Source organism: Rosa chinensis, chromosome 3, assembly GCF_002994745.2.
Source record: "Rosa chinensis cultivar Old Blush chromosome 3, RchiOBHm-V2, whole genome shotgun sequence".
Lineage (NCBI taxonomy): Eukaryota > Viridiplantae > Streptophyta > Magnoliopsida > Rosales > Rosaceae > Rosa > Rosa chinensis.
Genome location: NC_037090.1, coordinates 35426540 through 35498628, shown reverse-complemented (window position 1 = coordinate 35498628; position 72089 = coordinate 35426540). Strand labels below are relative to the sequence as shown.

The 72089-nt window shown below is 38.9% G+C and overlaps 3 protein-coding genes and 1 long non-coding RNA gene across 7 annotated transcripts; 2 read left to right on the top strand and 2 right to left on the bottom strand.

Moving 5' to 3' along the window:
• Window positions 1-9522: 9522 nt before the first annotated feature.
• LOC121052119 lies at window positions 9523-14974 on the bottom strand. Of its 2 annotated transcripts, none has more exons than XR_005808043.1 (3): window positions 11856-14974; window positions 10553-10811; window positions 9523-10471 (listed from the first exon to the last, which is right to left on the bottom strand). It is a non-coding gene; the product is annotated as an uncharacterized LOC121052119 (long non-coding RNA). The 2 variants fall into 2 exon arrangements; XR_005808044.1 differs by having other exon boundaries at window positions 9523-10139.
• Window positions 14975-17598: 2624 nt separating this feature from the next.
• On the bottom strand, window positions 17599-25031 carry LOC112192740 (beta-catenin-like protein 1). Of its 2 annotated transcripts, XM_024332600.2 has the most exons (8): window positions 23826-25031; window positions 23408-23492; window positions 21608-21704; window positions 21412-21475; window positions 21268-21324; window positions 20289-20326; window positions 20083-20164; window positions 17599-18064 (listed from the first exon to the last, which is right to left on the bottom strand). In XM_024332600.2, exons 1-8 carry the CDS (start codon window positions 24879-24881, stop codon window positions 17972-17974), a joined length of 1572 nt encoding a protein of 523 aa, XP_024188368.1. In that variant the 5' UTR covers window positions 24882-25031; the 3' UTR covers window positions 17599-17971. The 2 variants fall into 2 exon arrangements, 1 of the variants encoding a protein (XP_024188368.1); XR_002933589.2 differs by lacking the exon at window positions 21412-21475 and having other exon boundaries at window positions 18052-18064.
• Window positions 25032-40567: 15536 nt separating this feature from the next.
• On the top strand, window positions 40568-49022 carry LOC112192308 (protein DJ-1 homolog D). 2 transcript variants are annotated; one of them, XM_040516198.1, is made up of 5 exons: window positions 40568-41015; window positions 45371-45421; window positions 45633-46073; window positions 47656-48018; window positions 48617-49022. In XM_040516198.1, the coding sequence occupies exons 1-5, from the start codon at window positions 40845-40847 to the stop codon at window positions 48803-48805; spliced, it is 1215 nt and encodes a 404-aa protein (XP_040372132.1). In that variant the 5' UTR covers window positions 40568-40844; the 3' UTR covers window positions 48806-49022. The 2 variants fall into 2 exon arrangements, with proteins under 2 accessions (XP_040372132.1, XP_024187736.1); XM_024331968.2 differs by lacking the exon at window positions 45371-45421 and having other exon boundaries at window positions 40577-41015.
• Window positions 49023-50183: 1161 nt separating this feature from the next.
• On the top strand, window positions 50184-51634 carry LOC112194498 (BAHD acyltransferase At5g47980-like). The gene is made up of 2 exons (XM_040517043.1): window positions 50184-50580; window positions 50637-51634. Exons 1-2 carry the CDS (start codon window positions 50184-50186, stop codon window positions 51512-51514), a joined length of 1275 nt encoding a protein of 424 aa, XP_040372977.1. The 3' UTR covers window positions 51515-51634.
• Window positions 51635-72089: the final 20455 nt, after the last annotated feature.

Genomic DNA, 72089 nt, shown 5'->3' with positions numbered 1-72089 from the left:
AAAGCAGTCATTGCAGCAGTTTAATTAGTAAGTCATGTGATTTAATTGGTCAATTAGGGATCCATATATGAATTACACAGTTAATTTCGTTTGATGTGAGGCCTAATTAATCATCCTGCATTTATCTTGGATCAAATATGTTGATGATTCTTTTGGTTCTGTGTTCAATCAATGTCTACGCATTTGGTCCTCCTTCTTCTTCAGAGACCACCATGCACACTAATAATTAATTGGACTGTTCTGGTCTGCACCTCTCGCTTCTGGTAATTCAAAGCTTCATTTTAGTTTGATCAACCTGTATTTACAGTTTTTTGGGTAAAAAATTGATACCCATGTTTAGGCCTGGCAACGTGCGGGTATAGTGCGGGTACGGTGCGGGTTCTTAACGGGTCGGGTTTTTAACGGGCCGACCCGGTAAGAACCCGTTAGCTTAACGGGTTTTGCGGGCCAAACCCGGCGGGTTTGCAGGTTTTCCATTGGAACCCGTTAAAACCCGTAAACATTTTTTTTAAATTGTTTTTTTTTAACTTTTTATCAAAGCAATTAAAATCAATTAAGACTTATATATATCCCCCTCATTTGCCATTTTCTCTATATGAACTTTTTTGGTTTTCTATTTTGAAATTTTTTATTTTCTATCTTTTTAGATTTTTTTTTTCCTTTCCTTTTTTGACAAAAAATAATTCACAAATCACAATTATACGACGATCCAAAGGTCGGACCCTCACAGATCACCTAGAGGATCATCTTTACCGATTTATACGATGATCCAACGGTCGGATCACCTAGAAGATCATCTGTACTGATTTATACAATGATCCAACGGTCAGATCCTCACAGATCGCCCTTAGGTTCATCCTCTCAAAATTATACGAAGATCCAACGGTCGGATCACCTAGAAGATCAACAATTAAAGTAAGCAACTTTTTACAAGGCTATGTTGCTTTGTAAAAACAACATAGCCGTGTAAAGAGTTGCTTACGAAGGCCATGTTGTAACTTTTGGTTATGAATCATAGCCTTGTAAAAAGTTGCTTACTTTAATTGTTGATCTTCTCGGAGAAGTGCAAAAGTTGGGGTGTGCTTCATATGATACTTAAATTGTATCCAAATTCATGTTTAGTTGCTTAAGTTGTGCACTATCAACAATGCAAAAGAGGGGCGGACCGATGTTACAGTTTGAAGGGGTCCGAAACTGCTGGACCCCCCTCCCAATTCTCAACCCAATTATATTAAACAACTTTAACTTGGCTATAGTAAATAAATAACATAATAGAACAGCAAACAGTTTTGTTTTTTTGAGAAATAATGAAGTTAAGGAGTTAATTACTTTCTTCATTATCTGGTGAGTGATATATATTGATTTTTTCTTTTCTTTTGGTTACATATATTTGATCTCTTTCTTTTTGTACGCTAGGTTAATAAAAAAAATTAATGATTTGTGCATGGAGATATTGTTTTTGGTACATATTTTCTCTATTTTCTAAATAATAATACTATCTTATCAAAAATAAAAAGTGAAAATTGTCATATCAAAAACTTATATTCAGGTCTGGACCCCCCAAGTTTCAAATCCTAATTCCGCCATTGAAATTGCAAAAGAAGAGAAGTTGGAAGATATGCTTCATGTGACCAACTGACCATAACCATTTTCTGGTTTTGGAAGCAGAGTAGTACCAGTTTAAGAAGGCTCAGGAATCAGTTTAAACTCGTGTAATAGCCAGCTACTTCGCAGCTGAGCAGCACTGAATGAAGCTTCTCTATCCACATAATTTAGTGTTGTTGGAAGTAGGAAACCACAGACGTTTCATCTTTTGTTCTGCCTCATGACTTTGTTTGCATCAATACTTTAGCTTAAATCATTACTCTGGCAATCAAAAGGTACGGTACTAAGAAAAGTAGTTACATCTCAAGGGTTCATTTTATGCCACTACTATATTCATTAAGAATCATACTGAGGTAGTGCAAAAATCTTGAGTTGTAATATTTCTATTGAATGGCAATTTGACTTTTCGATTCCAAATGTTTTTTGTTGTCAGGTTTGGTTATTGACACATGGCCAATACTTTATCCTTGTACAGGTAAAGGTTCAATACTTTATCCTTGGCCAATACTTTATCAGTTCTGTTGTATTGTTGTGTATACGTTGCGATTTGAACTTGTTTAATCACTCATTCTTATTTGTTTTATTGTCACTGTTGCTAATGATAAGTAAACACTTCTTTTTTGCTTAGATATTTGAGAAAATTGTCCAAACAACACCTAGATTTTGCTCGACTATTAACTTTCGTACATATGTGTTTTCAAATATCAAAATGGTACCTGACTATTTAAGACTGACCCAATTTTCGCATCTAGCAACAATAAAAACATTAACCCTGTTAACTTTCAAGGGGTAAATCCGGTACTTCTGAAAAAAAAAAATTTGGATGTTCTTTGTTTGTTCTTGTACCAGTACCAGGAAAATTGCTCGACTGGATCCGGAAGCTACCTGATGAAGGGAAGCTGAAAATACAAGGACAGAAACTGTTTTCTGGAAAATGGGGATTGCAGTGCACTGATCAATCCTTACTGGGCAACAGAAGCCAAAATAACAAACTAGACACCAGATTTTGGTTACGCAGTGAAAACCTCAAATATGAGATTAAAAACACTGCGGGGCTCTTACTCTTCAGAACCCAAAATAATAATCATCTTATTCAAAAGGATATGTTCTTGTACAAACTTGTATAGCACTTGCTCGGCTATAAGATTTAGACAAAAGCTAACTCTAAGTTTGTCTTCCTTGTAGAACTCCTTCACTTAAAGGATCTTCAAATCTTGTTCTTCTTTCTTCACAGTCTTTCTACTGATCTCGAGAGAGTATTATCACATGAAACTATGATCACAAACACTTATACATGGATCAAGTGTTTTGACTCTTTGTGAGGACTCAATCTCAAGCGAACATGCAAGACTCAAACAAATATTCTTGCGTCTCTAGGTTGTGTCCCTTTGCCGTCTGTTTTTCCTTCTTATCAGGGTTAGCTAACGTGTTCACCAAAACAACCAAAAACAGCTAATTACACTAATCTACCTTCAACAAGGACAAACAAATCTTTTTGTGTTAATAACAAATATATATAATTAAGGACACCAAATCCTAAAATATTAGGGAAATTAATAATCCAATATGGCACACAGAAAAATATCTTTACATAACTAAAAGATATTAAACCCATTAACCTCAATGATACTTTCCCGTTTTGTATGGAATGCCAACACACAAAACTTGTACCTACAGAAGTTTTTACAAGCACGGGACAATAGGATTCCAGATGGGTCTTTTGCATTATCTATACCTACCAAAACCAGTAACCATAAATCACGAGCAAATCTTACCAAACCAGAAAGCTCACCATGTCCCTGCTCTTCAGCCACATAACTTTCACCTTATAACCCTTCGGCAACGGCACCAGGCACCTCGGGCTCGGCGTCAGGCAGTGCTGCTCGCGACGTCAAGGCCTTGACATTGTCCAGGAAGGGGATGAAATTGACAACCAGCAGGCCAAGGTAGAGCTCCCAGGATATATTCACAGCTGCGATTTCGGCGTCTTCTTCTTCTTCTTCTTCTTCTAATCATAGTTGCAGAAATTTGGAACGGCATCGTAGTGGGTATGCATCGTAGTGGGAATGACAACATGGCTCTCTCTAATCTAATGGTCAACACTTCCTCTTTTTCTTCAGAGCCACTATGTTTCTTTTCTTCCTCCTCCTGTTCTTCTTTAAAGAAAGTGTGTGTAGTTACTTATTTACGACTGTGAGGGCCCTTTTGTGTTTTGGTTTTCCAGCAGCAATAGCCCTCTTGATAAAGCGAAGACCAGGCCCAAAATTGATCGAAGGCTTGACCCAGGAACGATTTTGTTGTGACTAGCTGGATGGTAATAGCAACGATTGGAACGATAACAACAGCGATTGAAGTTATTATCACGAGAACAATAGAGCTTATAGGTGGATATGGTGTGGGAGCTAGATGCCTGGGAGTTTAGCAGAGAGAGAGTTCCAGCAATGGCATGATTTCTGGGTTTTGGGTCAAGGTTGATTAGGAGGAATCGATGGCAGAGATAGGGCTTGATCTCTTGCTTAATGTTTCTGGGTTGTTGTGGTCTGGTTTCCAACAGCAGCAGACCAACTTTTTATAGCGAAGGTGGAAAAAGAAGGTTGGTGACAAGGGCTGAGGGTTTTTAGAGAGCACTCTCAATTTTGGGAAGATAAATTGTGAAAGCTATGGAAATTTCTTTAAGCTAGGAGACTGAAGGGCAGTGGCACAGGTTTAGGGCTGATCCTCCAGAATTTGTGCTGTTGTGATCTTTTTAAAATTTTAGTTCCTCAATTTCTGGTATTGAAACTTGTGATCACAGAGTTAAAGAGCTATTGGAAATTGAAACAAGGATTGCTGGGCATATGAATCAGAGAGTTTCTCCATGGATTCTGGGTTCTTGCCAAAAATGGTGAAGCACCAATCCCAGCAGCAACTTTGACAACACGCGTTTCTAGTTTGGGGAAGAAGATGGTTCAACAGTCTTTGGGATAAAGGTTGGTGTAATGGACATTGGGTGAGAAAATGGCTTTTGTGGGCTTTAAGCTTTGCTAGGCCTGCTTTCATCTCTCTACTAGTCCATGTTAAGATTTTGGTCCATCAAGCATGAATTTTGGTTCCCAAGTCCAAAATTATCGATGGGCCTTATCGTAACAATGGGCCTCACATGATCCGTTACCATCCACATCACATCCCGCCGTATAAGCCCCAAACGTAGCTTGAGCCTACGTGTATTGCGTGGTAATTAAGCGTGTCGGCTGCTTTGAAGAGGCACGTTAGTTGTTTGAGAATTTGGGCTTGTTGTATCTCTTGCTAACTAGAAGGTTTCTTTTGGCATGAAATGGGCTTGCTTGAAGACCCAACTAGGTTACGAGGTTGATGACTCACCTTCTTCACGTGTCAATTATTAAATTTGAACTCGTGGAAATTTGGGTGTCAACATTAGCCCCTTTGATTATGTAGGTCGTGTGACCCTGTCTCGGGCTACATAATCAAAAATCCGGAGACTTACTGCGTGATTATATATAACATTTTTATTTTTATTTTGCATTGGCTTGCGTATCTTACTGATACGAGCTATGGCTTATCAAGCTTCTCACGTGACAACAGCTTCTCATGGACATGCAATAGTCATCAAACATTTTTGATGTAAACTCTCCAGCATTGTCAAGACAAATTGACTTAATGGGATGATCAAGGTGGTGAGCCCTTAATTTAATGATTTGTGCTAGGAGTTTAGCAAATGCAGCATTTCTTGTGGACAATAGCATGACATGTGACCATTGTGTCAATGCATCAATCAACACCATAAAATATCTAAATAGTCCGCAAGTTGGTTGAATAGGTCCACAAATATCACCTTGGATTCTTTGTAAGAATGGAATATTTTCTTTAGTGTGTTTTGCATAGGATGGTCTCGATCCTAATTTTGCTAAAAAGCAAGCTTTACAAAACGAAATATGGGCTTTAGAAGCAACCAGGGAAGTTTCCGGTTAAGCCACGAAGTCACAATTGACTTTAGAAGTAGAAAAAGGAACCAAAGAGGTATTGGTGGCGTCAATACCACTTTTGGGCCGCAGGGGGTAGGCGGCGCCAGCCCTACCTTGGATCGAATTGTGATTCTGACTTCTTTTCGTTTTGAAAAATGGATGTCTGTGTAAAGTCTTTAATAGACGGATCATCATATCACGACTTGGGTGTCCCAAGCGGTCATGCCAAAGCCTATATGTGTCAGAATCCCATAAGTCATCTCTCATGAAATGGTTGGATTCAATAATTTGAATAGTGGTTGCATACAACCCACTAGATCGACACATAAGTTTCTCTAATACTAGTTTATGTCTGTAGTCATTAGAGGTGATGCAAAGGAACTCTTGTCCATTCTCACAATGTGTTTCCACATGAAAACCATTGGCTCTTATATCTTTAAAACTCAATAGGGTCCTTCCAGCCCTAGGAGTATATAGAGCTTCGATGACATTAATACTTGTGCCATTTGGCAACATAAATTGAGCTGGTCCTCGACCATGAATCAATTGTGATGGTCCAGCCATCGTAGTCATAGAAGATCGACTAGGCGTCATCCATAGAAATAATTGTCTATGTCGCAATATAGTATGTGTGGTGCCACTATCAATAAGGCATTCCAACTCTCCAGGAAACATACTGAAAAAATAATAAAGTTCGGAATTAAAGCATGTCCATGACATCGAATAATAATACGATACTTTATAATTAATAAAGATAGCCAATGATTACGTCAAAGGTCCCAAAAAGTCTAATCCAAAATAAATCAAACTAAGACACATTGTAGTCACTCTATCCGTTTGGTAACTCCAATCAGATATGACCAGGAAAGTAGAGAGAGATGTTGGTGGAGCGAGGCTCTCTTAAGTACCGCTAATCTCAATGACTTTCCTAGACATCATATTTCATTGGGTGCACCACATAAGAAAGAGTTTAATACAATTGTCATTTATTGACTAAGGCATATTGCCATTACAAAAATTATTGAAAAATAAAAGGACTAATCTAATCAAAGTCGGTGGCATCCTTGTGCACTTCATCGTCAGCTCTGAAGTCCTCTATGGTGAGATGGATGTCTCCACCATTTTCTTCTTCTTCTGCAAGGTACACTTCTTGCTCCCTCATGTCCCTGTATGCCCTGTATCTTGAAGCTAGTTGCTTGCTTGCCTTGCATTGTTTGAACTAATGCTCACTTGATCCACATCGATGACACATGACATTGTGGTTGCCTCCCTTTAACTGAGGTGCACTTTATGGGCGTTCCCTATGAGGGTTGGTGCCACCACAACCACGACCCATGGCTCGTCCACCACGAGCCATGGCGCCACCACCACGACCAGGGATACCACGACCACCTCTCCCACGTGTGGCATTGCCACCATGTGTATCCGCACCAAACCTGCGGTTTCCTTCCTTGTTAGGGCGGTTATATGGACCCATACGTCCCTCATATCCCTTATTCTTAGGGTTCTGCTCCTTGCACCCTCTTTTGGGTGCATTATAATTCGCCTCATGAACTCTTTTAGTTCCAATGGGCCTTGAATTATAATTCCACACGAGTATGTTATCATGTTTCTCAGCTACAGATATGATATTGATAACCTGATGAAACCTCGTGATCCGTCCAGCATTGACTTCAGTGTAGTATTGCTTTGATACCACAATGGCTGAAACGGGGACGGTGGAGAGAGTTTTCTCAATTAGCTCTTGCTCTGTGACAGGTTATCCACAAAACCTCAACATGGACTATAGGCGAAGAGCTTTTGAATTATATTCAGCAACAGACTTGAAATCAGCAAAGCGCAGATTGTTCCGTTGAACCTTCAAGTCAGGGAGGAGGGAATGTTGGACATTTCCAAAGCGCTCTTCTAGCGCTACCCATAGCTCTCTTGCATCCTTGATCGACATATACTCCAATCTGAATGTCTTGTCTATATGGCGTCGTATCAAGATAACTGCTTGAGCATGCTTTGTAGGTGTTCGCACGAACACACGATCTGGATTAGGTGCCTGGATTATGGTTAATATTCCCTTTGAAGTGAGGTGGTTCTCAACATCGGTTACCCAACTGTGGTAATCCGAGCCTATTGAGTCAAGCATGGGAAAGTCGAGTCTAGGTTCATTCGACATCCTGAAAATAAGAAGATAAGATATATTAGTTTCAGAGCTAAACTTCCACGAAAACTAAAATAATACGATTTCTGAGCTATGCTACCAAGAAAACAATTTCCAAGAATCTCTTTTGGATTAGACCAAACAATAATGTTTTAATATGGTCACAATTTGATACTTACGGTCGCTCTTAGTCCGAGCATTATGAACACTCTTAGTTCATACGAACACTCTTAGTTTGTTAAGCGTGAATTCCCACAATTCCGCTTTATTAAATAATCAAACCTATGTTCGTATATTGAAAATCCTGCAGAAAATAAAGCAATTTAAAAGACAAGAAAGCATGAACTTTAATCTTTAAAACTTACTTGTTGAAATTCAGAGCAAATTCACTTCTGAACAGATCTCACTTCGAATGGTGTACAGATCTCAAAACGACTCCAATAGGGCTGAAATTTGGAGGTCAGATAGAAGAGGCAGAGACGAACAACTTTTATGAAAAAAGTATTTTGATCTGAGGTCCCAATAAAGACGTTTTGGGGCATGCAAACAGCCTGATCTGCACAGGTACGAGCGTGCTGCTATGCTGCAGGGGCAGCAGGCGTGCGGCAATGCTGCAGGGGCAGTAGGAGGCACACGGGTCCTCAAGGGATGCAGGAGCAGTGCACGGTAGGGCTAGCAAGGGCTAGGAGCTTGCGGCAGTTTTTGGTGAAGAAATTTCGGGTGTTAGGGTTTTTTTTCTGGCTAAGACTTGGGTTAGAGTATCGTGCTGATAACGTGTTGTAGAGAATTGGATAATTGTATTGTATTCATCTCACCATGAGATTTATATAGGGTTACATCATGTATACCAAAGGCAATACATAATAGCTATACTAATCAATCGCACATTATAAGTATGTCAATCGCATACATTACGAGTCTGTCAATCGCATACATTAAGCAATACCTATTGCATGAATAGTCATTATCATTTACAACATCCATTACGTTTTCAATTATCCTCCTCATTTTTTTGTGCATTATGTTTCTGCTTTTCAGCTCTCTTTTCCAAATACAAAGAATATTGTTCCTCAGGATCATCAAGTAAATGTATCATTGATTCTAACAAATGTTTCCACCCAGATAAAGGGACCAAACCCTTGATGAGGATTTTAACACGATGATCAAGAAATATGTTACAAAGATCATTATTGTTGTCAATCTTCATTCGCTTCTTGTTACCAAAGAGAACTATATCTCAAAGTCCATACCTGCGATACTCGAGAGACTGGTTAACCAATCTCCAGAGTCTTGCTGCTACTTCTAGCACCGCAATATTGGTGGGAGCGCATATGAGAGTTCTGCACTTTAACTGAAAGAGAGCAAAAAGTATAGACAAATTAATTGTCGAGGGAAATTTTTAGATGAGCCTCCATATAAATATATACATCTGACTTGGGTTGCAGAACTTTGCTAATGATATTTGTATTTTCCTCTTCTGAGTTCAAAGCCTTCCATACACGGAGATTTGTTGTCAAGTTCAAAAGATAGACAGCAAAAAGTGTTTCTCTCTTGCTCTTATGCATGTCTGGTTCTCCATAGTTGATAGGCTTCGATGATAGTATTTTGAACGGGAGAATCCGGAGATCATCAGGAAATTCATCAATATCATTTGCTTTACCAACATAAGCGATTAGATAGAACCTTGGAGGCCTGTTCAAATCATCAATGCATTTTGGTCTAACATTTGTCAAGGCAATAATATCTCCAACCTGTGGCTCATACATCGGTTTTTTTTTTTTAGTTAAAATATGATTGGAGAGAGCAAAGCCTCCCAACCTGATTTATTAAAAGAGCTGGATTGATACAAACAGAAGAAGGGAGGACAACGCCCATACCCCTAGCCAAAAAACAGAAAAGCTATGCTATGCCCTAGTCAATCAACAGATGAAAAGCGACAAGAAAATTACAACTCAAATAAACCGAAAATTGGGAAGACCAAGTGAGTCTCGTCGACAAAGATCCAGAAGAAAAGGAGGAGCCTCATTCCACCACACCAAGCCTGACGATGACAAACCAACATTAGCAAGCGCATCTGCCACCTGATTTCCCTCTCTAAAAATATGAGAAGATTTAAATTGCATTTGTGAGATACGGTGCAAACAATTATCCCAAGCAACACGGAACCTCCATGGAACAAGATGGGGAGCACGAAGGAAATTAAGTACCATAGCTGAATCAACCTCAAGCCAAATGTGCTTCCACTCCCTAACCCAAGCAAGCTCATTTGCCTGAATAACCGACATGATCTCCGCATCAACGGAACTAGGAATCTCTAGATTAGAAGCAAAAGCACCCATAAAAGAGCCCTGATAGTCCCTAAACACTCCACCGCAACCTGCTCTTCCCGAAACACGTTGCCATGCACCAGCTGTATTAACCTTCACCCAGTCCATAATTAGAGGAATCCAATTAACCTCAACAATCCTTGAAATCCGACAAGGACGACAACTAATCCCAAAAAATTTTAAGATTTGGAGCTCAACCACTGAATTATACAAACTTCCTATGGCTAGTTTGCTAGCAGCTTGAACATGACCCATAATTAACCTCTTTGTGACCTCCATAGTAACCACAATTATCATGCTTCATTTTGATTCTAGCTCTCCATATAAACCACAAAGTAGTGTAAAACAAATAAGCCAAACTTCTTGTTAACCACAAAGAACACAGCGAGAAGCCAAACAAATACCACGACGCTGCAACAAGTCCTCTGACAACACCCGACCCCGTAAGACCCTTCACACATGAAGAGAGATTCTAGGAATAATAAATTTTGTCCAAATAAGCTTACCTCAATCTGTGAGCGGAAGATGTGGCTCATACATCAGTCCTTTGTGATTCTCATCAGTTTCTGTATCTCTGTTATACGTTATATCATAAAACAAGTCACCAGGAGGTCCAGCTGAATCTTCGATTGTAAGAATTTCACAAGTAGGTGCATGTGACAGAGTCTTCATATTCGATAGTAAATCAGCAAGAGTTTCCTCAACAAGTGAAGGAATGAATGATTTCTTGTAACTCGTCAATGTCACAAATGTGTCGGGGATCCTCTGCACTTGTTAAGTGAACAAAGGAAAGAAATAAATTGACCAAAAGATAAGCACTTCTAAAAGTACTAGAATGGCCTAGAGGGGGGGTGAATAGGCAAGTCACTCCTAAATGCACTCAATTTTCTAAACGTTGCTGAGGGATTGAAAAAGGCTTGCTATCCCTAACCAATGAGAATTGAACAAATGAAATTAACGTGAGCACAAAGAACAAGAACAGAGAACAAAAACACAAAGAATGTTTACATAGTAAAACCCTCAATGTGAGGTAAACAACTGCGGGGCCTTAACTCTTGAAGGCCAAGTGCTCAAGCACACACTACAAGATCATAAACAAATTACAAGGTATACTTACAACCTCTCGGATAACTCTGGACTCGGTTACCTCTAGCTAAACTCTTCTTTACCCCGGTTGAACTACCTCACACCAATTTGTCTACAGCTTCTAGATGTGCTTCACTCGTCTTGAATACTTCAATCTTTAATTCTCAAACATGCTTGATTCCTAATTGAACTCGTAGGACATTCGAACATGTAGAATGATATGAATGATCTATGAGTGCCTTCTTGACTCGTAGGTTCACTTTGACATGGAACAAATGAACCAACGATCAAGACATGGCTTTGCCTTTTGATACAAATAACTTTTTTGTCATGCAAAGCATCAACCCAAAGAACCTAAATGCAAAGCCTATATATGCATCAAAATAGAACTCCCCCTAAAACAATTAGGGTGTGATTAAGTCTATTAAAAGCAAATTGATACCTAATAGGAATCAAATATCCTGAAAAGATAACAAGACACAATAAAGATTTTATCTTAAAAAATATATATATATATATATTTTATTATTATATATGCTCTAGATAGCACACGTCCAAATCAGAGACTTAACCACAATAAAAACACTTGATATGGATTTCCTTTAAAAGACTAGCCAACTGGACAACGTACCAAGCAAGGACTCAATACAGACTACTAAAGGATTGAAGTACAGCTATCAATCCCAATACTCAGTTATGAAAAATGCAATGAATGAACCTTACCTGAAATGTCATACGATCGTCAGTTAGGGTCATGTCTTGCTCACCAATCTTGAACTTCAATTTCATTCTTCTCAGTAGTTTTGTATAGGGAATGACAATAATACAAGTACCTATTCTAACAATATCCCCCTTTGGCATTCCTATACAAAACCTCAATCACAATATAAACACACAATGATCTTATAGCTAGAACTGCTTCTTTCGTTCTCTTGTTTATGAATCACCATTAATCCTGAAACAATCAAGAAACAACTAGACCAATAAAACATATAGAGTATAAGAAACAACGTTCTCTCCCCCTATTTGTCTAGGAATGACAAAGGGTAATCAATGGGCACGAGCAACACAAGAAGGATAACCGGAAATATGCATATGGGATGGAAACATTCCTGAATAATCCTTATAACAAAAAACTTGCATACAATGGATCCAACGCATAAATTCAAAACTGCCCCTAAATATATGCTTCAATAAAAAAATAATTATGCATGAATATGATAATGAGCAAGCAATGAGACGTGACATAATCCCTGTGAAAGAGTATAGTGAACAAACGCGAAACATGCAAAACCGATGATTTTAAAATTTACTCAGCTCAAAGCTTTGTTCAATGACAAGGAAGGACCATGTGCAACCAGCCAACCTAGAAATTTAGACACAAACAAAGGGAGGTTCTCATTCGACTTTGGGGTATAGTGAACAAGAATCAATGTGGCGTTTTAACCCTATCAAAATAGCCAAACAGAGTTCACAAAAACGTATTCACATGCAAGAACTCATAAACTTTTTTTTTTTAATTTAAATCGAATCCTCTTCCTTATAACTCCCTTTTTTTTTCATATATAGAATGCAAACTTAGTGACCCATGTAGTGAGTTTTATGCCAGTGGCTCTCAGACCAGTTGGTCTTAAGGCACTAAGTATAACAAGGATACCTCAAGGACTTATCAACTCGAGTCACTGAGCTATAATAACAAACAACCACCGGGGGACCAAACTATTCATGTTTCTTCCCAATCCTCATATCGTTCGTCACGACCGAGGCCCGTTTACTTTGGGAGATTCCTCATTTTGCCTGACCAAGCTCCTTCATGGAAGATTCCTCATTTTGCAAGGAGTGAAGGTAACCACACAAATACTAATGAACTCCATATTTGTAAAAACTCAAGCTTAGACAAAAAGATGTTGATTGTCTTCAATTGCTCCATCTGTACAAGTTATAAGTTAAGGAGAGAGCTACCCTGTACCGATGAAGAGATGAGCAATGTCTTGTTGTCAAGGCATTCAAAATCATTCAGCCACTTCCTTGACTTCAAACATTCAAACCTGATTTTCCATTCATATTGAGCTTACCCTTCCTAGGACTTGAATCTTAGGACATTGCATAATTGCATTTGTGTTGGTTTTTTCTTACGTTTGCATGTTAATTTCTCTATTTTGATTCCGACACTTCTTGCACCAATTTTTTTAGATTTTGCTTTGCCTTTTAGTTAATTTCTGCATTCTCAGTGATATGCTAAAAGTAGCATGCAATTTAACACTTAAAAATATCATTGTTAGTATAGGATAAATAGGGATCATTCAAGCCGGGGATTGAGGGTACACATGTAATTGCATAAACAAATAAAGAATTAATATGAGTATAAGGTATTTTATTTAAAATAAATGTATAAAATTACCTGAGATTGAAATTGGGAGGATTTTAGGATTAAAATTGAAAATTAAAATAAATAAATAAAATAAAGAAAACATAAAAACATATATACAAGGGTGGAATGCATAGAACAAAGATAAAAACCACAATCATATGCAAGAAATCTAATTATAAATCCTATAGTTGATTTTTAATGTCATGAGAAAAAATTTGACCATGTGAAACGTTAATAAGCAAACGATTTCTCATATTTTACTTTCCTTGAGTAATTAATCTAAATGAAAGCACCTAAATTAATTCTATTGAACATGCAATCATACTCTAAAAAGTTAGCTACTCAAGAACATTTTCAATGCATGAAGAACAAAGAAAGAATGTCAACTTAAGTGCACAACCTAGTATGACAAATTCATCTACTTGCAAACCTCCTCAATTGATTTCTACTTTTGTCCAAGGACTTTACTACTTATGATTCAGCGTTATAAAACTATTAGGTGAATTGCTACCCTAAATCTAGCTTCAATTATATGCAAATCCTAAAAATTTCGAACCAATTAAGATGAACGCATAAAAGATTTCTGTAAAGCAAAACCAATTTATCAAACTCACATAAGCAACATGAAAACCAACTATAAAGAAATCGCAACTTTCATTCAAGCATAAAGACGGGCTTTAAATTTTACCCTTAAACATTATATGTAAACTAGAAGTCATAGTCCACGAATTCAAACAAAGAAAAACTAAAGAGTTTACAAGGAAAAAGATTGAATCACACCGTGAAGGAATGAATGATGAACACTTGTAGACGTTGAACACTTGAAGAACTTGAAAGCAAGGCTTCAATTGCTACGGCACAAGGTGGATGATGGCGGCTAGGGTTGCTCACGGCTCCTTCTTCTCCTCCTCTTTGCCTGAAGATGCAAAACTCTGAAGACTAGAGAGTGGAACAGAACTTTTGGTGTGTGAAAGAATGAGAGAATTGGTGATCAAAACGTCCCAAGGATGCATCTATATATAGGGGACGGCAACCTTGGTCTCCAAGTCTTCTGGATCCTTCTTTTAATTTCTAAGAATTATCTAATTGATCCACACAGCTTAAACCAATCAGATAAATCCATGTCAGCATTCTTGTGTCATCTAACCAATGAGAAGCCTTCAAATTTGAACTATAATTCTTGGAGAAGATATTATTGCCGAATTTATATATGTATTTTCTGATTTTTTTTTTTTTTATCTTCTAATTTTGAGCCAAATAGGAGTGTGAGCAACAAGGAACATATCTGGACTCTATTTCATCTTTCCTGGATGTTGTAATCCCTTAAGACTGTCCAGGATATCTCCAAGACGTCATCTTCTAGATTTTTCTTTATATTTTCACGGCAAAACAATATTTATCGGTAAAAAATTCCTTCTTTTATGTCCAAGAACCCTAGAACATTTAGGTTTCTTTATTTACCGAAAATCCCCAAGTATTCTAGAATAATCTTGAGCTTTCTTGAGTTAGCTTGAAGCCACATGGTCTCCTAGTGCTCTCAGGTTTCCTAACCCCATCAGGACTCCTCATGTCTTGAGGACTCCTAGTCAAACAAGGACTCTTTACATGAAATGTTCTTAAACCTTCCAGAATCTTCTTTTGCTTTCCTAGTTCAATTGGGACTCTTTCTATCATTAGGATTCTTTTTCCTGGTAGGAGTAGGTTTCCTAGTCCAACTAGGATTCTGCATTTTTGGCCATTTCTCATCATTTCTCCAAGCTTGCTTCCTAGTTGACCCAGGATTTCTACTTTGACTAGGATTCCTTTTCCTAGTCGGATCAGGAATACTTCATTTTCTCAATTCAACTCATTTCTGCGTCCCTTGTGCCTTACCTTTGTCATTTCCAACATCTACTTTGCTTCTCATGCTCCTTTAAGCTCATTTCTTCTTCATCTGCTCCAATTTACCTAAAAATAGAAACTACGTTAAAAATGATTCAGTTAAGGAAATAACTAAGCAAAATATGAGGTATTAACCATTAAAACGTAACATTAAAATTCTACTATCACTAAGCTCTCTGAAGTATTTAGGTAAAGGACAAATTTTATTTTACCTTCTACACCTTTATACCCTAAATCACATGTACTCTACATACCAATTTCAATCAATTTTATCTAACCCTTAGCTTTTGTCCCAACTATTATGTAATATATTTTAAAATTTTCGTCACTGACGATATAATTGTGCATTCCACGCAAGTGAATCATAATCTTACAAGGGGACCCAATAGAGCTATGTTTCCAATTTACAAAATAAATGACAAAAATGCTAATAATTGGACAAAATTGATTAAACTGAAGAGCATACAGGTACATGTGATGAAATTAAAAGTGCAAGGGCACAACTGATTTAAAGTGTAAATGTCATGGAGATAAATGAAATTAGCCTCATGTAAATGAAGAAAAAGATCAATATATATATATATATATATATATATATAGAGAGAGAGAGAGAGAGAGAGAGAGAGAGAGAGAGATAGAGAGAGAGATAAAGATTGCTCAAGGTGATAAATGAAGTTTAAACTTAGACCAATGTGTGGCCACTACGTGGACCAGTTATATAGCATCCCATGTGGCAAGTCAACAATAGGAATTAGCTTTTACTCAAAAACACAAATTAAAGTCGAATTTCGGTCAATGTAAGTCCACCATGTGAACCCAAAAACATTATGATAAAATAAATTGTAGGAGTAACAAAATAGCTGGGTACTCAACTAGATGTGGATGACAACAGCGTTTAGTTTGGTAGGAAAGGAAAACACACCAAGGAGGTGTTTGTTACATGGGATTGGATGGGATTAGACATCTTTATCTAGTGTAACACAAGTTATCCAATTTTTGGCAACAACATAGACTTTTAAATTAGACTATAGAGTCTCAAAATCTCCTCAACACCTTCTACCACTATGACACCAAAAACAATGGGATTGTGGAAGTCTCCTTCTACTCTTCGCTGTTCATCATTCTCTCATCATCTTCTCTCTCTCTCTCTCTCTCTCTCTCTCTCCAATTTCATTTCAAATTGACCACTGGGCAGATCTCACTTTCCTCACCAAACCCTAACCCCAAAACTAGAGGCCTCTTCTTCCTCCCTCCCTCTATTGCCACTACATTTCCAGGTGTCGAATTCAAAACCTTAACGGCTCAACGCTGGCTGAGACCAGTACTATTCTGGTGATCAATCAATGAGCCTCAGAATGTTGGTTGGGCGCACCAAGGAAGACGAAGACGAAGCTCAAATTCAAACCATTTCCGAGATGATTGTGATCCTAGGGAGGGGTTTCGTTGGAGTCGGAGAGACTTTCTTAGCTTCCAGAACTTCGCCAAGACTCTTATAGAAATTAAGGTAGGCAATGACAGTCCTGTGAAACAAACATGCCCTAAGGTCTTGTTTGGTTCACGGAAAGAAAAGTAAGTCATTTGCCTTTTCCATGGGATGGGAACTTAAAATTTTCCCACGAATTTTCCATTCCGGTTTTTTTTTATTATTATTAAATAAACAACTCAAATGCTACAACTAATCTTTTGTGAGTCGAACTCACAACCTCCTACTTACGATGGTGAGAGTATGTCACTAGACCAAATTGTACTATGTCACTAGACCGATGTTTAGTAACGTAAGAAAAGTTATTAGAAAAAAATTGTTAAAACATTTGTAATAAATGCAATAAAATAATAAAATTTGAGTAATAAATGCAAGGAAAAAAAATAATAATAAATCTCTTGAGGTATGGAATGAACTATTTTCTCCTTTATTTTCCCTTCCTACAAGAAAATGTTTCATTTCCTTTTGCATTCCAAACAAAAAAAATCATTAAGTTTCCTTTCCCAGTGCTTCAATTCCGCAAACTAAACAAGACATTAGAAATTTCAGCAGAAAAGTATGTCGTAAATATTACTTATAGGCCAACGCTTTAAACCAATTATAGCTTTTGCGTACACGGTTGTAAACTTTTAATCTAGATTAGCGATTACCGATCATATCCAATTTTTTCAACCATCTCATCTCCTTGTGAGTTGTACTGTATTTCAGCTGGATTTGTCTCATAACACTGCTCAAACAGTAACTAGTTGTAAATTGATACAGTATGACGACTTATAGATGTATATTCATAGAAAAGCTACATGAACAAAAGTCCGAATTTTCAAGAACTACACTCTCCATGCAAAGCCTGGGTTTAGAGAATCCTGTATGAAGAGTTAAGCAAGGTCAACTTTTACATCCGAGCCATTTAAGTCTATGTTTTGCCAGTTTGCCAACGTGCCATTGTACCACTTCATCACAGTTCTCTACTAGGATTTTCCAATGGTTCTACTCTGACAGCATGAAACCTTAAAATTGGAAAATATACATCAACAGCTCTCCACTTACCATCTACTTCTACTTGACACTATCAATTTCCCCACAGCTGAAAAGGGAACCATTCAATCAATCAAAAGCTGAGATGAATTTTTGAATCTTTGCCTGTGATCGCTCTTTTTCTTCCGCTCCTTCCATATCACCAATGTTGTCGTGATACTCCTGTAGTTCAAAAAGCAAGAGCATTGGATTAGGGTAGGGTACTAAAACATCCAAACACTTTCAAAATCGTGCACTGAAAACTGTAAGCTTCGATATGTCATTTAAAATTACTAGATATTCCACTTGTAAACAGAATTAAATATGTATATATCTAGCAGATTTAAAGCCCTTTTGAGAAATAGAATCTTGAACATTCAAACAATTATAACCACCTTAATTGCTGCAGAAGCTGCCAAAGACCTTATTGACGGTGTAAAGCGCCAGTTTTTGGCTGATGCGATATTTTGTTTGAATGTTCAAGATTCTACTGAGTAAACTACTGAATGTTCAAGATTCAATTTGACCTTAACCACCTTAACCGCATCAGTTTCAAACCAAAAACTGGGGCTGATGCGGTATTTTGTTACGGCATTTTAAAACCTACTGAGTAAACAACTTATAGTGGCCATGACATAGATACCGACTCTCTATAGTAGCTACCAAAAACTGCTGCAGAGAATTTTTGGTTTGAAACAAGATCAAGTCGGAATTTCAGGGAATTGCATCATGCACTCAATTCAGAGTAGCTATTGGGAGGCATTTTATTCCTTGTGAAATGACTAATGGAGAATGACAACAGTTTAACAAAGCACTACACCACAGTTTACAACTGCAAATATGGCTCGTGTAGTTTCAACGAAGTTTTCAAAAGAAAAAGGTCCCTTTAGTCATTTTTCTCAGCAAACGATAGGAAAGCCGTCTTTTCTTTTAAGACTTCATAAAAATGCATCAACTATTCAATCAACATCTATAAGAAACCGAACTTCTTAGTAAAATAAAAGCCTACTCTGCAAAGATTGGAACCCAGACAGGTAGACAGGCACATGTGAAGGATAACAACTGTGTGCTTGGTATGATCCAGATCCCACATGCAACAAATAGCAAAGCCTACATGTGCCTAAAGCCATGTTGGAATTAATAGGTCGGAATGCTGTACCCTACTACACAATAATGAATGAAGATAGATAAGAAAATTTGTGAAAGGTCTTACTGTGTTTTAAGGGGATGTAGAACAATAAAGGGGTTACTGTGTTAAAGGTCCTAGGGAGTGAGGCTTGTGGTTAGAAAACCAGAATTGAAGACGAGGAAAATCTGGAATCACACCAAGAATTCTCACGAATCACTCAAGACAAACTGCTCCACACAAAACTTAAACAATACGTAATTTTAAGCAATACATGACTACTTATTCATATTAGAGGAAGGCATGCCGGTGGTTCTCATATAGAGTTACAGAAGACACTGGAAACAAACGAGACATGAAATAACCCTCATTAATGACTTGTAGAAATTAATGACTGACAGTTAATTCCTCAAGAAAATTAACCATAATACCCAAGAAAACTCTAGAAGATGGAACAAAACCCAAGAGAACTCTTCAAACTCCATCAGTTAGTCAATCATTTCATTCTACATCCTTATGTGTGAAGCACAACTGAATGTTTCAGTGGTAGTGTACACTTATGGAATTCTACATTCAAATATCCTTCTGTAAGCCACAACTGAAAGTTTCAGCTTACTAAAGAACCTAAAGCCAACAATACTTCGAATACCAGGCATGCAAAAACCAATTTATAAATACAAATTTCAAACTGTCAATTGTTGTACCCAAGAACTAGATTGGATTATGATCCAGTCTTTACAAAAAGACCACTGCCTATTACTAATGTTTTTTCTCACGACAATTTACTTAAGATCATTCCAAGTTCCCCTGGTATGCTAAAATACAAGAACATAGGTCCAAGCCTATTTAAATGCTGCTACTTGATATCACACCCAAGAATTTGAAAATCAAATATTAACTATTACCATTTGATATTAAAAATTGAAGATGAGAACAAATGGAACCAATGTTTTAGGAACAGAAAAAAAAAAACAAAAACAAAAAAACAAAACAAAAACGAAACAAACAAATGCCATTGATTGGAATATATTTCTGCTCTAAATTTGAAATTATAGAGAACAGCAAACATATGCACCTGAAGTATATCCTTAACATCCTTCTTAGTAAGCTTTTGCTGTTTGAGAAGTAGTTCGATTCTTCCTCTCATTTGGGGATGCCTGCAAAACAAAATGACAGACTCAATAAATATAAATATATGTATGTATGTATACATCACACACACATCTAAGAGAACCTCAAGCCAAAGCCTTAGAATACACCCCTTATGAAATTGCAACTTACTCAGAGCACCAAAGATGACCCAGAATAACAGCAATCAACTGCAGCATCATAAATACATAGATTTAGATCAAAAAAGAAAATAAAAAAAATCAAGGGAAAGATATAATACTAAAATTTATGCATGAGGTCACATATGTGATAAATCTGATACTCGTTTTACAAAAGATATAATACCTAACAAAACTCATACAGCACTTTCAAACAATTCTTAAGACATTTCCATAAGATGAAATGCCTCGAATTTCTATAAAGAAGTTATAAACGAAATGAACACCTGCTTTAAGCCTATTTTGGCTATTACGTGAAGATTTGACGCTAGTGTCTATACCCTCTCCCCACCCATCCCACGGAACTGAGCTAAGGCTCATGGACTTGAGTTTCTGCAAATTCTAAACAGTTTCAAGATCATAGGTTCAAGATAAAATTTGAAAACACTAACTTTATTGAGAAGATAATAGTCATAAATATGGCTTTCCCTCCTATATTAAATCAATTTTGCGACTTTATGTATAAAAGAGCTCATATAAGTGAAAAATATGACAATTATTTGACAAAAGATACAACACAGAACATAACTAATAGTCAGCGCTAACAATCTTTAAACCGTACAGCTTTGAGAAATTTCGTTGAGATGAAATCCCTTAAACCTCTCTCATGAAGTTTTCAAGGTAATTGATACCTCCTACTGCTATCATTTAAGATGATAGTATTAAGTTTCATGATAACTTGTATATATGGATCTTTAAACCTAGGATGTCTACCCCTCCACAGCCGTCTCAGGGCACTTGAACTAAGGCTCATGGGCTTATGTTCCTCTTTACTCAAAACATAATTTCAAGATTGTAGGTTCAAGTTAAAAATTGAAATCACTAAATCTATTGAGCCGATAATAGTCATAAATTTTTTGAAATTACTAAATCTATGTTTTGCTAGTGTCCGTAGAAAAATCCCACAGGTCAACGGCACAGCAAAAACAAACCTGAAGGGTATAAAGTCCAGCTTCAAGCTTCCGAATGTATATTTCCTCTTCATCCATCTGAAAAGTGTAACAGAATACTTGCAAGTGAAAATAAAATAATGTGAAGGATCCATAAGAGTATTGAAGACTAAAGAATAAAGTAACCTCTAAATCATCAAGATCAAGCTGGTCAATTCGGTCAGTTTCAGCTTTAACTCTATTCGAATATCTGAAGCATAATAAGCATATAAATTTAGAAAAACATCTATTGAGATGAAAAGCATAAGCATACTAGTGCTTTGCAAACCTTTTCTCTTTATAAGCTTTGCAATAAATAAAGAAAAGAATAAGAAAGACCAACCTCATATAAAGTTCCATAAGCCGGTCTATCTTTTCACACTCATTTTCCACAAACTTGCTCAACAATCTCTCCCTTCTAGAACCCCTCATAATACCACCTGAGATAAGATTTTGAGCAAGAGCAGTTGAGAGTATAATTATAGTCGTTAATGAGTAGAAACCAGCTAAATAATCTAGTTAAGTTGTGCTTATTGGTGAAGGTAACACGGATAAACATACTTCAGTAACCTAATGCAATGGAATGGTAGATAATCATCAGCCTTCTACTGCACTCAACCATGTTCAACTGAGCCTGCTCAGAATTGTAAGCCTAAAATTCCCAAGCCAATGGATCCAAAAAGAGAATGAATAACTAGAATGAAATCATTAACCAATGACTTTATAGGCTTTAGTACAGATACACTTTAACAATTCTATTGTTCCTCTCCTTCTAATAACAAAGGTACCATTGTACTGGCATATAATCTGATTGGGCACGAACTGGGCTACCAGGATTTCAATATGACAAACACACCTCTGGAGCATTTCGTTGGCCCATAACTTACAAGATATATACTTCTCACTGTATTTTCTTTAGGTTTGTTTGCTACTGTTTTGTTTAGTAAAGATAGAGAACAAAAAAGAGAAAATGATTGAAAAGAAGTGATCAAATATGTGGAGGGAAGAATTTTTACGTAGAATCAAAATCCAAAAACAATTCTGAAGAGTTTTTCTTCATGTTTTACTTCAACTAAGTTCATTTTTTTTTTTAAGCAGCTCTCACATCTATCGTCTACTTCTCTGCTTTCATCTACAAAAAATAAAACTGAAAACAAAACATTATCAAACGGGTACTTAGCTATTGAATTATCATTGCACTTGACCGATGGAGTTGATATGTGCAAGATGCTTCGAGTTCAACTTACCCCTCTCATCAGCAACAACTTCCTATTAAGCTAATGTTGAAAACTAACCTTATTTTAATAGTTCAGTCTTTGGATGTATAGATAAAGAATACAAATTCTGCGTTTACCCTACTTTGCCTCTTCTCCTACATCTGGTCCCTCCCCTTCACTCTTTCTTTCTATCTATTCTCTTTAAGTTTCATTTCCTTTCCTGCAACAATTTGGTCAAATGCATTTTTTGTTCTGCATTACCCTGTATTTTCAGTCTTTCCAAAACATATGCACGAAAACAAAATCACTGTAACCAATTTCTCTCCCTAAATTTGTTTCCCCCTCTCCTTGTTCCCAAACATGACGCACACCTGGACTCTAAGTATTGCTTTGTAATAGTGCCAATTTGTATACTTCTAACTACTACGTAATGGAGTGCATTAAATAAGAATAGACCTCTTAGATCTAAACGTGTTCCTAGTTAATTCCAAAAGGACGAAAAGATCTATAGTTTTTGTTCCCCTGACCTACTATCTAGCTGTTTCATTTAGACTGAAACCCACTACCAAAGCATGATGTCCTGGGTTCAAAGCATCACACCCTTCTAAATATCAATGTTACAAATTTTTTGACTGAGAACCTATTATGTTGGTGTTCAACCAAAATGCATCCCCGAAGTTCTTATGCATATGCCATATGGTTAGTTATGATAGTAAGAAAACTTACTCGTGTTCTTTCACTAATGATACCAAGTGTCCCAAAGACAACAAAGGTAAGGAATGATGCAGAAAGAATCACTCATGCTACAATTATCATATAGTAGCAACTAAGATATAAAAAATACAAAGGTGAAAACAACAAAGGGCAAAGGCCCGTAAACGTGCAGAGCATTCACATAATCAATATAACTGCACTTGCCTGCTTACCAAATAACGATGCAATTAGTGACACAATGCGCTCCTCCAACTCCTCATGATACCTTTCTTTCTTTTCATTCTTATTAATGGGAACCTACATAAAACAACAGAAGTGCCAAGTTAATCACCTATCCACCTAGTTTTACATCATGAAGTGTAGTGGCCACCGAGTTCCATTATCAATACTACAGCTCTAGCATCTTAGTACCAATACAACAGCTATTGAGTTTTAATACCAATACTAAAGCTCTTCCCCAACTGTCTAACTGTGTAATAGAAAACACATGCAATATCACCACAAAAATGCAACCATTAACTCCCAATGCTTACAGAAAGACAGAGTTCACATATGTATTGATAATGCCTGGACCCAGAGGATGATTGAATTACTTTGTAAATTAATAAAAGGGAAGGCAGCAGCACTTGCCTTACCCATAAAAGCTGCAAAGGCCGTCTTCAACCCCAAAACATCAACAAAACGTTCACAAGCCGGCGGGTACTTGGTCATTGCAAAATCAAGAGCCCTTATGGCGGAACCGTAAGCAGACTTCTTCTGCTTCATTATAATAATCATCAACTCCACCCCTTCAGCCTTGAGAAACTTGTCCCTGTTCTCCAATGGCATCAACAAACCACACAAACAATTGAACAGATTCTCCAGCATCTCCGCCTCGTCGGGGCTCTTGGGGTCCTTGGACTTGTACATAGCCACCGCCTGAAGTAGCACATCCACGCCGTTCATCTGCCCTAACCTCTTCTGATTGGCCTCACTATTCTGCAGCAGTATAGCCAGTATTTCCGACGCGTACTGTTTGTTTCCATCAAACTCCTTCACCTTGATCTTACTCATCAACCACTTGAGCAATTTGGTCTTTTCGCACACCAACTCCGCCACCGCCGGCTTAACCTCAATCAGATTCTCGACCGTCGCGAGAGTGCCGTGGACGGCGGCCATCTCGTCGGGGTCGGAGTCGGACAACCGGAGCAGATTCTGAACCAAGAGCTCGAGCACATTGTTGTCGACGAGCGCATCCACCAGGACCCGTGCGGGCTCGTCGTTCTCGTCGACGGTGTCCTCGTCGGTCAAGTCCTGCAGCAACTGAACGACGTCGATCGCAATGTCGGTGTTGTCGTGGCTGAGGAGGTTGAGGATGGAGGGAACAGTGTTGAGGGCGACGAGTTCGGGGTAGAGCTCGGGAGCGCTGGCGAGGCCTTTGAGCTTCTGAAGCTCTTCGTGGAGTTCGATTTCGGAGTCGGCGAAGCGCTCCGGTTGGTTCGGGTACTTGAGACGGGCGGCGATGTTGTCCTTGAGGCGGCGCTCGAAGGCCAGCACCAGCTTCTTTAGGGTTCGAGGGTCCAGCGCTTCAACTGCGCTTTCCTTCGCTAACGCCTCCAACACGGCGAGGTCGATGCTTTTAGCGTTGCCGTTGATGGCCAAGACGGCCTCGTCGCGTTTGCGTTTCGCATCGCGATAGTCTTCCATTGTCTAGAGATTTCTCCAAACCCTACTGCCAGGTGTGCCGCTGTGCTCTCAACTCTCAAGCCTCGACTATATAAATTCTGCAGATTTTCAATCTTCTCCATACCCTTTTTCTTCTCAATAATAACCCCCTCCTCCTCCACCTTTTTCTTTTCTTCTTCTTTTTTCCCCCTTTGTTTTTCCCTCTTTTGTTTTTCCCTCTTTTGTTTTTAACCATCATAAAATCATCTCCGCATTTGTTACCCGGCTAGGGACTAAGACTCGATGAGATCAAGCGAGATTTTGTTCTAGATAATTAACTTTGCGTTTTGATCTAATTTCTAAATTAACAATTGTTAAGCAAGTTCACCCATTAAAATTGGCTAGTCAAGACTATTCACTGTTTTTTGCCTTTCATTTTCACCATTTTTCTTGACTAATCAGATACTATTCACAAAAATTCACTAAATATCAGTTAGCAGGTCAAGAAATTGACCCAGAGTGACTTTATGTGAACAGTATCTGACTGGTCAAGAAAAAATGTGGAAATGAAAGGCAAAAAGCAGTAAATAGTCTTGACCAGTCAACCTCAACGGGTGGACTTGCTCTTAATTAAGGAAATGAATGATCTTAGGGAGAAAACAAAATCAAAGTACATGGTATTGTCCGATGTCTTTGTTCAATATATATATGGATGAAGAAGCGCATGAACCCTAGAAAACTTGTTTACTAGATCCAAAAGCTTCTATGATGCTTCCTTATTTTATTTTCTTAATACATATGGTTTGTGTTTGTGTGCGTAGTTTTAATGAATCTTCACTACAATTTTCTTCAAGAATTTTATATACCCAGTGTTTTTCACTAAGTACTTGAAGTTTTGTCTTGGTTATTTCCTGGTCACAACTCTGGCTTGGCGTGAAACCCTTAAGACACTTGTTTTGGTCCACTGTTTGTTTATTCATGTCATCTCTTCTATTATAAGAGGGACTGGGTTGATCTAATGTCGCCCCGAATTTCAAACACAATAATAATACAATTACATCAAATACAGAGCACCGGGCGTGATGGTTCGGACACCAACACTAATTAGCTGATAAATTTTTCCTTTAAACAAGGCACCCAACGATGTCCCGAACCCACAATGTAAATACAGACTCATTTTTTAGAGTCACATATTACATTAAGCAAAGTTTACAAATTAAACTGAAACATCAATTCAATAAGTAACTACACACACAACGCTCATTACACAGCGGAAGACTAATAAGTGCATAGCACAACTAGGTAATAAACCTACCACTGCAACAGCAAGGAAAATCTACGGCTTCAACCACGTTCACCCTAACCTGCAGGATAAGCCCTTTTTCTTTTCTTTTTTTTCATTTCTTTGTTAAAATAGAATCAAAGGGTTTCACTCTTACCCCCATGGTGACTCGAACCCATGACTTCGTACATAGGTAGTGGGTGCTCTAACAACTGAGCTAACACCACTTCATACATAGGATAAGCCCTTACTCCATAGAATAGTGCACCAGGTTGCAAACACAAACCCGGTAAGGTTTTGCAAGCTTGTATGAGTAAACTCAAAACCAGCAACAACAACAACATGCTTAAGTCCTCTCAACCTAAAAGTCAATAAGCATATTTCACAGCATCAACTATCATTTCGACTTATTTCAATAGCATGCATCAACAAGGCTACTCAAAAAGGAATATGCTAATGTCTCAATTCAGCAATCAAATCCATGATCATAGTCCAAAACAAAACCCTTCAAGTAATGTTTGAAATCATATTTGACGCTCAAAGGCGGATTTCCAAATCACGATATCCAAAGTCACAGTAATGCAACTCAAGGAAACAACTCACCCAAATGATAAGGAAAACAACTCACACTTTGATTCCTTAACACACGAAATGAAGGAGAACAACTCACGCTTTGATTTCCTTTCAAATCGAAGTAAAAGAAAACAACTCACGCCTTGATTTCTGTCAACACGAAATAAAGAAAGCAACTCACACCTTAATTTCTTGTAAATTGTATATAAGGAAAGCAAATCACTCCTTGATTCCTTCAAACACAAACTAAAAAAAACAACTCACACCTTGATTTCTTTCAAATCACGAAATAAAGAAAGCAACTCACACCTTGATTTCTTTCAAATCACATAATAAAAAAAGCAACTCACACCTTGATTTCTTTCAAATCATATAATAAAGAAAGCAACTTACACCTTTATTTTTTTCAAATCACGAAATAAAGAAAGCAACTCACATCTTGATTTCTTATAAATCGTATATAAAGAAAGCAACTCACTCCTTGATTCCTTAAAACGCAAACTCATGAGTTAGATATAATCTCGCTCCGTCACCCCATGAATTACACTGGCAGACAAACTAGAGCTCTAACTGAATCGTAACCACTCGTCAGGTCAAAGACATGATTACTCGATATATTGGCAAAAGTCAACTTGTGACATTAAATCCTCGGGCCTCTCAGTCCCTCGGAGTAAAACATTTAAAGAAGTCGTATATGACTCAAAATATTACACCATTCTCAATGTTTTTCAAAACAATAGAAATCAACATTTCCACAATCATTTGTTTTCCGAAAAGCCACATTACAAAACAATAAATGAGCATAATCATGCATATTATTTTCATCAATCAACAAAAACCACCAATACATATATATTTCACGTAAATATATATATATATATATTCACTCAGGAATGTCTACTATTACTAACTATAGTTTGCAATTAAATAAATAACTCTCAAAACGATAAAGGTAACTTCATTCGTAAATGAACATTGTGAGATTACTCACCTCTGAATCCTATTGCGTCTTCAGACACAAACCGAGATAAGCACTAATCGCCGCAATCCACTCAACACACTTTCCACGTACCTAATGACATCAAGGTCACATCTTAATACCACTTGTGGTACGAAAGCATCTAATTTCAAAGCAAGCGATTAAAGTTCGAATCCTCAAATCGAACTACAACCCGAAAGTAACGCCAATCGAGGCAAAACCTCATCCGAGACCACCCAGAGTCTTCAAAATACATCTACGATCGATATACCAAAACCACTAGTCGATCGGACGCTCGAATCCACACAAATCGAACGGTTCGAAACCGTAAAAATCATTACATATTCATACGATCTCCAAAAATTGCGTATTATATATCAAAATTCTCGTATCGACGAGTAGATGATATATAAAACCAGAAACTGTTCCTTACATGGCCGGAAGGCCGCCACCAGCCAAACTCAAAATCACAAAAATCAAGCCATCCAGAAATGTTCACCATGAAGAGTTGAGCAACTTTCATACCTGGAGCTAAGCCTAGATAGGTCTAGATCGTCCTAGATCAAGCTTGCAAGATCGATTAATCGCTGCCGTCTGATCAAGCTCCAGATTTGTTGTGCACCGCTGATCTTCAACCCTTAATCTTTCACTCCTCACGCAAAATCATCCTTCAAGGCGAGTATGGGGATGATCAAAAGGAGGAGGAGATTCCAAAACCGAGAAGGATCGGTCAAGATGTCGCCAGAAAATTGGATTTCTGACCAGGTCAATCCGCCGCCACTGTTCACGTCTGCGATCTCCACTTTTCGGTGAACCACCGTGCAAACCAACACCACAAGGCGACGCACGAGGCTGGTCTGAGTTGGTCTTGGCTTGTCTTGTCGCAGGAGGTGGTCAGAGTTTGTCGGAAATCTCAGGTTGGGTCAGGGGGGTATGGGTCGGGTCGGCCGGATTACAGAGAGAGTTTGGGTTTCTGAAATTTTCCGAAAACTGACCAAAAAGGAAACTTTGGAATTATGAGATAATTTCCAGAAAAATCCAATATATACTAAAATGGAAACTTTTTCTTATGGCCATAACTTCTTCATAGAAACTCTGATTTCCGCGTTCCATATATCTACGAACTCGTATCGACGCACTCTACAACTTTTGTGAAGGAAGTTTTCGGAGAAATCCAACGTATAAAAAGTCAACCTTTGCACCCTCCCTAAAACCATACTTTTCGAATAAAAATTCATCTGAATCACTTCCGCTCCATCCACGAACCACATACTCGTACCAACAACCACTAAATTAATTCCAGAAAATCCTTGGAAAATATTAACGAATTTCTGGGGTATTACATCTAACTCATATATCTTTGAAAGATCAAGAAAAAACAATATATGATTGGGTACAATCTATGTCCATCTTAATAACCAATTATAAAAGCTCATGGACAAAAGAAAGATTCTTAGATTTGTTTGGCTCACCCGAGAAGGTTATGCAAACAGTCTCTTTTGTTGTGTGCGCGGCGTGCCAGCACTGTGGGGTGCAAGTTGTCTGGGACTGGCTGCCACGGACCTAACTCCTCTTCAAGTTTGTGGACGAGAAGAGCACTAACCTCGTCATAAGGTTCTTCTCTTGCCTTACGGATAAGGACTTGTGGTGTGATCCAGGGCAAACCCTGTGAATTCAGAGGCCCAAGACGAATTTAATTCATAGGGCTCAAGAGTTAGGACATTTTAATATGTTTAACTATTTATTTTTAACCAAGTGATATAAAAAATGTAATTTAAATAAACTTATAGATTTCATAGCATAAGAACAAATGTGTTCAATCAATATTTTATAGAAGAAGAAAAAAAAACACCAAATTCCTGAACAAATATGTAATCTATGAGAAAATATATTCCAAAGTAACATTGAAATATGACTTGTGTTACACATTTTTATATGAAGCTGTTAATCAAACTTACATAATCAATAAATAAATTAAATTAAACAAAATATTTTTTATTCTAACAACTTGATAAGAAAATAAATTAATTAAGTTGAAAAGCTGAACAACATACACTACAATACATAAAAAATAAACTGGAGTGAGATTTAATTAGACAAGATGCCCAAAAGGCCCACCAAAGGGATAAGCCCATACAAGATCAATTAATAGAAACATATTTGAAAAAAGGCCTATTGTTTAAAGAAAACTGAATTGAGAGAGAATTGAGTCGTACTTTCATTGATAATAGGGGTCTCTTTGTATAGAGGATTATAAGCATAGAGATAGAGTTGTACATGGAAACATAATCGTATATTGATTGGATATCTTCTAAGATTCTCCGAGAATATCTCTAATATAAACCCTATTTCAACTAGAGCAAGTAACCTCGAGTTTGGTCCAGACACAAATTCTGGATTTACTTGAACACTCCCCCTTGTGTCGTCCAAACGTGGTGCTCCTCTCATTGCCTCATTAAAAACTTTGCCGAGTAACAAAAACCCAATGGGACAAAAATAACCTCGATCGAAGGGAAAAAAAAAGCACAACACACCCTTCACGTTTCGAGACCATACATATAGACACCTCCCCCCTGACGACTACGGTCATTGGAGTTCGGATAACTTCCGCAAACGATGCTACCAACATGTTTCTCGAAAGTGGAATTTAGGCAATGACTTAGTAAGCAAGTTTGCCACACTGTCCTCAGATTGAACCTCGTTCACTTTGATCTTGAGGAGAGTTTGTTGTTGCTGATTATACTTGGTGTGGTCGCTTTTGATGTAGCATTGTTTCAAAACAAGCAGCATTATCCTATATGCTCGTAGGCTCATCTGTGGTAAACTTCAAACCACAATTGTTCGAACATGCATAATTATGGATCCAATCCATATACATTCACAAACCACTTCGTGAAGAGCAAGAATCTCTACATTATTCGAAGATATAGCGGCTAAGGTCTGTTCTGTAGACCTCCAAGATATCACGGTCTTTTCCCATGGTGAATACTTAACCAGTTTGGGAATGACCTTTGTATGGGTCAGAGAGATACCCAACATCAACAAAGCCTTCCAAAACACTTATGTCGTTTTGGGATGGGGATAGTGGACGCAGGCCAGTGTTGGTGACGTTCCTGGTGTGTGATGGGTCCGAATCCATCATCTCTTTGTAGGGATAGAACAAGCCCATATCAATCATACATCTCAAGTATCGAAAGATATCTTTTACATCAATCTAATGGCGTTGTGTTGGCGCAGAGCTATATCTAGCTAACAAGTTCATGGCAAATGAGATGTCCGGTCTTGTGCATTGAGCTAAGTACAATAATGCGCCTATTGTACTCAAGTAAGACACTCCTGCCTCTAGCACATCTTCATCCTTTCAACGAAGAGGATCATTTTCATGATCAAGACTACGGACGATCATGGGGGTGCTTGAAGGCTTGACCTTGTCCAAATGCCTAAGCATCTATCGACACGGTGCTCAAGTTCCAAACCGAGACATAATCGTGTTCTCCTATAATCCTTCATCTCAAAATCGGATTTCAAGTGTTCAGCGGTTTCCCTTAACTCTTTAAGGGCTTCTAATGAAGATCATGTCCAACATGAACCGCGATAGAATCCGAAACTTGTTATGGAAACACGTGGGCATATCCCTTCCCAATCAAGTAGTTGCTTAGTAAGCGTTTCAACCTCTTTGTAAACGCGCTCCGTGGTCTAGAGCCACTTGACTTGGGTAAATGAAGTTCACCATGAACCTTCATGTATATTCCGTATCTAGATCCCTAAAGAGATACGTAGTGACCACATTTGTAAACTGCATATTCAGTTATTCAGAAACTACCAAACTGACAGGGTAGTGGAGTGCAATGACATCCATTACGAGAGAATATGTCTCATCGTAGTCGATTCCAGGGCGTTTTATGAGATGCCTTGCGCCATAAGGCGAGATTACCATCTCTTTTTCTCACTACGCTTTCTAACGAAGACCCATTAGTCAACTAGTTTTATGTTAGGAGGTGTTGGCATCACTAGCTCGAAAACCTTCCTCTTCGTTAGAGAATCCATCTTAACTTGGATCACATCTTTCCATTTAGGCCAAATCTCTCTACGTTGGCATTCATTCATCAACGAAGCGTGGTTCGATATCATCGGACTCAACAAACTCATGCGCAACTACATCAACAATTATGATGGAGTTTCTATCCCACGTCTCATGTACACTAGTGTAATTTTCATAGAGCTCTATATTCTCAGGAATAGGTTCTGACGTTGAGGTGTCCCCCAACGATAACCATAATCTGGAAGATTCTCATGAGACGGATTTTGAGTCTTGATGATCAAAGGATTGGAATGTGCCAAAGTATCCTTCAAACTCACGGGCCTCCCACGCATCCTAGCTGGGGCCATGGCCTGTAATGCCAAAGTGCCACTCTCTATGGCGTTGGCGCCATGCCTACCTCTGTGTAGGGTGGCGCTAGCAGGCATGTTTGCAGCATATTTGTGTGATCTCGTCACTTTAACAGGGATCGAGATGAGACATAGTGGGGACAGACTACGACAATTCCTGTCGTTCCTGTTGAACATTCGTGTCCTTATCTCCCCCTAACGACGGGAAGGCTGTCTCATCAAAGTGGCATCCGCAAATCTAGTGGTAAGGAGATCGCCTAGCAAGGGCATTAAGTGGCGGACGATTGTTGGAATCTCAGATCCAACGTAGTTGGCCATTTATTTGTAAGGACCAATCATAGAGCGCTGTGGCAACGCAATTAGCACATAAGTGGCACACTCAAAGATGCGTAAGTACGATACTTGTACCCAGTCACTAGCTGTAACGCAGAGGTAGATTGAGTGTGGGTCGTAGACGAATTAGCATAGCTGCATGCGATATTGCATTACCCCAAGCGGATATAAGGAGATTGGTGCACATTACCAATGTCCTGACTACCATCGTAGTCGTTTTTACGAGACCATTTGGGTGTGTCCATGAGAATATAATGTCCAACATCAATCCTATTGCAATATCCATTTTAATCTTCGATGTAAACTCTCTAGCATCGTCAAGTCCAATTGACGGAATATGATGATCTGGCGAGTGAGCCCGTTGTCATATGATATTTCCTAGGAGTGTAGCATAAGCAGCATTACAAGTGGACAATGGCACAACACGTGACCAGCGTGTTTGCGTATCAACCAACATCATGAGATATTTAAACGTCCGCAAGTTGGGTGAATCAGTCCACAGAATCCCCACGGATTCTATGTAAGAACAAAATGAGTATTTTCATATCCTTTGCATAGGACGGTCTCAGTCCTAATTTTCCTAAGGAACGGCTTTTGAAAAATGAGCGAGAGGCTTTAGAAGCAACCAATGAGAATTTTGGTTAGGCTCTGAGTGTCTAAAACGCTATTTGAAGTAAGTTGGTGATTGCAGCATCACCTGGGGCGCCATCACCATGATGGACGCTATCTATGGTGTCATGGATAGGGTATGTGCTAGCCCCTAGGTTGGTGGTGGACGGAGGCGGTGCCCTAGGCAACTGGGTCAGTCACACTTAGTCCAGAAATCAACTTTTGATTCATGCATGCTTCGTTTTGCTCGAAAGAAATGATGTCCATGTGAAATCTTTAGTAGACGGATCATCATATCATGACTAGGATGATCTATCCTATTGTGACAAAGCCAATATGTGTCTAAATCCAAGAGATCTTCTCTCATAACTTTATTGGATTAATAGCTCGAATAGTGACATAGAATCCACTAGAGAGACATAAACTTCTCTAGGATGCGCCTTCGTTCACAATGATTAGAGGTATTACAAAGGAACTCATTTCCATTCTCTACATGCGATTTCGCATGGAATCCGTTGACTTTTCATAGGTGCGATTGGCCCGAGGAGCGTAGAGAGTTTCTGTGACAGTAAATAAGGTGCCATTTGGCAAGTGGAACTTGGGCTATTCCATGCCCTTGAATTAATACTGATGGCCCAGCCATCGTAGTCACAAAAGTCATATGCTCAGAATCAAAATGGAGTCATAAAGAACTCGAAATTTTATTCATAAGCCAACGGAGTTACATCATTGTCTCTTTGACTAAACAAAATCTAATCCAAAATGATAGCTAATGCAAAACAATGGTAGTTGTCTAACTTCTTTCGGTAATTCTAGAATAAATGTGACCAGGTGAGTAGAGAGATGTCGGTGGAGCAAGGCTCGCTTAAGTACCACTAATCTCATAACCTTCCTAGACATCACACTTACTTTGAGTGAGCCTACTTTGAAGAAAAACTAAACCATTGGCATTTACTACAAAAATATATGGCAATTGCCTATTACATCTCTTGGAAAAATAAAGAATTAAACAGAATTGGCGATTTATTGATCCCAGCCAGATTTGTAGTCTTCAACCCTTCACTCTAGATCATCTTCTTGATCTTCTTGTTCTACACAGTGAGCTTCTCTTGCTTCACAATATGCTTTGTAGGCGGCGACAATTTCTTCATGAGTTCTACAAATGTGTGCCCAATGACCGGATACTCCACATCGAGAACATACATCTCTTCGCTCAGACTCCATTGATTGAGGCGCTTTAAAAGCGTCATTTAGATGACTCGTAGTGTTGGTGGCGCCACCAACATGGCCAGGGGGGTTGCCTCCCTCTCTCTTTCCACGTTGACCTCTTCGGTTCCGTGTTCGCCTATTTTGGCAATTACCTTCCCAAGTAGAGCGATTATATGGACTAGGACGTCCAGAAGTATCCCTAAGATTAGGGTTTCGCTCTTGGCGCCCTCTCTTAGGGGCGCGACTATAATTGGATTCGGGAATATGCTCTGTTTCCACGGATCTCGAATTATAGTTCTTCACAAGGATGTTGTCATGCTTTTCAGCGACATTCATAGCTCCAATAAGCTCATGAAATCTTGTGATCTGTCCTGCAGTAACATCGATTAGATAGTTCTTAGCAACCATCAATGCAGAGATGGGGAAGGTAGAGAGAGTCTTCTCAATCAATATCATATCTGTGATCTCTTTACCACAGAATTCCATTAAGGATCTAATGCGAAGTGCTTCTGAGTTGTAGTCAAGAACTGTCTTGAAATCACAGAAGCGGAGGCTATGCCATCTCACTTCTAGGTCAAGAAGCAGGGAGTCACAAACATTGCCAAATCTTTCTTCGAGTGAGACCCACAGCCTTCTGGGGTCTTCTTCATTCATACACTCGTACTGGAGTGAATCATCCATATGACGAGTCATTAAGATGATGGCTTTTGCCTTATTTGCCTCTAAGACTGCTCTATTTGCTTCCAAAGCTTGAGTTTGCTCAACAGTTAGCACGTCCTGGCTAGGCTCGAGAATCGTATCCAGGATTCCATCGGCCTTGAGGTGCTGGCGGACATCACGAACCCACCTGTGATATCCAGAGCCAGTTGTTCTCAATGGAGCAAAGTCCAATTTGTTCAGGTTACTCATCCTGAAAGAGAACAAGAAAAGGGGTTAGTTTGGGAGCAAAAAAGCTACCACGAAAACATATAAAATTCTAAGTGTAATCTCTTCCAAGAAATTAGGAATTTCTGAGCGTAATCGCTTCCAAGAAATTCAATTCCAAGAGGTATCGGATTAGATCGAAACAATATTGTAAGTGGTCGATCATAAATTCTCTACAAACTCTAAGTTTGGAGATCTCAACAAGTTCCAAGCTTAGAGTGAGCACGAACCCCCATAGTTCGGCTTAATTAGGTCTCCGCTATGATTAAGAAAGGGGGGGTAGAAGAAGGGAGTTTGCAAGTCCTCGAGAAAAAGAAGAGAAATGAAATAAAAACTTCAAAAACGGGAAATTTTAGTAAAAAATACCTCGAAATAGGTCACTGGAAAATTTGACCGGAAAAAGTCGCCTGAAAAGTTGGCCAGAAACAGTCAACCGTGGTTAACCGGTGCTGATGTGGCGCTGGGGTCTGCTGCTGACGTGGCAGTGGGGTCTTGTTGCTGACGTGGCTATGGGTCCCTATGCTGACGTGTCGGTGCTGCTGGGCTGACGTCAGCAGGCTTTTGGGCTTGGGTTAGTGGGCCTCTGGGCAGGGAGCTTTCTTTTTTTGGGCTCCTGACGTTGGGCTCGGTGGATGCTGGGTTGCGTCAGTTTTTCCTTTTTTTTTTTTTTTCGCTTGCCCGGAACTCATCTACTGGTTTGGCCGGTCTGGTCAATTTTTGGCCAGTTCCGGAGGATCTGGTTCCGGTTCTAGAAACTTGGGGTCAAGATGCTATTGGTGGAAGAATTTGGTAGCAATCGGAGGTTCGGAAGGTGGTGAACCGGTGCAGGGATCCCTTTTTCTTCTTCTTAGAGGGCTAGTTTGATACTTCCGGTGGCCGGTTCGGTGGTTTTCCTGTTGGTTCTGATGGTTCCACCGCCGGTTCTAGAATCCTGGGTTTGAGGGCTTCAATATATGAGGCGGTGGTTGCTAGGGTTTGAAGGCTACGAATTTAGGGTCATACTTTCATTGATAATAGGGGCCTCTTTATATAGAGGATTACAAGCATAGAGATAGAGTTGTACATGGAAACATAATCGTATATTGATTGGATATCTCCTAAGATTCTCTAAGAATATCTCTAATATAAACCCTATTTCAACTAGAGCAAGTAACCTCGAGTTTGGGCCAGACACATATTCTGCATTTACTTGAACAATAACAACTTATTAATTTGACAATGCTATTTATTTTAGCGACTCATTTTCGCTGATGAGTCAAAACTATAAAAGACCCGCCAGTCACAACTAAAGTGATCTGAGAATTTCTAATCGAAAAATTGCATTTTTATCAACCTACTCATCACATTCATCACCCCAGTTATATTTTTCTTTGGTTTTATTGAGTCTAGGTAAGTAACAAACTATTTGAGAATGGGTCTATTGGGGATTTGTGAATTGTTATTTTTTTTGTTCGAACTTACTGTCTTGGAGTTTATTTTAACCCTAATCCCTTGTATGTTATAGCATTCGTATATATTTTTCAATTTGTTGGATTGATCATCCGAAGCTTCGGCTTCAACTGACAGGAGAAGAACGAGACTAGAGGAGTATATTTGTTAGATATTTCACTATCTTGATTAATGTTTTCAATTGAATCTATTTATTTTTATTTTTATTGATCGACATGGTATTAATATTGTTATGCAACATGAATCTGCTTCTATATCTGTGCACTGTGATGCTCTGATTTCTTACTCACTTCTCTAAAAAGCTTCCAAGAGATGTCAAGTAGTAACAAACAATCACTGCTCACATAGTTCTAAAATTCTTACAAACAGTCAATGCTCACATAGGTCTAAAATTCTTGATTTTTGAACCAACCCATTGGTGTGACTCAGAGCATACCTTATCACTGACTCACTTCTAAGAACAACTCCATGACTGTTTCTAGCTAATGAAAAACACAAGTCAAGATATTTGAGCTTTTTGTCTGAGAATCCAAATTGATCAAGAAATGAAAAATTTGGATTCACTTGATGAGGTTGAAGATGAGTCAAGACTTGATTGGAGAAGCAAAATCAAGTGTTGACTCATCTTCATCCTATCAAGTGTCGGCTCATCTTCAACCCCCTCAAGTGTTAGCTCATCTTCAACCTCTTCTTAGATATGTTCTCTCGCGTAGTTTACAATTTCCATGCTTAGAAGCTTTACGCGTAAAGATTCTGCAGATTAAATGTGGTAATTTAACAGTCGTCTCCAATTATGATGGTGCTAAGTGAGAGGGAGTTTGAACTCAAGAAAAAGGAGAGCAAATCTGATAAGGCTGTGTTACATCCTGAACCTCAATTTACCTGTTTACTAGTCATTTGGACGGTAAACGACAATTACTTTCACTTTTTACTTTGTTTCGGTACTTTTAGTAGACCAAAAAGTTGACTTTTTATTTCGCTCGTTATTAGAGAAAATTTTCTTCACGGAAGATGTAGAGGACATTAAACCGAGTTCATGGACACGTGGCATGCTCAAATTTGAGTTCGTATGGAGAAGTCATGGTCTAAAACATAAAAGTTAATGTTCCAGTAAATTGTCTATATATAGAAAACTCACCTCAGTAACTTGCAATTTCCGGAAACTCACATTTTTAACACTGTTCAATTTCTCTCTCTCTGACCTACGAACTCAAACCAGACCCATTTTCTTTCTCAGGTCGTTTCTCCACCGTCCTACCACTAATCTGGACCCCAATGGTTCCATTAGAACTATCTCTTCTTCCTCTTCAAGTATATGGTGGTATTGTGGTTCGATTTGAGGTGTAGACAACACAACAAGGCAAAGAAGAGATCGCGGTGGAACATTCGGCAACCCAGGCAGAACTTTGTTTTTCGGCCACCTCCTGCAGCAATACCTACTGGGTTTTGGAGATCATGAGACGCTGATCAAACCATCCAAATGGCTTGAGATGATTCGAAGTGTAGAGGGAGAATCAAGCTTCGGAAGTTTTGAAGAAAAATTGAACTCATTGGCTTTCGAGATAAATTCCGGCCAACCTATGCATTTCTGGACTTTGTTGTAGCTGAGAAGGATGTTGTGGATATTGTAGGGAACATTTTGATGTAGGTGGTGAGACCCAATTTGGGCGTCACAACTAAAGGTGGCGCATGGGGCCCACGTGCCGTCACTGTTAGTGGCTCATGAGGCCAGATTTTGGCCTTTTGTTTTGGTTAGTTGTAGGTATAATTTTGGTGGAAATTGGAGGAAATGTTTGGTATCGATTGTAATTTTCAGAAGTGCGGAGTTTCAGTTATCGATTGTGATCTTAGTGGTGAAGTTTGGGATGAATCCGAGAAGAAATGGAGATGTTGGTTTACGAGGGATTTTCGGGTTTCGTTTAAGAATCGTATTTAATTTTTGAATTGTTGTTTACGAAATATAATTTTGTACAGGACGTGATACTGACCCATCGCTCGACAAGGATCCGTACGCTTGGGTGCCACGTTAGTCGTATACTGTGAGTGGATTTTTGTTTTGAAATTGACTATGCATGCAACTATATATTTTTAAGTGAATGCCTTTATTTATCTATTTGAAATATATGATTTTTTATCAGAAAGTCGTCTATTGACTTCGATTATGATTTCGGGAATGGAATTGTCTTATTATCTATTTTGTGATTGAACCTTCTGATGAATTTTCCCAGATTATGGTTATTAATTGAATGATGAATTTCTTTAATCTCACATTTGAACTTCTCTTATGATTCTACTCTTAGTGAGAGTATTTTCGTGTGGGACACGTCATTGATTTACTTGAGTTATCATGAGGTTTACCGAGTATGGTTGGGAATCGACTCGTGCTTTTATTTGCGAGATTTTGGGGAAGCTGGTGCTTTGATATTGAGAGAATTTAGTGACCATATCGTTTTGTAGCTAAACAATATAGTTCCTGCATAAAAGATCACTGTCTATTCAAGTGTCTATTGCATTCACAAAGCCGGCGGTTTGATAACTGCAATCAACGGTTTAGTTGCATTCTCGTATCGTAGAGATGCTTATGGCCATGAGACCCACACGGCCTCCACCGCCGTTGGCCGGTACGCCTTCGAGGCTTGTTAACCCTGAAATTTTCTCTGCAATCCTCTAATTGGGTTCCTCAAACAATTCCAATAACTCCCGAGTCAATAACTCCAGCTTCGACTCAATAACTCCAGCTTCGACTCAGTGGTGGTGGCAGTGGGTTCTCAAGCCCAAGATTTACTTAAGATAGACATAAACAATAAGCAGAAGATGAGATTTGGGTTAATTCTCAGTCCAAATTGAGTGTGAGAGAGAGAGAGAGAGAGAGAGAGAGAGAGAGAGAGAGAGAGAGAGAGAGAGAGAGAGAGAGAGAGAGAGAGAGAGAGAGAGAGAGAGAGAGCGTGACTAAAATACCCTTTTGGAAAATGAAGTAATGGTATTAGGGTTAACAGAGAGAGAGAGAGAGAGAGAGAGCGTGACTAAAATACCCTTTTGGAAAATGAAGTAATGGTATTAGGGTTAACAGTGTTATTGACAGTAGGTTCTAAAAGTGTGTCAGTTTTGTAAAATCAAGGTACTAATACGATACTTTACAAACTTTAAGCTCTTAATTCAGATTGACCAATATCTCATGTACTATTCTTAAGATTTTCCCAAAATCTCAAATTTCCCTTTCACTCTCTTAAACCTAGTTTTGGATTGCTTCGCTTGTGCAAAAGTAAGCTTTTTTCTATAGTTTGAGGTTTTAATATGTTTGGTAATCTAAAAAGCAGCTTTAATAAAAAAATATAGGTAATTGATAGCAACTTTTAGAAGCAACTAGCCCTTAATGACCTGCTGCACCACACACGTGTACTGAAAAACTGCTCCTACAGAGGTGACTAATATTTGGCACGATCTATTTCTAATATTTGGCACATGCATGTCCTCGGTGTAATTGATATATGATGATTCATCTATACTATTATTAAGAGAGGAGGCAAAAATGACCTTAGAAAATTAAAAATCTTTGAGAATTAATTAAATCACAAGGACAATTTTGACATTTACAAAATGTATTTTTATTATAAAAAAAATTCACAACCCATTTGTTACTCCCACTATCTTTTCTTTGTAATGACAGATTTCTTTTTTATTTCTGAAAAAATAAAATGAAAAATACTTGCACATCTAGAACATGTGTGAAGAATGACTAGTATGTTAGTCTATATTTAATATTATCTTTTGAGAGGTGTCTAAGAGAGTGCGATCTCTTTCTAATTTTTTATATGCCTCATATATTCTGTTGGTCTATCCATTTTTTTTGTTGTTCGTTCTTTTTTGGCAAATAAAGACATGCTGCACCGCACCACACACACGTGTAGGGCGGTCATGCTGAAAAACAACTTCTGTAGAGGTCAGTCAGGTGACCTTTTTTTGACAGCTTCTGTAGAGGCTACTTAAATAGTGCGATCCCTCTCTAGTATTTGGCACATGGATGGATGTCCTCGGTGCAATTGATATCATATCTATCATGTTAGTCTATATTTAATATATTATCTTTTGAAAAGTGTCTGGAGAGTGCGATCTCTTTCTAATTTTTTACATGCCTCATATATTCTGTTGGTCTATCCGTTTTTCTGTGTTTGTTTTTTTTTTGGCGGAGGAAGTGTACTAGTTCAGTCCAGAAATTCTTCCAGTTCCATAGAATCCGAGTCCACATCATCTCTCAGAAATGAAGCGCAGGGTGTTGATGCTGTGCGGGGACTACATGGAAGATCAGGAGGCCATGGTCCCTTTTCAAGCGTTGCAGGCCTTTGGAGTTGCCGTCGATGCCGTCTGTCCCGGAAAGAAATCCGGCGACATCTGCCGCACCGCCGTTCATCAACTCTCTCCTTCTCACCAGGTTCCTCCTCTTCTTTTTCTTTTATTGATCATCCAAAACTTGAATTTTGATGCACTCTATGCTTACTTAGTTTAAGTCGGAAATCATCGGAAGATTTGGAATCTTCTTGTGATTAAAGCAAATCTAGTAGATTGACTTGACAGATTATCAATAAGGCCATGCACTAGTTAAGTGTTATTATTGTATGGCGTAGATGCCTTAGACTAGTGACTAAACAAGGAGAGCTCTTCCTTTTCAAATGACTAAAAACTTGTTAATCTTGGAGGGAGTCTCAAGATCTATTCTTGTGTTTGTCTTTTTTTCTTTTCTGGCCAAGATTATCTCTTTTCCATTGACCATTGAAAAAGTTGGTTTATGGTTTTCTTCATGGGTAGGAATGTTGGAATGTCAATCCCCAGCTTACTGTGAAGTCAATATGATATTTAAGCTTACTGGATATATTGTCTAAAATGTTGTGATTATACCTTGATTGGCTTAATTAGGATTGTTTTAGCTTGCTTTTGATCCATCTGGTCATCCATCGAGTCATGCAGTAACCGAGTGTGCATGCCTCCTTCAAGGTCTTGGACAACACATCCAAAGATTCTACATGGTCCTGTATGCACAAGGATCATGAGGTTGGGCTCGTGTAGTCCCCCTCATTTACTTCCAGTCCTATCTCCTAAAAGCCAAGGCTGGAAAGCTTTGAACTGGTATGTTAGGTCTATACATGGGCTATGAAACATATATTGACTTCTCTTTGAAATAGGTAATTCGGCATTCTGCAATGTTTGAACCAAACCATCAACTGGCCTTTTCTGTTGTTTGTAATTGTCTACAGTTATTTAGATTATAGTTAACACCAAAATGATTGGATACTACTACTTCACATATATTTGTAAACTCCTGGCTGGAATTTAAGCGCCTGTATTTTTGTTCAGTATATAGATATTAATTATTAAGTTATTTTGCATAAGAAACAAGAGATTCTTTACTACTTTACCTAATAATACTCTTTTTTCCAGTCTTGATTCACCTAATAATTAAGTTTATCTTATTACTAGTTTTGTAATACTTATATACAGTGACACTTGGATATTTACTGTTCTATTTCTTGGGTTGATTGAAAGATCAGAGAGAAGTGCTTTGTAAACACTCTAGTACCTAGGACATACAGGAGCAGGAGGCATGCTCACTTAGCACCCTTATAGACTTATCTGTGCATAATTAGATTAGTTTAAATCCTTGGTAATGATTTTCGAAGGCCGGTGTCTTACTTTTAACTACAATTGGTTGGTTTGGACTGCTGTATACTCACATACATATGCTATCCGTTGCTTATGATTTGAATTACATTTGTATAACAAATGAGTGCTATGCAGTTTTCAAAGCTAAAATCTTGTTTTGTTTTTGGTCTTGAACATATATAGTTAAATCAGATTGGTTGCTATTCAACTATATTATAAAGTACCATCTATCTTTTTGTGAGATCTGGTAAATATTCTAGAGATATGATTTCTAAACTACTTATCTACTTCCAAGAATCCCAACCTGTGTAAAGATTGTGTTTTTCCAGTTAAGGTAGAAGCATCTCATTGAAATTAGATATATAACAGATTTTGTTTACAATTTTAGTACCTAAATATTTTATGATGTGATATTAATGTACTTATATTTGTATTCCTCTGTTTTTGTCAAACTTAGAGCTATTTTTATGTATTGAAGTTCTAAATTTTAAAGCTGCTGGCCTTGCAACTTAGAGTTCGACTAGTTTTATTTCAAAGGTTTACTTGACATGGTAAAATCTAGTTTTCAGATTCATTAAGAAGGCAATCTTTTAAGTTTGATTACACTAAGTTATTTTCAAGGCCAAACTAGAGCTATCTATGTAATAAATGTGTGTATCTCAAAAACGTAAGACATTATTGTTAACATAATGCCTAGTTTGTCATAGTTGCTGTGTTCATGTGAATAGGAACATAAGACGTCAATGCAATTCTTAGATATGGGACATGTTGCTTATGCAAGATTCGAGAGTATATAGACTGGAAATAAATATTTTGAAGTCTATGCGATAGCATCCTTTCCATGTTTGATTTGCCCTTTGGAGTGTACATCAGCCAATATGCTGGCTTATGATTTGGATTTACAGAGAAGAGCAATAAATATTGTTATGGAGTTTAACCAATGGTTGTGCTTTAGCTCTAGTGCACTATGTACTCATGCATAGATTTGGCTTGGATTTGACAAATTTCAGTTGGAAATATATAACTTAGCCTTCCACAAGTATTCTTGATTTAGTCCGCATGTGTTATATGTTTATTTACAGTAGCGTTCACCTGAACACTTGGTGACCAGGTAATTGTGTTCATCCACACTTTAATTTCAAAGGCTGGGAGAAAACAGTAAAAACACATTCAATTTAATCTCAGCCCTTTAATATAAATCGAGAGGATGACCACAAATTCCCTGGTCATCTGGTGATCAGGTGTACCGGACCGTGTTTACGTATAAATGCTGTTGTATGTTCTTTTGATAGCAACCTAAGTTGAATTGGTGAAAGTCAAATGGAGAACATTGATCCTTGCATTTATCACTGATAAATTGGCGCCAACTCTAGTTTGTGAGGAAAGCTATATGGCAAAAGTAAAGCAGGAATGGTACAACTATCAGGAGTTGGGGAACTACTATTTACAATGCTTTCTCACTCATTATGAGATCAATAACCAACCTGTAATGAGAGCTTGGATGAAACCACGCCTAATTAGGGTGGAAATGTTGGGTGCATCTATTGGAGTCTATTGACCCAAGATGTTAGTCACTTCTTTTGTATAAGTCACACTAAATGGATATTCAAAGGATGATTTAATGACCATAACAGTGGGCTTCGTGCAAGCTTCATCAAGTCTGCAGTGACTGAGTGGATATATATGTAAGTATACATGGGGTAGGGACGGTAATTGAATCACTTAGTTGAAGCGGAGAAGCTCTAAATGCCCAATGGCTTTGGGAGGAGCAGCTACCATTGAATCTAGTATGTCCAACGGGGTATGCCTTTGCAAGGGCTTAAACCACACCTCCAAAATTTCCACATAGAGTGGATGCACTGAGATCACAAAGTTTCTTGTCCAAGAAAACAAAGTTTTTACATGCCTAAGTCAAGGTGTAGGGAATGTCTTTGCTTCTGATGGCAGTGCCTAAAATTAAGGTACAGGGATAAGGCAGGTTTCCTGTGTTCCGAGATGGTGCTTACTCTTGGCACCTTGTCCATTGTTATTTGATTGCAGTTGTACTGTATGATTGGGTCTAGTTTCTGCATATGCACCATGGTAGGTCAACACAAATTTCACTTTAGTATTTTATATTCTTATTTTGTTCTTGTTCGTTACATGCTGCCACCACTCTCATTGTCCTCCTGTTGGATCGAGTCTGCCCACTACTTCTGAGGGGCATTTAGGGGAAGATCTACTCAAGGGGGATGTTCTCTGATGCATATATCATTTTTGGTCCAATCCAAAGGTGGGTAGGGTGATCTACTGTAAATTCACATCCATAAGAAAATTCTAACTGTTGCATCCTAGTAAGTCTGTAACAGAAGTGGAGTTACATTTGGGAATCAGAGCCTATCCACCTTGTGGTGTGTGGATCCCAGTATATGCACCCTAGTGTGCTGGGACTGACAATACTAGAGGCAATAGCAGACATGACGGTGTTGTTATGCCTTTAGAATCCCATTTCACCTGGATTCAGAGGGTATGGGAGTTGCATGTACAATTGGGAATCCCATTAGATTGGCTTTTTTGAATGGGTAATACGCATATTTATGTAGGTTTGATTAAGGCAGTCTACATCTTCCATGATGTATCGAGGAGTTAGTGTACGAGCTATATGATTCATATAATTAACTGTTAGACAATGAGTTTTCTGAATACCGTTTATTAGCTTAGAATGGAGGAATCTCGGAAAGCAAAAGGAGCAAAAACTACATAGGGGTTAGGGCCAGGAGAAATCTGGGAGAGAGTTTGGCTCTGGTCTGCTTTGTAGGCTTCTATGTCAGTGGAATTTATAGATTTAACTCCTTCCTCAATTATTCTAGACTGCAATGTAGCTGCAGCTGCAGCTGTAGGATGACAGTTCTGTTTCCACCAGGTTTTTGTTCAGGCCATACAGATTCTTCCAGTATCTACTTTCTCTTTGTTGCGATACATCCAGGCTGGCCATGAGCGGTAATGGACCAATGAACAAAGCCCAAGATCATGCCTAAGTGAAATAATTGTGCTATCATCAAACAATTAGAACTAATCTAGATATTTTTTTGTTTGTTTTGTTGGTCTGGTTCTAGAGTGACTAAGACTCTGCTCTGACTCAATTCCAAGGTCCACGAAACAGGAATTTACAACCACAGTACATTTACTGCATTCTCACAGGCAAGAAATTTGCAACAGAACCAGTAGAATATCTTTGCAAAGAAATCACTATAAGTTCCATATGTACATGACAATACACTAATAATTGGCCAACTAGGTTTTCTCATCGATGATCTGTCTTTGTAATTTACATACAAATCATGAAAGCTATATTTATTTCCTATCCCTTCTGTTTTATTCTGTTTCTTCATGAGTATTCTTTTTGTTGCAGACATATTCGGAATCACGTGGTCATAATTTTACACTCAATGCAACATTCGATGACGTTGAAGCTGACAATTATGATGGATTAATAATCCCAGGAGGGCGGGCTCCTGAATATCTTGCTATTGATGCATCAGTTGTAGATTTGGTGAAAAAGTTTACAGACTCCACAAAGGCAATTGCAGCGATTTGCCATGGGCAATTGGTCCTAGCAGCTGCTGGCTCGGTTAAAGGTCGGAGGTGCACAGCATATCCTCCTGTGGGACCTGTACTTGTTGCTGCAGGTGCTCACTGGGTGGAACCAGAGACCATGGCTGCGTGTGTTGTTGATGGTAACATAATAACAGGGGCTACATATGAAGGCCATCCCGAGTTTATTAGGGCTTTTGTGAAGGCACTAGGAGGCAACATAACTGGTCCAAATAGAAGAGTTCTGTTTCTCTGTGGAGTAAGTTTTAGTTTCCTCATTTAGATTTATTTGAATTATTTCCCTTTGTAGTGCAATGCCAAACATATGATCATGCTGGAGTTAAAACACAGAGGTTATGCCCCTATTTGCTGGAAACCCAGCATAAGCAAATATGAATACGGTGGCCTAGAGGTCCTTTTTGTCGACTGCTGAATACTGTGCACTAGACGGTCAATATATGCAATCCATAAACATACATGTATAATTTGGCAGACAAATAACTTCAACAAAGCGAGTTGATGTAGATGTAGCCTTGACATATTCTATCAAAGAGAGAGGGTAGGAAGCCTGATTGGACTTGATGAGATGCATCATAAATCTCATTTTGTTGGATTCTGTATTAGTTCTATGGCTGTATGCTGCCACATCAATATCTTGGTAGTTTTTTAATTGGTGGAATGGTAGGCCTGTTTGGTCACATTTCACACTTGAACACCTATTTATGTGTTGTCAGTTTGAGCTTGTTGCATGTCAATTAGATTTTGACTAGGAATTGTGACACAACCAAACAGTCATTGAAATACCTTGGAGAAGAATTGTAAAAACTAATGACAAATAGTTCAGTTTCTTGACTTCTTTATTGTGCTGATTTAGCGCCCCCTCTATGAGTTTAGTTACTCTTAGTTGTTGATTTCGGGTTCTTTATGTTGTTGTTCTTTGGTTAGCTGTTACTCTTAAAATTATTGAGCAAAGACGTATTTTGGTAATTTAACATGTGGCACGTCACGTTATATTATTATTATTGTTTGTTTTGGCTGTTTCTATTCACTTCCCAGCCTAATCTTGTTTTGGCTTGTCCAACAGTGATAGTGCTTAGAAAATCTTAATGATGCAATACTTATTAGGATGACAAGAAAGGGCACTTCATGGAAAGGAATCAGTACAAAATAATTTACCCCAATAAAGTGTTCTTTCATATTTTCATGTAATTGGTGGGTGTGTAAGATCCTAGAAGCGCATTACTACATTAGTTGCCTTCGAGGGACAGCTATTGTAATTCACTTTTGTTTATTATCATTTTCAGACCTTGATGTTACCTTAATATAGCCATCCGCATGTTGAATAAAATGGTAACTTTATCTGGCCATATGCATAGGCTTTCCCTGTTAGCTTTTATTTTTAAAACTTAGTGTATTGTGGGTATACTGTTGAATGTGCTGATCACTACTGGCATTTTACATTTCAACACCCTATTTTGCTCTACCCCAAAACCTCTCTCTAACGCTTACATGATCAAAGTAGAAGCTTACAGCTCATCATATATGCAATTATAGCCTTTTATTGTCCCCTTCTTTTGGTACCTATCCATGTAAGTTGTTTTATGGTTCTCTGTCCAGAATGTCCTACATCACAATATTCTAATATCTATATTCTGAATCAAATTAGTGCTTGTTAAACAAAATCGGGATTGGCTACTCTTTCCAAAACAGAAATAAATGAGTAACCCCATAATAAGGTAAAGGGGGTATATGAATTACTGCTTGTCTACATATGATCTGCTAATTGCTAGTCTCTTTGATGTCTCAAAGTTACTTTCACATTTTATCCCCAATATTTGTAGGACTTCATGGAAGATTATGAGGTAGCTGTGCCTTTTCAGTCGCTTCAAGCTCTAGGGTGCCATGTTGATGGAGCATGCCCCAAGAAGAAAGCTGGTGATATGTGCGCAACTGCTGTCCATGATTTTGAAGGTGATCAAACCTACAGTGAGAAGCCAGGACATAATTTCACTTTAACAGCTGATTTTGAAGGTTTAGATGCCTCCAGTTATGATGCTCTTGTAATCCCTGGCGGTCGGGCTCCAGAATATTTGGCACTAGATAAGAATGTTATTGAACTAGTGAAACAAATTATGGAAGCCAAGAAACCAGTTGCATCGATCTGCCATGGGCAACAGATTCTAGCTGCTGCTGGCGTTCTACAGGTAGGCTATTGACATGAGTGTCTTTAGTACATAGGAGCAACATGGCATTCATTTGAAATTGAAGGAGTATTTCATTTTCTTCTTTCCTGAAATTTCATCTTGTTTCCAATTTGGTCCTTCTCTTTCTTGATTTACATCCCTAAGAAAGTCGAGTTTTGGAACCAAATAGGAGCTACTGACTTAAAGAGGCTACATGTATAAAATACTCAATTAAATTACAAAGTTGATAAGCGCGTCTTTAGTACCCTATAGTCAAGGTCAGTGTCTGGTTTCTAAGCTAAGTTTTGCTGGTAAACATTTTTATAACATTTTATGAATTCTTGCCCATATTTTCTTCTGTTCTTCAGATTAAGTGAATGATACCAAGAAATGAAAATGGAAAAAAAACAGCTTCTACTTTAGAAACAAGCAGACAAGTTTTTCTTTGTACCTCGTGTCTGTAGTGATCTATTTGTAACTGCTAACTCTGAAGTATTAGTTATTTGGGAGAGTGCAGAGAGTTTCATTTCCATTTGCAGAGATGGGGTGGTTAAAAAAAAATTCTCATTAGGCTGTCCTTTTACTATGTCTTAAGTATTTGTAATTTGCTACATTTCAGGGTAGGAATTGCACTGCATACCCTGCGGTGAAGCTTAATGTGATTTTGTCAGGAGCAACATGGCTTGAACCCAATCCAATACATCGTTGCTTCACTGATGGGAATTTGGTGACTGGAGCGGCTTGGCCAGGCCACCCGGAGTTCATCTCTCAATTGATGGCATTGCTGGATGTTGGAGTATCATTTTAGTTGCTATTACCAGGTTCATCATTTACGTGTAAAATATACCTTTACTACAGTAATCCATCAAAGAGTAATAAGTTGATAACATGTATGAGACCATGGGAAGTTGATACTGCGGTTGTAATATATACATGACATGTACCATGCACCTTTGCTTGGGGAATGGAGACTCACCATGTTTTTAAGTTATTTCAAATAAATTGATGGAACTTTTGATTAATCACTTTTAGGCCTCTGAGCTCTCTTTCTCTCTTGGTGTGAATACATATCGCCATGTCGACTTCAGATTGTATTAGCTGAATTTAGTTGTAACTTGTAAGCTTGACAATGGCATCTGTTAAAGACTGTCCAGCATGTAAACTCTTGCAACTAAAGGATCAAGTCTAAGTTTGAAGCTTGTCATCTGAAAAAAGAAGTCGAAGTGTGAATTGTAATCTTCAATAAAACGCCAACAGATTACCATATGTTTTTGAGAAGGTTCAACATCAGCAAGTAAATTGTTACGGATGCATGCATGACTTGTGATAGATCACTGATTTTGACATCCCTTTCAACTTGGATATATATATATTTTTTTTTTCCGGTCAATTTCAACTTGGAATTGAAACACTAGGGTGTATGATTGTATCACAGATTATGAGAGGCCTCAGTTTTACTTGTGAATAGAAAGACTAAATCAACTAGTCATGGAATTTCCATTTCCATTTGAATCTGCTTCCTCAAATGCAGAAGAGATGTACTTAAATAAAATCTGTTAATTATGTATAATGAAATAGCAAGTTGATTTGGCTAATTTTATTTTTCGTATAAATTGTCGGAGCAATTTGCAAGATTTAAGAGAGAGAGAGAGAGTATGTTTAATGAAATAGCAAGTTGATTTGGCTAATTTTATTTTTCGTATAAATTGTCGGAGCAATTTGCAAGATTTAAGAGAGAGAGAGAGTATTAGGTGGCCATGTGACTCCTTAATTGAGATTTTCGAAAAATGCAGTAGCTGGAAGCATATGATCATCGAGTTCGTGGTACGTGGATGACTTGATATCATCAGCAGCTGTGATATCACTCGTGTTTCCAGCTAAAGTGGACTAAATATAAAATATGACTATATTCATGTATATTTTTATGATCAAAGAAGACATACACCAGATTAATTGACTGAATAAACAATGAAACACGAGTTCATGTTTAATTTCATTTTACAACTAATCTAACTTTTATCCAGCAAAACCAGAATTTGACTAATTGACTCAACTGTGTTGCTGCAAGTCTCACAAAACTTCTGGACTACATATAGCAAGGACAAATCCATGCATAAAAGCACCATAACAAGTTAATTTTGACAAAAAAAAAAATTGATTGGTTCCATAGTGTGAAGCATGCACCCATGACCCATCCACTGGTAAAAATCATCTCGAGGAAGATGATTAAACCCTCATCTCCAACTCCTCATCACCAAAGAAATCTCCAGCTCTCTTTTCTGGACCAACTGCTGCCTCCTACGTTATACCCATCTATCATATTTTTCTACTCTTCCCCTACTAGCGATCCCGCTTCCACTGTTTCAGAGAGCTTGCATGCATCTCTCTCCAAATCTTTGGTTCTCTTCTATCCACTCGCTGGCCGACTGAAAACCGCTGCCTCCGTTCACTGCAACGATGAAGGAGCTCATTTTCTTGAGGCCCGAGTTAACTGCCAGCTCTCGGATTTACTTAAAGTTCCTGAGCATAAGTTGCTTAACAACCTTATCCCCGAGTTTGAGCCTAAAACAGTTCAGTACTTCAGTTAGCGTTGGGTTCAGTTGTTTTAATTGTTCAAGTGAGTCTTTTCAACTGTGGAGGAATAGCTGTTGCTGCGTCCCCAATACACAAGATCGGAGATGCCGGCGCATATTACAAATTTATACAAACATGGGCAGCCATACATCGTGGTGAATCCGACCAACTAGTGCTACCGGAGTTTAACGGAGCATCTGTGCTGCCTCCCAGAGAATTGTCACTCCCAAACAACTTGGGATTAATCCCAAATCAAAAGTTGACAACAAGGACGTTCGTGTTTGATGTCACAAAGATTGCAAGTCTCAAGGCCAAAATCGGAGGCACACATGTAGAACTTGTTTCGGCAATTATCCTCAGAAGTGCTCTTGCTGCTTCTCATAAATCAAAGCCGGAGACTACTTCAAGCACAAATGTGTTGTCTCAAATTGTAAGTTTCCGCAACAGAATAGTCCCCGCGGTAGCACCAAATGTCATGGGTAATTGGTTTTGGTCGGTTCAAGTGGTATTCAAACAAAACGAGACAGAACTACAAGAGTCGGTTGCTAAAATGAGGAAAGGAGTAACAGACTTCTACAAGGAGAAGGCGGACAGATTCAAAGGCCAAGATGGATTCCGGGTGGTGTCCGAGTCACTTAGAGAGAGGGGTGAGTTCTTTAAGAGCACAAAGGGGTGCATCAATCTTTATAGGGGTACAAGTTTGTGCAAGCTCCCCGTATATGAAATTGATTTTGGTTGGCGGAAACCAACTTGGGTCACTAGCCAAAGCAACCACAAGAATCTATTTCTCCTGATCGACACAAAACATGGAGATGGCATCGAAGTGTGGGTGACACTGGATGAAGAAGAAATGGCTATATTTGAGAGTGAAGAGGAGCTCCTTTCATTTGCTTGTGCAAACCCTAGTGCAATTGTTAATCATCAATCTCACTCTCGTATGTGATTATGCCAGAAAGCCGATCAATTTTTTTTCTAGTTTTCATGTTGTGATAATTGATGTGATGAAATTAATGTTATATTTTTCCTCAACTAATTGGCCTTTTTATTAGCCTAAAGTTTTGTTTCAGTTTAAAACCTCTCTGCTAGGGTTTTCAAAAAAAAACTCTCTGCTAGGGTTTTCAAAAAAAACTCTCTTACCTCCGTCCGGCGGCGCGTCAACGGACGTTGTCGTCGGACGGGCCTTGTTGCTGGGTAATCGCGCGTGGTCCCTTCTATCGGGGTGGCTTAGTTCTTGATCGTTGGGTTTGATGGCTGGTGGTAGGGGAGATCAGAGTTGCTGGGGGGTGGTGGTTCAGTACTTACAGGTGGAAGTTGTGGGTTGGTTGGGCGACACGTCTGGGGATGAAGAGGGCGAAGGAGATGGGATTTGTGGCGGGTCGAGTTGTTGTGCGGAAGCGTAACAAACAAGGTATTGATATGAATTCAACAGTAACAAACAAAGCAAAATAAAACAACTTATTTGCAAACCACAAAGAAACACCAAGATTTATAGTGGTTCACTCAATCAGTGTGATTGAACTACATCCACTTACGGAGCCGGCAAGATATTCCACTATGATCAATTTGGAGAAACATACAATTAGAGTTTATGAACAACTCTCTCTACCCAAATCCCCAATACACCCAAACCTATTAACTCTCCTTTGATTCAAATAGAGAAGAAGAAGAATTCTTACTTCTCATATACAATACATAGCAACACCAACAACTAAGCTTAAGAAGCTTCAACTATGGAGTAGCTAAGTCACCAACAAGAATAGGAAGGCTTATGAGTATTCAAGGATGGCTATCAATTTGTTTCTCCCTTCTGCTTCTCTCTGCTTCACGTTCCTCTCATTATTTTCCCATACGGCTGCAATGCCCCAATTCTGTCTATAATTATGTGCTATGTCTAGCACACGCAGTCATCATGAATACCAACACTAGGCTGCCAAATTCAACAAGCTTTTTGACTCTTTCTCTACTTTCCAGCTGCCATATATTCTCTTTCCATGGCTTTATGCAGCTGCTCCATAATTGCCTTGTCCACATATGTATTATTAGACTTGGCACATGCAAACATGGGATGCAAAACATGTGGCTACCCACTCCAAAAAGTCTTCAATTCTTTCGGCTGCTATGCCTTCAAGTGAAGACAACATCAACAATCTCCACCTTGGCTTCACTTGATACAATAACATCACAAGTAGAATATCATATACCAATTTGCCGCTCCAACATCCCCGTAGGGAAGATCAAATTTTACGAACACCAATCAAGTTCAAGCAATGCTTGAACTTGCTCAATGGAACTGGTTTGGTCAACATATCAGCAGGGTTGTCTTCAGTTCCAACTTTCAGGAGCTCTATATCACCATCCTCCACCAGTTGACGAATCTTGTGAAATTTGACATTGATATGTTTAGTGCGAGCATGAGTAACCTGGTTCTCTGCCAAATGAATAGCACTCTGACTATCACAATAGAGATCCACATAATCTTGAATTATTCCCAAGTCCTCAAGCAAACCACGAAGCCAAACTGCTTCTTTTGCACCCTCTGTTACCGCCATGTATTCAGCTTCTGTAGTCGACAAAGCAATAGTAGATTGCAAGTTCGACTTCCAACTCACCGCTCCACTAGCAAGAGTAAACACATAAGCTGTAGTAGATCGGCACTTATCCAAATCACCTGCGAAATCAGAGTCCACATACCCAACAACACACTGACTCATCTTATCCTGCTGAAACACAATTCCAACATCCACAGTACCAAGAATATACCGTAGAATCCATTTCACTGCTTGCCAATGACTTTTTCCTGGGTTATGCATATATCTGCTCACCACACTTAAAGCCTGTGAAATGTCAGGTCTAGTACACACCATACAATACATCAAGCTACCAACAGCACTAGCATAAGGAACTTTAGCCATATATTTCCTATCATCATCAGTGCTAGGAGACATAGAAGATTTAAGCTTGAAATGAGAGGCAAGTGGTGTACTTATAGGTTTAGATTTATCAACCATGCCAAACCGCTGTAGTATCTTCTTCAAATATTGTTTTTGTGACAAACAAACCTTGCCTTTCGATCTATCTCTTTCAATTTCCATGCCCAAAATCTTCTTAGCTTCTCCCAAGTCCTTCATTTCAAATTCACCACTCAACTGTGATTTTAATTTTTCAATTTCCACCTTGCTCTTAGATGCAATTAGCATATCATCAACATATAAGAGCAAATAAATGAAGCTCCCATCATGTAGCTTGCGAAAGTAAACACATGGATCATAAAGACTCCTAGTGTACTTCTGACCAAACATAAATTTATCAAACCGCTTATACCACTGTCTTGGAGACTGTTTCAAACCATACAATGATTTATGCAGTTTGCAAACCAATTTTTCCTTACCAGCAACTTTGAAACCATCTGGCTGAGTCATATAGATCTCTTCTTTCAATTCACCATGTAAAAATGCAGTTTTGACATCAAGTTGTGCTAACTCAAGATCAAAATGTGCAACCAAGGCTAATAGAATACGAATAGAAGAATGCTTCACAACAGGAGAAAATACCTCATTGTAGTCTATTCCTTCTTTTTGTGCATAGCCTTTAGCTACCAATCTAGCCTTGTATCGAGATCCTTCCTTTTTAGCAAATACCCATTTGCAGCCAATTGCTCTCTTCCCATGTGGTAACTGAACCAACTCCCAAGTCTTGTTCTTGTGAAGAGACTTCATCTCTTCATCCATTGCTTTTTCCCATTCTACACTATCTGCATGTATCACAGCTTCTTCATAGGTAGAAGGAATTTCTTCTTCAATAATTGGAAGTGCATAAGTTACCATATCATTTAGCCAAGCCGGCTTTGGAGCATTTCTTTTTCCTTTTCTAAGTGCAATAGGTCCATGTTGCTGTGGAGACTCTTGAGCTTGAGCGTCTACTTCAATACTTGAATCTTCATTTGTAGAATCATCTAGCTCAACTGTAGGACTACCTGGATCAATTGGAGTTTCATCAACTTTTTCTTTAAACTCCACCTGCTTCAAACTCTCTATGGTCATCTTCTGTTTTTGAGAATCAGTCTGCTCACTCTGATTAACCATAACAGCCTCATCGAATGTCACATCTCTGCTTACAATAACTTTCCTCACATCTGGACACCAAAGCCTAAATCCCTTCACACCATCATTAAATCCCAAGAAAATAGCTTTCTTGGCTCTCGGATCAAGCTTGCTTTCCCTGACATGAAAATAAGCAGGACAACCAAAAATATGTAAGTAATGATAATCAGTAGCAGGTTTTCCAGACCATACCTCCATGGGCGTTTTACCCTCATTTGCAGCAGTAGGCAACCTGTTGATGAGATGGCCTGCATATGTAACTGCCTCAGCCCAAAACTCTTTGCCTAATCCAGCATTAGACAACATACATCGAACTTTCTCTAGTAAAGTACGATTCATGCGCTCTGCCACCCCATTTTGTTGCGGTGTCTCTCTAACTGTGAAGTGTCTCACAATGCCCTCATCTTGACATAACTTCAAGAATGGATCAGACTTGTATTCACCACCATTATCTGATCTGAGTCTCTTAATTTTCCGACCTGTCTGAGTCTCAATCATCTTCTTCCACTTCACAAATATATCTAAGACTTCATCTTTATGCTTCATGGTATACACCCATACTCTTCTAGAGAAGTCATCAACAAAAGAGACATAGTAGTGTTTACCTCCCAAAGATGCAGTTTTGGTAGGTCCCCACACATCTGTGTGAACATAGTCTAGAGCACCTTTAGTCTGATGAACTGCAGTACCAAACTTCACTCTAGTCTGCTTTCCCAATACACAATGTTCACAAAATTCCAATTTGCAAGTCTTTGCACCCTTCAACAAACCTTGCTTCACTAATCCCTGCATTGCTTTCTCACCAGCATGTCCAAGACGCATATGCCATAATCTGGTAGTATCTGCATCATCTGTAGTCTCAGAAATTGCTGTTTCACTTGTCACTGTACTCCCTTGTAGAAAATACAAGTTTCTATCTCTAGTACCTCTCATCATCACAAGTGAACCTGACACAACTCTGGCAACTCCATTCTTCAATGTGATTGTAAGACCCTTTGATTCTAAAGTTCCCAAAGAGATAAGATTTTTCTTCAAGTTCGGAACATACCGAACATCTGTCAATTCTCTAACAACCCCATCATGCATTTTTAGACGAATTGTACCAATCCCTCTAGTTCTGCAAGGACTATCATCTCCCATCAAAACTACTCCACCATTTAGTTCTCTTAAAGTAGAGAACCATTCCTTGTTAGGACACATGTGGTGTGTACAACCCGAATCCAGAATCCATTTCTCAGAGTAATCAAGTGAAGATGAGCTTGCCAAAGCAAAATCAATCTCATCCTCTTTAACATCATCAAAGGTAGATGAACAACTCAATGCAAAACCAAAATCATCATCATCTTCAGATTTTGCAACATTCACTTCAGAACCCTTCTTGTCTCTAGTCTTCAACTTGGGACAATCTTTCTTCCAATGCCCCTTTTGGTGACAAAAAGCACACTCATCTTTTGCAGGAAATTTGCCTCTTGACTTGGAACGAGAATTACCTCTTTTTCCACCAAAATTTCTATCTCTAGATCTTCCTCTTACTACAAGTGCTTCACCTGTCACTTTCTGCAATTGCTTCTCCTTCTTTCGACACTCATTATTTATCAATGAATTACACACATCATCAAATTTCACAAATTCTTTTCCATGCAACAAAGTTGTAATCAAATGCTCATACTCGTCAGGGAGAGAATTTAGCAAACACAAAGCCTTATCCTCATCACTAATTTGCACATCTAAATTAGCCAAATCTGCAAGTATCTTATTGAAATCACTGATGTGTTCAGACATAGAAATACCTTGCCGATAATTGAATCGGAAAAGCCGCCTCTTCAGGTGAAACCGGTTTTCAGCACTCTTGATCATGTATTGGTCTTCCAATTTCTTCCACAGCTGTTTTGCCGAAGTTTCTTTCATGATAAAGAACTTCATATCCTTTGCAAGGCACAATCTGATAGAACCACAAGCCCACTTATTAATCTGCTTCCACTCCTTCTCACTCATATCTTCTGGTTTGTCTTCAAGAGCTATATCCAATTCTTGTTGACACAAGACGTCCATCATCTCACACTGCCACATGCCAAAATTGTTTGTTCCATCAAACTTCTCAACTTCAAATTTGGCATTGCCAATTGATGGCCTAGTAGTCGACGACGATGAACCCGAACTCGAATTTTTCTTTGTGTCAACCATTGAATCCAATCAATACACAACTCCCAAATTCAGAACCGGAGCTCTGATACCAGTTTGTTGTGCGGAAGCGTAACAAACAAGGTATTGATATGAATTCAACAGTAACAAACAAAGCAAAATAAAACAACTTATTTGCAAACCACAAAGAAACACCAAGATTTATAGTGGTTCACTCAATCAGTGTGATTGAACTACATCCACTTACGGAGCCGGCAAGATATTCCACTATGATCAATTTGGAGAAACATACAATTAGAGTTTATGAACAACTCTCTCTACCCAAATCCCCAATACACCCAAACCTATTAACTCTCCTTTGATTCAAATAGAGAAGAAGAAGAATTCTTACTTCTCATATACAATACATAGCAACACCAACAACTAAGCTTAAGAAGCTTCAACTATGGAGTAGCTAAGTCACCAACAAGAATAGGAAGGCTTATGAGTATTCAAGGATGGCTATCAATTTGTTTCTCCCTTCTGCTTCTCTCTGCTTCACGTTCCTCTCATTATTTTCCCATACGGCTGCAATGCCCCAATTCTGTCTATAATTATGTGCTATGTCTAGCACACGCAGTCATCATGAATACCAACACTAGGCTGCCAAATTCAACAAGCTTTTTGACTCTTTCTCTACTTTCCAGCTGCCATATATTCTCTTTCCATGGCTTTATGCAGCTGCTCCATAATTGCCTTGTCCACATATGTATTATTAGACTTGGCACATGCAAACATGGGATGCAAAACATGTGGCTACCCACTCCAAAAAGTCTTCAATTCTTTCGGCTGCTATGCCTTCAAGTGAAGACAACATCAACACGAGTCTTGGATGGTCAGAGATGGTGGTGGATTGTCGATCAATTCTGGGTTGGCGCTACGAGTCCTCGCCTCGATTTGGGTTGGGTGGACTCCTGGATTGGGGTGTGGGCTGTGGATTTCTGGCAGTGGCGCGACCGGGTTGGTGGATGGTCGGCGATGGTGTGAGACAACTGGTTTCGGGGCGCGCTGACGGTGGATGTCCATCGCAGGTGGTGGCACGTCAGGAATGGGGGGACGAAGGTGGGGGCTGTGCAGGAACTGGGCTGGGCCCTCTCCTACTTGGGCTGGATGTGGGGTTTGAGCTCAATTTTGGGCCCTGCCCTGGTTATCTTTTTATTTAATGTTGTTTTTTAAGTTGTTTTGTTGGTAATATGATCGGGTTTGCCATGGTGGCGGGATTGGCTGTCACTAGTGTTTTAGTGTTTGGTTTTTTTGGTAATATGACACTACTAAAGGTGTGGCAGAGACAATCTTCTCTTTCGTAGTCTTGGGGGTCGTTCCTGTTCTGGAGTTGGGTCAGCAGCGGTGGCGAAAAAGTCTGGCATAGACAATCATCCTTGGCCTTCTAGTGGGTCCTTCCTGTCTGGGATCGGGTCGGAGGCGATGGCGTTTTGGAGCAGTGGTGGATGGATGGTGTTGACAATAGGGAGGTGATGGTGTTGGCTTTTTTAGTCCCAGGTCTGAATGTCCGGTAATCCATTTGTTTGAGTTTATGTCACAACGAGTGTTGGCTTGGTCAATCAAATGCTGGTCAGGAGGACTCTAGTTGGTGAGTTTAATGTCGACACAAGTGAGTTGTCTAGTCTTAGAGTTATTACTGGCTGGACAAGATGTGAGATGTTAAGGGGTCACTGCTCCTGCGCGTTTTGTCTTTGTCATACAGTTGTAGTGCAAGTTTAGAGTCAGTCATTATAGAGTTCCAGTGTGAAGTCTAGAGGCCATTTCTGGGTTAGAGATGTCGCCTATAACTCGTTGTAAGCAGTTCATTATTAATGAAGTTCTTATTTGATCAAAAAAAAAAAGTTTTGTTTCAGTTTGGAACGTCGCTTTTGTGAACCAGCTCAAACAAGCCGAACAAGAATTGAACTTGAACCAATAATCTAATATCATGTATAACTATCCATTACATTAGCGATCAAAGATTTCATACCTAGAGGAGAAACCCACTAGTACTTAACCCATATAGATTTATTTTATTTTATTTATTTATTTATTTTTTAATAAAGGGCTGGTGTGGGCTGCCCTCAAGCCTTGATTAGGGGGGGGGGGATGGACATAGAGTCTAAACCATTACAATATATATATATATATATATATATATATATATATTTATTAAAGGAGCAGAGCTCTATTTATTAGAAAGAGAGAATGTCAAAACAATAGGGACGGGAGCAAAACAAAATCCCTACAAAAAACAAAGCAACCTACATACAAAACCTAGTAGCACTTAAAGAATATCAGTGAAGAAAACGAAAATGAGGTAAGCCAAGATTATCCCAATGACAAAGGTCAATAAGGAATTGGGGGATTGAATCCCAATAAACCAAACCTAAAAAAGTTAAACCTATGTTTGCTAAAGCATCTACAACTTGATTTCCTTCTCGGAATATATGAGAACAATGAAATTGCATCTGAGAGACATGAAACATACAATTATCCCATGCCACACGAAGTCTCCATGGAACAAGCTGAGGGGAATTGATGAATTTAAGAACAAGGGAAGAGTCAACTTCTGGCCAAATATGCTTCCACTCCCGCACCCAAGCTAGTTCAATTGCCTTAATAACAGCCATCACCTCCGCGTCTACACAAGGGATGTCAAGATTACACGCAAAGGCACCAATAAACTCACCCCTAAAATGGCGGAAAACTCCCCCAAAACCAGCCTTGCCTGAATCATGATTAAAAACCCCGTCGATATTGATCTTGATGCAATCTAGGATAGGAGGAACCCAGTTCACTTCTACAATTCGGGGAGCTCTTCTAGGCTTACAAGGGACATCAAAGCACTTTCAAACACAAAGCTCCAAAATTGAATTATTCATGCAACCAGAGGCATGAAAACTGGAAGCCCGCATATGCCCCATTATTAAATGACAAACATGAGTTGGAGAACAAGCATAACCCTCAAACTTGACTTTATTACGTGTTTTCCAAAGAAACCACAAAGTCATACAGAAACAATTTAACCAAAGCTCCTTCAATTGAGTACTTCGATCATTCCCTCTTCCAGCATGCAACAAATCCAACAAAGAGCTTGGATGTGCAGCCAACTGAAAAAGAGAGAGCCATCTCTGCCGTATGAAATAAGCAAAAGGGCATGTGAAAAAAATATGGAGCAACGACTCAGCATCTAAGCAGCACAGAACACATCTAGATGCTAGAGACACTCCACGTTTGTGTAAAAAGTCTTCGGAAATTACCCGGCCCCGTAACACCTTCCAAACTAGTAACGAAATTCTGGGAGTAATGAATTTGCACCAAATTAATCCTCCCCAATTAAAAACGGGAGAGTGAGGGCGTAGAAATTGAAAAGCCTCCTTGGCAGTTAATACTCCAGATTTTGATGCAGACCAAATAAGCCTATCATGTTTCAAGGGGTCCACAGCCACTGGAACTCTGCAGATCATATCACAAAGGCTTGGATAATAAAATTGTAGCAAGTGATGAAAATTCCAAGAGCCATTTTGAATAAAATCTGCCACCTTTCCTTCCAATGAATGAAGTAAGCCAAGATGATTACTGAAAAGATCAATAAGAGGCCTACCCAAGAAATTATCTTGCCGAAAAGAAACTGAAGCTCCAGAACCAATAAGCCATCTTGCATTTTCAAGAACCAAGGACAAGAATTTTTGCACTCCTAACCATATGGAAGAGCATGCATAAGAGCTACGCAGAGATCCTGATAGCTAAATTTAAAGTTATTGATTTTCCTTATTCTCCTGCAAATATGTCAATTGTAGTATACAGAAATAAGGGTCTCCCGTAGAGGATTAAGTTAAACTAAATGCTTCAACAAAAGTCACAAAAACGTGACTACAGCTCCTACTAAACAGCAGTCGGAAAACAAACTAAAAACCTAACCAAAACAACCCAGAAAAATACGAAAATTTACAGAAGTATACTAAATACATAGAGCATCCAGCACAAAATTTGAGAATTTTTGGATATTTTTTACTAAATTAATTAAATACGGGAAAACAGAGAACAGAACGTAAAATAAAGAAAAGCTGATTTGAGAATGGTTGAGATCAAGATAATGAAACTAGTTAGGAAGGAAGTATCCACCCCCAACAATCACACACAACACACTTTGTCCAATTTATCACCAATTAACTTAGTTGAAGACGCTCAGATTGGCTCGGTACGCTTGAACACAACCTATTCCCTTTCTTACTTTGTACGCTAGGCAGGAAGTGCTCTACACCTAGACTATTCCCAAGCAATGCAACCTAAAGGTACGTTTATTAGATTAAACATGCAGAGATCATTAAGTTTGAAAAAAGTTTGAGCAATCACTAGGCATCGCAAATAGCTTAGAGCCTTGCTAAACCTAGGGTTTTGTTTACTTGCTAGTGAAAACTACCAATTATTTCTCTAGACAATTTGAGGAATCCAACTATTGATCCAGGCATCAAACAATTAAAGTTTTAGAACCCTAGCATGCATACTAAGTAGGCCTCCAAAGCATACAAACATAGAATTCATCAATAAGAAATTAGTAAACAGAACCTCAACTTTATTAATTGGAAAACAAATTGAATGTCAAAGCGTGTTATGGATCATGTCTAGGGACTTCAACTCCCCCTAACTACTGGAAATTTAGTTACACATAATGGGAATCAAGAACAAAAAGGAGTTCATGGAAAAAGAAGACAACAAAAATCAGAAATTGGAAAAATACGAATCAGCGATCGATCTCGGAAATTCCAACGATCGATCGTTTCTGGTGTGGTTTTGCAGTCTTGCTTCTTCTTGAGCTCTGGTGCGTCTAGGCTTCTTCGTATGTGAGATGGTAGGTTTCTTGAGCGTCCAAGGAGAGATTTTATTCAGTTTGTAACTCCTTTCTTCTTTCCTTTTGGGACTCTAACTCCTTGGCTTCAACGGTAAGCTCCTTGGTTAATGTTCTGATTGATTTAGGATTCATTGACATTATCCTATCCAATAGAAGCAGCCAAGAGAATTAATTGCAGAATATCTTTTTCTTTATGATGCCTTAAGCTTCCTTTATTCATCAAGAGTCCACAATTCTCCATTATTTGCACATATCTCGTTCCTTTTGCTCTTATTTCTTTCCTTGCTTTGGAAAACCTAATAAACATAAAAACAACTAAATTAACCAGAAAATAAGATAAACTAACAAAGTAAATATGGGAATTAAGAACATTATTATTGCATAATTACGCTCCTACCAGATCCATTACGCCAAAATATATTTTGAATAAAATCACAACTTGTTGAAGAAGAGGAATAAATCTCCTAACACTTCTTTAATAAGAATGAACGATTAAGAAGTACAAGTTGCTTTAGACCCAAACCCCCCTCCACGATTGGAGTACAACATAACTTCCAAGCAATTAAAGGTACACCCCGTTTATCAATAGATCCAGACCACAAAAAATTCTTGCACCAAACCTCCACACTAAGGAGAGAAATTGGCCATTCATAGACTTGGAACTTTGGAAGCTATAGACAAGCATGCTGTTGATCACAGATTTTATTAACTGGAGCCGACCAGCCATTGACAACATAGAACCCATCCAGCTAGAAAATTTTATACGAATTTTATCAACAATAGCTTGGAAATAGGAAGAGCGGGGTTTACCTCGAAAAATGGGAACTCCTAAGTAAGTAAAAGGAACTTTTCCAAGAGGCATGCCAAGGAAACTAGCAATGGAATGACGTCTCGCTTGTAAGTGCTTGCTTAAAAAAAAGTGAGACTTTTCCTTGTTTATTAATTGACCAGAGTTAGTCTCGTATTCGTTAAAGAAATCCAAAATCAAAGACAAATTACGTTTATCGCCACGGCAAAAGATAATAACATCGTTGACAACAAGAACATGAGATGGGGAAAAAATACCACGAGGATAGGATATAGGATGCAGCCGACCAGCCAACATAAGCTCAGATATACCCCTACTGAGAACCTCCTCTGCTAAGCAGAACAGTAATGGCGATAAAGGATCCCCCTGGCGTACACCTCTACCACACGAAAAATATCCAACTGATCGACCATTAATCTATAGTGAAAGCTTGGCTGAACTTAGAAGAGCACACACCCAATTTACAAAAGTTGGATGAAAACCAAAAGCCTCTAGAACATGAAAGCGTGTCAAAAGCCTTGGTTATATCAACTTTTATAGTCACATTACCTCCATGATTCTTGTTATCCAACAAGTTGACAAATTCCGAAGTGGTAAGAATGCAATCCGCAATATTTCGTCTAGGAACAAAGGCATGCTGCTGGGGAGATATAATTCTTGAAGCAATAGAAGCAAGCCTTAGAGATACGATTTTTGGAATGATTTTGAATACAAAATTGGCAAGTGCAATAGGTTGATACTTCTTAATCGAATTTGCATTAACAACTTTTGGAATCAGAATAAGCAAACTCGAGTTAAAAGAGTTTGGAAGAGTACCATGCTGAAAAAAGAACTGAACAGCTTGCTCCACATCTACACCAACCAGGTCCCAACAAGCAAGAAAGAAACTACCACTAAATCCATCCGGACCAGGGGAACTGTTAGGATCCATAACTGTCACTGCCGAGAAAATCTCTTCAGGAGAAGGAATAGTAATAAGAGAATCATTTTCATCCGCTGTAACTATTGCTGGAATTACTCAAGAAATAAGACCAGTGTCAAGACAGTCATCCTGGTGAGAAAAAAGAATTGAATAATAATCCACAATATGATTTTGAATTGAGATAGGATCCTAATAAACATGATTGCCATCCTTAAGCAAAGTTATAGAAGATTGAGACCGTCGAGCCCGGCAAATGGCATGGAAAAAAGATGTGTTACGATCACCCTTAGTGAGCCAACAGATTCTGGATTTTTCACTCCAAAACATCTCTTGTAATCTTAGTGATTCAGATAAGTTAGCTTGAAGCTCTGTTTCCTTTGCAAACATGCCATCTGAGCCACCTGAAATAGCTATCTCTTGTTGAAGGGAGGCCAAATCTGCAAGATCAGAGTTAACCTTGTGATGCACATCCCCAAACGTCTCCCAATTCCAAGACAGAAGAGCCTTTCGCAACACTCGCAACTTATGTTGAAGAGTAGATAAGGGACAACCATGGGAATGAACTGAAACCCAGCATTGACCTACAAAGTCCTGGAAATCATGGTGCTCTAGCCACATTTTTTGAAACCGAAATAGACATTGTCGAGCTCCAATCGACTTAGAAAAAGACATAACAAGAGGGTTGTGATATGACGTGAGTCTAGGAAGAGTACAACAATCAAATTGGTCTCAACCGTCCATCCAAGCAAGATTTGCAAGGCTTCTGTCCAAGCGCAACTCCACATTACCTAGAATCCCTTTACGGTGAATCCAAGTAAATGGTGCACCCCTGGTGTCCACATGAATAAGTTCACATATATCAGACATTGCTTGGAATTCTTCACAAGAACGACGACAGACCGGAGCACCCCCTTTCTTCTCATGAGCCCCAAGAACTGCATTAAAATCTCCAAAAACAAGCCAAGGACCAAAAGAATCCTTAACTTGAGCAATATCGAGCCATAATTTAAGACGAGCAGCCATAGTAGTACGAGCATAAACTGCTATAAGAACACACGTAATGGAATAAAAAACAATCCTGAAAGAGAGTTGTTGGTCTGTCCTAGAAAGAACACAAACAGATGGAAGAAGATTAGGCTTGCAAAGCACTCATAATTTTGGCTAAGAAGCACCTCTATCATTGGTGTCCACTACTACCATATTCAAAGACCGCAAAAAAAAAGGCGCAATAGGATCCATAGCAACAAACGGTTCTGATATACAAAGAACTTCTGGATTGTAATCCTGAACAAACTTAGAAAGAGCATCTTGAGTGGGGGCATTAGCAATTTCCTATAAGTTCCAATAAAGGACCCTCATTTAGGACTGTCTTTGGAGCGACAAAGATAGGCTTCCCTATTCTCCTTCGATACAGCCTTCCTCTTTTGAGACCTGGACATGACAACAGTAAAAGCCCCATCCATATTAACTCGTTCTGTCTCCTCATACCAACTAGCAATTGGAGATACTGAATTTGCAACGATAGTGTCCCCAGCGTTAGAAGAAACCTGCTCACTACCACCACATGCAGATGCATCATCATCATCATTATTCTGCTCACCATGATCTCTGACATATCTAATATCATCCTCCTGCTTAACAACATTATCATGGATGCCTTGAGCTTGATTAGTTTCTGGTTCCAAAACCACCTTAGCCACCGGCTCAACAACTTCCTGGACCACAAGCTCAAACACCACCTGGGGCTCCGGCACAACACTAGCCAGGGACTTTCACACAAAAGAAGGACCCTCCCCATAATCCTCCCTGGTGCTTGGAGTTGAATCAACTATCACAGCCTTACCTCGGTTCGCTGGATCTAGTTGGTTTTTAGGCACATACACTTTGGAGACATGCTGTTGACGAGCACGAATCCTGCGAGAGCGTCCACTACGCTTGCGGGATTGACCCCTTCCCTTCTCAGTCTCCTTGTCCATTGAGACCAAGCCAGAGGACTGTTGCACATACTTACAAGCTGTGACGAGGTGCCCGACGTTGCCACAGTGAGGACATATATCTGGAAGCTTCTCATAGTCCACACTCTGAACAAAAGAAGTCCCACACTTACGCTTGACAACCAGTTCAAGCGGTGGAACAATGGAGAGATAATATCCACCAAAACCCTAGCAAAGAGACCAACCTTTCTCTCCCTGGTGTTGGCGTCAACTTTAATAGGAACCCCAATACCATTAGTGATTTCAAATAAGGTTCTGGGCTCCCAGAACTCAAGACCCAAATCCCAAAACCTCACCCACACCTGAGCATTGGTATTGTGTTGATTCGCTGGGGAGAAATTGGGAACCCATTTCATAAAATGCAAAAAAACCAAGTTTGAGAGCAATGGCACCCTTGACCCAGACTGTAGAGAGATCCTCATCAGTGGAGAAACTAAACGTGAAGTAACCTTTACCCATGGGGATTACCTTCTAAGCCCTCAGATTTCCCTAGAGAAGGGCCAGTTTTTGAGTTAGATCTGACGCAGAGTAGGGTTTCTCCCTCAAACCCAACTGCACTCTTCCAATAAGCATATGTTTATAATTATCCAAACCTGATTGATAGGCTTATTCTGATATGTGACAGTCGTCTTGCCATCTAAAATCTCAGGAATGGGCAAATCAGCAATTAGGATGGATGCTTGGGCAGCCGCCGCGACATACAACTTCGCCGGCTTCGCAGCTCGGTCATCGAGAAAAAACCACGGGCAGCTTGGATGTTGATCGGCCATGACGTCGTGAGCAGACTAAAATAAGAATCAAGGTTTCACTGCCGACGTGCCCTAGCACGGGAAAACCCTAGCACAGCCATATTTTTTTATAATGACTGCACTTTCATTTCTTTCTTGCTTCATCAAAGTGCAAAAAGAATGTAATTGAGAACATCCCGAAATGATATCAGGAGTTTCTATAAAATAACTGTATCCGAACATGCACCAACTAGCAAAGAGTGCTCTATTAGCTACTCTATTTCTTTTGACAAAGCGGTGACATAATGGAAAGATAACTCGATTACAACATAGCATAATTACCAATTTCACAGCTTTCCTACTATGTTGCCGCAGGAAAATAAATCCGATGACACTTCTTTTCATCTTGCCACTAGGAGGGGTTGCGACCATTTAACCAAGGATCATCGCTTCACTAGGCCAGACAAGGCACTTAGAGTGCATACACATACATGCAGCCCAACTAGCCCTATAAGGGATTTATTACCCGCCAAAAGCGAGACAAACCTAAGAAACTAGTGAATATAAACTAAAAACATAAAATGACCAAATAGCTTAGGACTGGCCAAAAAAGAGGACCCAAGACCAAGCCTTGACCCAGGAGAAAGGACGACCACAGAAAGCCAGCCAAGCCTGGCCCACCCTACCATAGCCTCCACCATCAGATCACTTCCTACGCCGCCACACCGTATTCACCGGACCACCACCTTGAACCTACTACAAAACCCGATGAGCCATGAATAAGCGCAGCCCCAACCAAACAAACCCAATCCCAGATCGGATCCATCAGTTCCAACCCAAAACTGACAGATCCGATTGGCACCACGCTACGCCTCCAAGAACAAACCACCACCCGCAAACCTTCAATCGATTCGACAACACGTCACCACGAGAATGCCTCCTTTAGCCCTTCGATCCCGCGACACCGAACCAGTCAGCCGCGCGAGCCATCAAGGAGCGAAACCAAGCCTGATAACCGCTGCGATCTCCCCCTCCCTCATTTCACCAATAGCCACCACGACCCATGCGGAGTTGACAAAAGCCCGTCCGACGACGGCGCAAGGGCTCGCCCCTGGACAAGATGGAATGAGAGAGAGAGAGAGAGAGAGAGAGAGAGAAAGAAGAGAGAGAGATTGAGATTTTTGCCCATATAGAATCTTAGATGTTCCCAATTTTCCATGGGAAAACAATTTCCCTGCTCATATGGAAAATATCATGCAAGTTATAAATGATAAAAGTGAGAGCATAATAAGATCAATCACATTTTACATTTTTTTTAGTGGAAGACGACCAATTATATTAGCAAGCAAAATGTGAGTCATCCTCACTAAAGGGATAGTTTTCAAGATTTGTGAGAAACACACAAGTCAATCTTACTGTTGAACTATGTATAAAAATACAGATTTAAGTTATAATTTCAGCTTTAAATTTAACATGTGTGGCTGAGATTCATATATTTGTCCCAAAGTTCTTCAAAAATGTCTCTTAAGTGAGCCGCAATAAACAAATTGTATAATTCAATAGCAATATTATTATTTTACACCATTGCTCTAGGCAAAACTAGATGCTGTAAACGACTAGGATTCCAGTGCCAAATTTGAGACCAATATGAATCCAAAATAAAGTGTCCTCCAACAGTGTCGGTGCTAGAGGTGGCAAACGGGCCACTAAGCACGAGCACGGCACGGGTCCGGCACGCTTAAAAGTGGCCCGACACGGCCCAAGCCCGTTATTGCCCCGGCACGACCCGAGCACGTTAGAATAACGGGTCGGGCTGGGCCTAAAAATATTGGCCCATTGGCCCGGCCCGGCCCGAGCCCGTAATAGGCCCGGCACGGCCCGAGCACGACATATTGTGGGCCGGCCCGTTACAAACACAAAATTTCATTTAAAAAAAAAAAATTAAAAAACTACAATGATGAGATTTGAATATGAGACATTTTTATTTAAAATCTCATGACAATTCCACCAATACTTTCTTTTATATTGTCAAAATAATGAAACAAAACATTTTATCCTTGTTTGACATAAGTATTTTTTCTAAATATTAAATATATGTTTATTAATAAAGACTAATCTCATAATAATACAACTATAGAATGAAGGAAATAATAATAGATACTAAATCTTCATTACATTAATAAAGATTAATCTCACAATAATATACTAAAAACAATATATTTTGAGTTTTTTTTTTCTTTTTTTCTTATAGTGGAATATAAAAAATTATTAGAAATCTAATCTTAAAAAGCTAAGATTAAGAAAAACGTTGTAGAACTTAATTTATTTTAATTTTCTAAATAGTTAAATAAAATTAATTTTTATTTGTTTAAATTAAGATTTTAAAATCGTGCTTTACAGTGGGTAGGCACGAGCACGGCCCGTTATTGACCCGGCACGAGCACGGCCCGCTACGATATGGGCTCGGGCCATGGGCCGGGCCGGGCTTAATGTTTAAGTAAATGGGCCGGCACGAGCCCGGCACGATAATAAATGGGCCGGCCCAAGCCCGGCACGAAGCACGACTAGGCCCGCTTAAAACCGGGCCGGCCCGTTTGCCACCTCTAGTAGGTGCCATCCACCCCACAACAAGTACCAAGCTGGCCGAAACCACCATGCCCCTTCCAACCTGCAATCGATCGATTAGATAGATCCTGCGAGACATGCCTGATATAAATCAGACCCAAATTCCTTACCTTCCATCTGCGCATTCCACTCACCGAGCTATTATTTCGGTAGCCCTAAGAGCAACACCACTGCCCATGACTAATCTCTTGATGTATGCACTCGATCTTCGACTATTGATTCAATTCTAGTAACCGATAATTCGATTCTAAACAGAAAACTATTGAAGTCATCATAATGGATATCAATACGCCTAATTATTTTTACAAATTACCCTTGAGTGAAGACTTTTTTTTTCTTTTTCTTTTTATTAAGGTGAGATGGGGAATTCAAACTTGATCTCTACCAACATTTTGATGGAGAAAAATCTCTTATCTATTAGACTAAGTGGTGTTAGCTCAGTAGTTAGAGCACCCACTACCTAAGATCGAGGTCATGGGTTCGAGTCACCATGGGGGTAGGAGTGAAATCCTTTGATCCTCTTTGAAAAAAAGTAAAAAAAAAAAAAAGGACTAAGTGCTCGCAAAAACTTAGCTAGAAATCATCTACTAGACCTCTACTTGCTATTTTTTTGGGTGAAATATTACGTAGGGCCATCCCGATAAGAAACGAGGCCTAAGGTGAATTTTGGGAGTATGATGTATGAAGAGATGTCATAGGATGATTTCATTAACATTTGTTCATTGAATTTTAGATAGAACAACAAAAGTTAGATATTACCATTTGAGGAACCGAGAGTAGAGAAAGGCAAAGATTAAAGCAGCATATATAGATGAAAAATTTGCGGCATAGGTTTACAAAGCTTAGGAAGACTATTTCATATTGTCAGGTTCATTTTCATCAGCTTTCTTCATCTTTTTTTTTTTTTTGGGGGAGGGGGGTGTGGTGTGAGGCCTAAGGCTACTGCCTTGGTTGCCTTAGCCAGGGACTGCCCTGATAGTATGTAGGTAGCTGTTAGCCTCATCATACCTGATGTGCAGAGGCATAAAACTTCAACCGTGTGACAGTAGCCATGGTCCTGGGCCTCCATGCATGCGAACATAGTAATAAAAATAGCAATGTTGCTCATTAATAATACGATTAAATTCTGCTTACTACCTTGTACTTTCAAAGGTTTATCAGTTCAATCCCTGCACTTCTAATTTAATCAGAAAAGTCCTTGCACTCTCCAATTTCATCAAATCGATCCAATCCGTCACTATTTCGTCAGTTTTCACTGTTAAAAAGCTGACGTGGGACCTTCTTACAGGGAAAATTTCCAAACTACCCATCGCTAGGGAGCCCGCTGACCCGTTAGTATTGTGAATGCATATGGGTAGTTTGGAAATTTTCCCCGAAAATTGACGAAGTGGTGACAGATTGGATCGATTTGATGAAATTGGAGAGTGCAAGGACTTTTCTGATTAAATTAGGAGTGCAGGGACTGAACTGATGAACCCTTGAAAGTATAGGGTAGTAAGCAGAAATTAGTCCTAATAGGATATATAGCAATGGCTGATACACTATCATGTGTATACTAATAATCTTGTTAAAGTTCAAAACTATTATGTTCTAGTTACTCGTCGTTGACTTGGAAGTTGGGAGCTCATGGAAGCCTCCCCCAAGCTTGACGACCTACACCCCATATTCTACAGTTTAAGCATCACAACCTCAGTTTCATACTCAACCACCATAGGTTCATTCACATAGGTATCAATCATCAACAGCTCAATTACCCCAATTTCAATTGCAACCTGAATTGGATCCTAACCTCTCAGCCATGAGACATATGAGGTTGGAGTTTGCCACATTTGGAGATGGTGATCCCTTGCAATGGCTTAATAAGGCTGAGCAGTACTTTGAACTATATCAAATTCTTGATGATAGGAAAGTGTCCATTGCCGTTATGGATTTAGTTGATGAAGCTGCTGATGTCTGACATCTATTCCACCACTAGTATCTTGGAAACTGGCATGTGTTTGTTGCTTTACTAATAAGAGAATTTAGCTCAGATACCATGGTGGATTGTTAGTCTGCTCTAGCCAAGCTAAGACAATCTAGGATTGTAAGTGAGTTTAAGTCCCAGTTCAATAAACTTTCAAGATGAGCCACTGGATTTTCTAAGGGTGCTTTGCTATCATGTTTTATTGGAGGCCTCAACAAGTTGAGCTTAAACAGTTAGTGGGAATTTCTAGACCAGTGTTGAACTACATGTAGGAGTTGACTAATGTGTGCATAATTGAAGGTGACACCAGAAAATTAATAGAGAGTGTAGATGTCATGCCCCGATTTTCAATCACAAATGGTAATACAATTTCAATCGAACACAATTACTCCGGGTGTGATGGTTCGGACATCAACACTAAATACTTGTAAAAATTTTCCTTTAAACAAAAGCAACCAAATGATGTCCCGCACCCACAATGTCAATACAGACTCGTTCTTTAGAGTCACATATTACATTACACAAAGTTTATCAATTAAGTTACATTAACAAAATAATAAGTAAATGCTCCTTATGAGCTTACCACAAAACGGAAGTCTAATAAAATCAGAGTATACAAATTTAGCTTCTGATCTGCAGAATTAACCCCTACACCATCAAATAGTGCACCGGGTTGCAACAGACAAACTCAGTAAGCTTATGAAAGCTTGTATGAGTAAACTCAAAACAACAAAACAGAAACTCATGCTTAAGTCATCTAAAGCTAAACAACTAATAAGCATATATCACAACTACAACCATTAGTTTCATGTCCTACCATATCATACTTACACAAGTCAACTCGTGACTAAAACCCACATACTTTGATTCTCAACCTAGCATCCAATTACACAAACTACAGTCAAACAAAACTACCTCAAGTAATGTTTGAAAATCATTTTGATGCACAACGGTGAATTACAAAATCACACTATTTTCCTCTTGACCAGAAGCCTTTGTCTTCAAAGTAACATCAAAGGTGAAAATCACTAAATCACTTTCTGATCCTCTCCATAGAGAATAATCGTCACAGTATGACCCTTCAACTCATTTTAACCCTCGACAAGAATTCCAAGAAGGAAGCAAGACAATCTCAATTTAAAACAAGGTAAATCAATTCATAGTAACCTCTGTGTATAATTTAGTTTAGGAGGTTACATTAAAACAATCAGTTCAAATAATAGCAATCCCTACATATAGTTTTGTTCAAGTGATTACATTAAAATCAATCAATCAAAATCACATTAATAATCACAAACTCCATACTCTCGCAATGTAGGTTGCTCTAATCTTCACAGCAACCAACTCAGTCGTTGTTAAG

Bases quoted from the DNA above. Each gene is read 5' to 3' on its own strand.
- LOC112192740 (XM_024332600.2), bottom strand. From the start codon at position 24,881: ATGGAAGACTATCGCGATGCGAAACGCAAACGCGACGAGGCCGTCTTG. The intron at 21,476-21,607 runs GTTGGTCTTTCT...ATTATGCTTCAG, and splicing joins CTTATGGAACTTTATATGAG to ATATTCGAATAGAGTTAAAG. The intron at 18,065-20,082 runs GTGCATATGTTT...TTTGAACTACAG, and splicing joins ATGTTAAGGATATACTTCAG to GAGTATCACGACAACATTGG.
- LOC112192308 (XM_040516198.1), top strand. From the start codon at position 40,845: ATGAAGCGCAGGGTGTTGATGCTGTGCGGGGACTACATGGAAGATCAG. The intron at 45,422-45,632 runs GCAAGAAATTTG...TTTTTGTTGCAG, and splicing joins CATTTACTGCATTCTCACAG to ACATATTCGGAATCACGTGG. The intron at 48,019-48,616 runs GTAGGCTATTGA...GCTACATTTCAG, and splicing joins CTGCTGCTGGCGTTCTACAG to GGTAGGAATTGCACTGCATA.
- LOC112194498 (XM_040517043.1), top strand. From the start codon at position 50,184: ATGACCCATCCACTGGTAAAAATCATCTCGAGGAAGATGATTAAACCC. The intron at 50,581-50,636 runs GTTAGCGTTGGG...TCAACTGTGGAG, and splicing joins TAAAACAGTTCAGTACTTCA to GAATAGCTGTTGCTGCGTCC.